Below are 72,089 nucleotides of genomic sequence, written 5' to 3'. Positions count from 1 at the left end.
CTCAGTGGAAGGGTTTAGCCACTTCTTTTTGGTTGGAGCAGCTCCTAAGGCAAGTTTCCTTAACCTTCTCAATCGTGAATCTATATATATATGTGTGCGTATTTATCTCCATGTTGCTCTGATCCATCGCGTAAAAAAAAAAAAAAAAAAGCTTTATATAGATATAAAAATATACCCATATGCACAGTCTTGTTGAAGGCACAACGGGAAATAACATCACCCCTATTTCTTCCAGTGAATGGCATTTTGGTAGGTAAGGGTACAAATCTTCTTCATTTGTATCCCAAAAAGCTGAACCATATAGATATGTATATATATATATATAGTTATATAGTTATATGAGCTTCGCCCTTGTTTCAGCAACCCACTGTGACCCACTTGCAATATATATAGATGCATATTCACTCACTCCATTCCGTTGCTTCTGTTCAGCCAAGAAACCCTGTGACCCACTTGCAATATGTATAGATGCATATTCACTCACTCCATTCCGTTGCTTCTGTTCAGCCAAGAAACCCAGTGACCCACTTTTAGTTATATATATACGCCCCTATTCGGTTTCCCTGTACCAGCCAAAAAAAAAATTCAAAGACCCACTTATATTACATATATATATATATATAGGTACACACCCAGTTCATATGCTCCCCTGTTCTTATTCAACCCAGATAAATACTATGCATATACATATAACCTCTGTTTAAACGCCTATGTCCCGATCCACTCATATATATAATAAATATTTTTATATATATCAGTTGTAGATGAGCTGTTCGTTGGGAGTTTCTCTCTCTCTGTTTATTCATACCCAGTGCTTTATTTGGACTAAGTATATATATATATATATATGCACTTTTAGCTTACTTTGAATCTTCTTTCCAGCCGAGCAAAACACTTTTATATGCATAAATCCACGCCTAAGTTAGTTGCCCTTGTTCATCGAGCAGACCCACCCCTCCCAATTTTGGCCCACTTCTATATATGTCTATATATGCTTACTGCAGTACCATATATATACATATACGCTTACCTATTTAATTAGTGTAGTGTTTACTTATGTTTAGCACTTGAGGCACTCTAATAATATATATATATATATAATAATATATATATATATATATTTGCATATGCACGTTTAGCATCCATTTAGCCTCTGTTTTGTTTAATATCTTTACATGCCATCAAATATGTAAACCCACTTAGAGCACAAGGCACCCAAAAAAAAATAATATATATGTATATATACATGTTAAAGCACCCACTGTAAAGAATTAAACCCACCCAAATAAAATAATATAAATATATACATATGTTTATGTATACATATGTACGCACCATTGTATATTGCCATAAGCATTAGTTAATTATCTATTAAATGAATTTTTAATATGCCTAAATTTATGAGAATGTATATCAAAATTTTTCTTGCATTTTTAATAGTCATTGGAATATGGCTGATAAATTAAATGCCACGATGTGTAAAGATTAATAGCTCTAATGTTCATGATGTGGTTCTTTTAGTTGCATGGGAACTCTAATCATAAATTTGAGACTTTTTGTGGAGGTATACTTGTCATCAATACGTGATATTAAACCATGGGGATACTTATTTATACATTGAGAGCATAGCATTCAAGTTGGTAACCTTGCGTGATTTCATAAATGGCATGTCGAATATGATATATATACCATTGTTATTAAATTTTGCGCATCTATTATTTTGCGCGGAGGGAAGGGTACCCTAGAGCACCTGGCACGGGACGAGGTGGCCATAGCCCGACAGGTTGGCTCCATATTGAATGTGAGTTTTTACTCTTTTATGCACTTCGGCATATGTTATTTAATGGCTTGCGAGCCTACGAGATTGGATTATGATAATTTATGTTATATGTACATTTGCATAATAATATATGGTGACATGATATATTTAAATGAAACTGATAAGGTCATAAATTATGAATCTTGTATGAAGCTATAGAGTTCTTGATTACTCTCTTTTGGTGTCACCATATTCTTGATTCCTATTCGCTATTCATTGCTTCTCGAACTTGCTGAGCCTTGTGGCTCACTTGATCTTCCTTGCCATTCTAGGTAAAGGGAAGGCCGTTTTCGGGGGCGAGTCTAGTGGGACTAAGGCCCAGGGATAGGGGTGTACAGAGAAGCGTCCTAACTTGAAGATCCTATTTAGCATTTTGGTGAGGCTTGATGAAATGATTTTTATTTTGTTGGTTAACATTAGAGCCTCTTAATTATTTTGTATGGCCTTCGAGCCCCAACTCATGAGATATTAGGAATGTAACTGAACCTTAATTTAGTCTCCGCTGCTAGTAAAATGAGATGTTTATTTATTTATGTTTTATTCTATATCATCTCTGTGATGACCTCCTTTCGAATATCCTATGCTAGCTGGAATATTCGAGAGTGGGCCCTTACAATTTTGGTATCAGAGCCAGGTTAGGAAGTGAGAGGAGTCTCTGTACACCTAGGTATGGGTAGAGTTAGAATTGTGTCTAATGGTCTGGTAAGCCTAAGTTAAGATGGAGTACTAAAAGGTCGTTTGGCATGCAGGAAATGAGTGGACGACGAGGAAGACCGCCGACCCGTGCCCGAGGCAACCGGGCCATCCCTACTCCAGTTCCTAGACCCATTCCTGAGCCTGCACCTATTCCTACCCCTACACCTCCACCTGCACCGGCCACTCCAGCGGAGTCAGTGGCAGACTTGCGCCAGGAGGTTGGTGAGCTGAGGGGCACCATGGCTACCATGTTGAGGCACTTTGAGAATTTTATGGCACATCAGGGAAGGCAAGAGCAAGTACCACCTGGAGCAAGGAATGAACCAGGCCTGAATGAGAACGTTAATGGTCAGACTTCAAACCCAGTGCCGCAGGAGGTGGAGCCCCATGGAGTGGATGGCAATACCGGGAGCCAATTGGTACGAAATTTCATGGCACTAAGACCTTCAGAGTTTCGTGGAGGGACCAACGCCTTGGCAGCAGAGGAGTGGATGATGGCAATGGAGAAACACCTCAGGACGATAGGGTGCAGTGACACCCAGAAGGTACAGTTGGCTACATATCTATTTCAAGGAGGAGCCGAGAGGTGGTGGGAGACAGTTCGACAGAGGTTTGTGGGCAGGGAGCCATCATGGGCGGAGTTCAGAGAGCTTTTCAATGCCAACTACTTCCCAGCTTGGGTCCGAGATCAGAAGACATATGAGTTTATTGAGCTGACACAGGGCAATAGGACGGTGGCGCAGTATGAAGAGGAGTTCATCTCTCTGGCACGATTCGCTCCTGAGTTGGTATGTACCGAAGAAAAGAAAGCATCCAAGTTCCAAAGAGGTCTGCGAGTGGACATCAGATTTCACCTAGCTGGTGCACAGATCACGGATTATGCTACACTAGTGCAGAGGGCACATATCATAGAGAAGGAGAGGAGTGAGCTAAGGGCTGTTCAGGCAGCCGCTAGGGGGTCAGGTTCAGCTCGGGGGCAAGGCAATGACAGGAAAAGGAAGGGAGCACCGGGGTTTTCTGGTAATGTAGCTGACATTCCTCCCTGCACCACTTGTGGGAAGCGACATCGAGGTGTATGTAAGGCGTGCTACGGTTGCGGGCAGTTGGGGCACATGAAGAACGATTGTCCACAAGGGAAAGGTATTACGGGCAGTAGGGAGGTGACTTGCTACCGGTGTGGAAGAAAGGGGCATACGTCTAACGTTTGCAGACAACAACCACAACAAGGAGGACAGAGGTATGGGAACCAAGGCAACAAGATGGGACAAAGGCAATCAGTGCCGAGACTTCAGGGGATAGCACCACCATTGGCACCGCCACCAGGACAGGGCACCACAGACATTGGTCGACCCCACACCCAGGGACGAGCATTCGCTTTGACGTCAGCAGAGGCAGAGAAGGGAAAGGACACTGTGCAAGGTATTCTCTCCCTATATGACATTGATGTGCGTGTTTTGTTTGACACGGGGTCTACACATTCATTTGTTGCACCTAGGATCGTGTGCCACATTCCATTCTCTAGTACATTGTTGCCTAATTATTTGATCGTGTCTACACCGGGAGGAGTCGAATTAGTGGGGAGTGAAGTCTATAGAGACTGTAAGATTATGGTGCATGATAAGGAGTTACCCGGGGATTTAATAATCCTAGACATACATGATTTTGATCTTATTTTGGGCATGGATTGGTTATCTCGACATTATGCCAAAGTGGATTGTAGATGTAAGGTTATCTACTTTGAGTCACCCCAGCAGCCAGTCATATCGTATCGAGGCATTAAACCGATGAGTTCCACACCTATGATATCAACGATGAAGGCTGAAAAATTGATGCGGCATGGATGTGAAGCATATTTGGCTTTTGTGACCACGGGTAAGGAGGACAATACAGAACTATCAGACATTCTAGTAGTCTGTGAGTTTCCTGATGTATTCCCTGATGAGTTGCCAGGGTTGCCGCCACTGAGGGAGGTAGAGTTTTCCATAGAGTTGATGCCAGGAACCCAGCCAGTTTCCAAGGCACCTTATAGAATGGCCCCGAATGAATTGAAAGAATTGAAAGTGCAACTTGAGGAGTTGATTGAGAAAGGATTCGTTCGCCCTAGCGCTTCACCTTGGGGCGCTCCGGTCTTGTTTGTGAGGAAGAAGGATGGACCCATGAGGTTATGCATAGACTATCGCCAGTTGAACCAGGTAACGTTGAAGAACAAGTACCCTCTTCCCCGAGTTGATGATTTGTTGGACCAGCTACGTGGAGCCTCAGTCTTTTCTAAGATTGATTTAAAGTCGGGGTATCACCAAGTAAGGGTTAAGGAAGGAGACATTCAGAAGACTGCATTTCGTACTAGGTACGGCCACTACGAATTTGTGGTCATGCCATTTGGGCTGACGAATGCTCCGGCCGTCTTTATGGATTTGATGAATAGGGTTTTCAGGGAGTACTTGGATCATTTTATCATTGTGTTCATCGATGATATTCTCATTTACTCGCCGAGCTTGGAAGAGCATGAGAACCATCTCAGGTTAGCCTTGCAGAGACTTAGGGAAAAGCAATTATATGCCAAGTTTAGTAAGTGTGACTTCTGGCAACGACAGGTGGGATTCTTAGGGCATGTGGTATCCGGTGAGGGTATTTCAGTGGACCCTGAGAAAGTGAAGGCAGTGATGGATTGGCCAAGACCAACCTCAGTGACGGGCATCAGAAGTTTCTTGGGACTAGCTGGTTATTACAGGAGATTTATTGAGGGTTTCTCCCGACTGTCCCTGCCTATGACGAAGTTGACTCGGAAGGGAGTCAAGTATGAGTGGAACGAGGCATGCGATCGTTGCTTTGAGGAATTGAAGAAGAGATTGACGACAGCGCCAGTGTTGGCTATTCCCAGGAATGGGGAGAAGTTTACCATCTTCAGTGATGCGTCGCACTCCGGCCTTGGGTGTGTGTTGATGCAGGATGGGCGAGTAAATGCATATGCCTCGAGACAGTTGAAGAAGCATGAGTTGAATTACCCCACACATGATTTGGAATTGGCAGCCGTGGTATTTGCCCTCAAGATTTGGAGACATCACCTCTACGGAGAGAAAGTAGAGATTTATACGGACCACAAAAGTCTAAAGTACCTTTTCTCACAAAAGGAGTTGAACATGAGACAACGTAGATGGATGGAACTACTGAAAGACTATGATTGTGAGATTTTATACCATCCGGGGAAGGTTAATGTAGTGGCAGATGCTTTGAGTCGCCGAGGAGCTTACGTGGCAGCTATGATGGTCCATGAGTGGACGCTTTTGGGGCAGATAGGGGAGATGTCTATTTCCGAACCCAATGAGAAACCTATAGTGTATTGTTCGTACCTGAGGGTACATCCAGATTTGATGGAGCAGATTAGGGTACAACAGTCTTGTGATGTGAAGCTGGCCCAGATTTTGGCAGATGTGGGAAAGTTTTCCCCAATGGGCTTCAGTCAGAGGGGCGATGGGATGTTACTATTTCATGATCGGGTCTGTGTGCCTGATGATGCTGGGATCAGGAAGGAAATTCTGGCGGAGGCACATAAGTCTCGTTATACCATTCACCCTGGCACGGCGAAGATGTATCAAGGTTTACGGCGGCAGTTTTGGTGGGATGGACTAAAGAGAGATGTGGCCAAATATGTGTCCCAGTGCGCAGTATGTCAACAGGTTAAGGCAGAACATCAAAAGTCGGCAGGCCTTCTACAGCCGTTGCCCATTCCAGAGTGGAAATGGGACAACATATCTATGGACTTCGTGTCGGGGCTGCCGAGGACGACAAAGGGGTATGATGCTATATGGGTGATAGTAGACCGTTTGACTAAATCAGCCCATTTTCTGCCGATTAAGAAGACTTATCCTTTGAGCCGTCTGGCTAAGATGTACATTGAGGAGATAGTGAGATTGCATGGGGTCCCATCTAGTATTGTGTCGGATCGAGATCCCCGTTTTACCTCACACTTTTGGGGGGCGCTACAAGATGCATTGGGGACGAGGTTAAAGTTCAGTACCGCTTTTCACCCACAGACAGATGGGCAGACGGAGAGGACCATCCAGACATTGGAGGATATGTTGAGGGCATGTGTACTGGACTTTCATGGCAGTTGGGATGATCATCTTCCACTAGTAGAATTCGCCTACAACAATAGTCATCATTTCAGTATTGGTATGCCACCTTATGAGGCGCTTTATGGCAGGCCATGTAGATCGCCCATTTGTTGGGAGGAGCTTGGAGATAGAGCTTTGTTGGGGCCGGAGATTGTGAACCAGACAACAGAGAAGATTCGCATCATCAGAGCGAGAATGAAGGCGGCCCAGGATCGACAAAAGAGTTATGCGGACAAGAGACGGAGAGACTTAGAGTTTTCGACTGGGGACCATGTATGGCTAAGAGTGATGCCCATGAAGGGCGTACGCCGATTTGGGGTGTTGGGGAAGCTTAGTCCTCGTTACATTGGACCTTTTGAGATCCTAGAGCGGGTTGGCTCTTTGGCCTATAGGTTGGCCTTGCCACCACAGTTATCCGGCGTTCATAACGTCTTCCATGTGTCCATGCTGAGGAAGTATGTGCCAGATCCTCAGCACATTATTGATTATCAAACTATAGAGGTCGGGGAAGATGTGGCGTACGAGGAAATGCCTGTCATTATCTTAGAACGGAAGGAGAAAGTGTTGCGAAATCGGTCGATTCCTTTTGTGAGGGTTCAGTGGCAACGTCATTCTCCGGACGAGGCTACTTGGGAGCGTGAGGATGAGATGAGAAGTCTTTTCCCCCAACTTTTTGCATAACCAGGTACGAATTTGGGGACCAAATTCTTTAAAGGGGGGGAGAAACTGTAATGACCCTAAATTGGGTCTAGGTGTTTTTAATATTTAATTTTAACTCAAGGGCATTCTAAATGTGGGTTAAAGTATTTTAACAATTTATTTTGATGGCATAAAATGATTTTGGATTAATATGAAATTTTCTTAGTGCATGTGATCATGAATTTAAGTGTATGGGTTTAATTTTTAAGAATTTAGAAAATTAATGTTTTGGGCTCTATTTAAATAGTTAAATGAGTTCATGGGTTTATCAGGTGGGTCAAATGAATTGTTGGGTTGGGCTTGGGCCCAATGATGAAGGAGATTTGAATTCCATGTAAGTCAGAAAATGAAAAATGGAAATTTAAAATATGTGTCAAATATCAATAATGCCCTAAAAAGATTCTTTGTAATGAGATAAAGGAGGGGCAAATCAGTCTTTTAGGGAAGGGGCACCTCAGCCTGCAACTGTTCCTTCTGCCTCTACTTTTTCTGCTTTCGGCCAGAATGTATCTCCTATTTTAGGCAGTGCATATCACTTCTTTCCCTCACACTATTCCATTGCCTGTCATCTTCTTCTCCATCCATCTTCTGTTTGATCTTCTTCTTCTCCCATTTTGCTGTTGATGACCTGAGCTCAGTGGAAGGGTTTAGCCACTTCTTTTTGGTTGGAGCAGCTCCTAAGGCAAGTTTCCTTAACCTTCTCAATCGTGAATCTATATATATATGTGTGCGTATTTATCTCCATGTTGCTCTGATCCATCGCGTAAAAAAAAAAAAAAAAAAGCTTTATATAGATATAAAAATATACCCATATGCACAGTCTTGTTGAAGGCACAACGGGAAATAACATCACCCCTATTTCTTCCAGTGAATGGCATTTTGGTAGGTAAGGGTACAAATCTTCTTCATTTGTATCCCAAAAAGCTGAACCATATAGATATGTATATATATATATATAGTTATATAGTTATATGAGCTTCGCCCTTGTTTCAGCAACCCACTGTGACCCACTTGCAATATATATAGATGCATATTCACTCACTCCATTCCGTTGCTTCTGTTCAGCCAAGAAACCCTGTGACCCACTTGCAATATGTATAGATGCATATTCACTCACTCCATTCCGTTGCTTCTGTTCAGCCAAGAAACCCAGTGACCCACTTTTAGTTATATATATACGCCCCTATTCGGTTTCCCTGTACCAGCCAAAAAAAAAATTCAAAGACCCACTTATATTACATATATATATATATATATAGGTACACACCCAGTTCATATGCTCCCCTGTTCTTATTCAACCCAGATAAATACTATGCATATACATATAACCTCTGTTTAAACGCCTATGTCCCGATCCACTCATATATATAATAAATATTTTTATATATATCAGTTGTAGATGAGCTGTTCGTTGGGAGTTTCTCTCTCTCTGTTTATTCATACCCAGTGCTTTATTTGGACTAAGTATATATATATATATATATATGCACTTTTAGCTTACTTTGAATCTTCTTTCCAGCCGAGCAAAACACTTTTATATGCATAAATCCACGCCTAAGTTAGTTGCCCTTGTTCATCGAGCAGACCCACCCCTCCCAATTTTGGCCCACTTCTATATATGTCTATATATGCTTACTGCAGTACCATATATATACATATACGCTTACCTATTTAATTAGTGTAGTGTTTACTTATGTTTAGCACTTGAGGCACTCTAATAATATATATATATATATATAATAATATATATATATATATATTTGCATATGCACGTTTAGCATCCATTTAGCCTCTGTTTTGTTTAATATCTTTACATGCCATCAAATATGTAAACCCACTTAGAGCACAAGGCACCCAAAAAAAAATAATATATATGTATATATACATGTTAAAGCACCCACTGTAAAGAATTAAACCCACCCAAATAAAATAATATAAATATATACATATGTTTATGTATACATATGTACGCACCATTGTATATTGCCATAAGCATTAGTTAATTATCTATTAAATGAATTTTTAATATGCCTAAATTTATGAGAATGTATATCAAAATTTTTCTTGCATTTTTAATAGTCATTGGAATATGGCTGATAAATTAAATGCCACGATGTGTAAAGATTAATAGCTCTAATGTTCATGATGTGGTTCTTTTAGTTGCATGGGAACTCTAATCATAAATTTGAGACTTTTTGTGGAGGTATACTTGTCATCAATACGTGATATTAAACCATGGGGATACTTATTTATACATTGAGAGCATAGCATTCAAGTTGGTAACCTTGCGTGATTTCATAAATGGCATGTCGAATATGATATATATACCATTGTTATTAAATTTTGCGCATCTATTATTTTGCGCGGAGGGAAGGGTACCCTAGAGCACCTGGCACGGGACGAGGTGGCCATAGCCCGACAGGTTGGCTCCATATTGAATGTGAGTTTTTACTCTTTTATGCACTTCGGCATATGTTATTTAATGGCTTGCGAGCCTACGAGATTGGATTATGATAATTTATGTTATATGTACATTTGCATAATAATATATGGTGACATGATATATTTAAATGAAACTGATAAGGTCATAAATTATGAATCTTGTATGAAGCTATAGAGTTCTTGATTACTCTCTTTTGGTGTCACCATATTCTTGATTCCTATTCGCTATTCATTGCTTCTCGAACTTGCTGAGCCTTGTGGCTCACTTGATCTTCCTTGCCATTCTAGGTAAAGGGAAGGCCGTTTTCGGGGGCGAGTCTAGTGGGACTAAGGCCCAGGGATAGGGGTGTACAGAGAAGCGTCCTAACTTGAAGATCCTATTTAGCATTTTGGTGAGGCTTGATGAAATGATTTTTATTTTGTTGGTTAACATTAGAGCCTCTTAATTATTTTGTATGGCCTTCGAGCCCCAACTCATGAGATATTAGGAATGTAACTGAACCTTAATTTAGTCTCCGCTGCTAGTAAAATGAGATGTTTATTTATTTATGTTTTGTTCTATATCATCTCTGTGATGACCTCCTTTCGAATATCCTATGCTAGCTGGAATATTCGAGAGTGGGCCCTTACAACATAAGAGTAAAATATCACAAACATATTAAAATTGATTGTCATTATATTTGAGAAAAAATTCAAGCAGGTCTTCTTGCTCTTTCCTACCTACAATCTAATGACTAATTAGCAAACCTTTTGTAATACCCTAGAATTTGAGGTAAAGCTTGGAAGTTGAATGATTAATCTTACACCAAAAGTCTTAAGGTGGCTTAGCTTGGAAGTTGTAATGATTAACTTTACACCAAAAGTCTTGGAATGGCTTAGCTTGGAAGTTGTAAGGTTAGCTTGGAAATGAAGAATGGTTGTAATAATTGATTTTACCCCAAAAGTCTAAGATGACATAACTTGGAAGACTTGTATTGGCTTGCAAAAGAAGAGGATAATAGAGCTTATCTTAAAGGCCACATGAGGGTTTGGATTGGAAGAAATGGAGGCTTGCTTTGGAAGATAGAATCAAAGAAGGAAATTTCAAAGTTTGTAATGATTGATTGTTATCCTAAAAGTCTAAACTTGGAGGATTAGGATTGGCTAGGATTTTCTTGAAAAGGAAGAAGATGATAAGGGCTTATCTTGAAGGTGTATTTGGGGGCCTAGGATTGGAAGAAGTGGAGGCTTGCTTGAGAAGATTGCAAAAATTTCAAAGTTGTGATGATTACTTGGGTGGAAAATAAGTAACTTGGAGGCCAAGTGAAATCTTGAGGATTTGGGAATTTAAAGGCTATATAAATGGAAGGATTTAAGTCCACTTAAATCTAAGGAGAAAGGAAACAAGCAAGTGCAAGAAAAATCAAAGGAAAAGCAAAGAAGAAAGGAAAGAGAGACCTGATCAGAAAACCGCCAAAACAGAAAGGAAATCGAAAATTTAAGCTAATTTTCTTTCCATAGGGTCGTAGATCATTGAAAGGGGAGTCCATAGGTTCAAACGGAAGGCGAATCGGAGTTAAAATGAGCAAGATATAGCCGTTTTAATTTCTAGGTGCAGAATTCGTAACAGAGAGGAGGGCAGCGCGTGGCCAACCTTCCGAGGGCATGTCCGGCCTCCATTTGACCTGAAATTTTCATCGTTGTTCTCCTATTTTAATTATCTACAACCCTATGTAAAAATATTTAAGTTTTGGTTCACTAAAATCCGTGATTTTTGCAGAAACAGCCCCTAGTGCACGAAACCAGGCTGTAAACAGTGCTATCGAAGGGGAAACGATCAAGGTGAGTGGTTCTTGTGCATACTTCCTCTTAATCATTCTTGGTTTCATTTGTGAGTGGTTCTTATGCATGCTCCTTGATTCTTATTGATCACTCTTGGTTTTCACTTATGGACGGTTTGTTGCTTACATCTTATGTTCCCTTTGTTTCAAGCATATCCTTTCTACCTTGTTGCATCGAGTTTGACCATAACATCTTTTGTGCATGGCTTGTGATCATATTCCTTCTGCTTTGTCATACATATTGTAATTTGGTGGTTGTGGCTAGTTGGTCGCTTATCGTGTGTGAACTACCACGGAGGCCTGTGTAAGAGGGCTACCTCGAGCTTGTGTAAGGGGGCCGAGGGGTTCATACATGGCAAGTAAGGAGGATATCTCGTGCTTGTGTAAGGGGGCCGAGAGGTTACATCTCATGTTTTATTGCTTTTGAGCAAATCTTGCCTATTTTATATGCATCTCGGTATTTGTATTTGTGGCTAGTTGTTGGGACATCTCAGGGGATCTCGTGCTCTTGCGGTGAGCTTAGACCTCGTGCTCTTATGGTGAGCCATGATCTTGGAGAGATTTTGTTCTTATTTCTGCATGTGTCCTGGCAAAGCTGCATATTACTCTTGCATGCGCTGTTTTTTTCTTTCTTACCACTCACTTAGATGTAATAATCTAACTCGGGTGTTTCATACCCTTGGAACATTCAACGTTCCAAGTATGTTAAGCTTGTCAGGTACTCTAGGTTCTAGCACGAGCAAGGATTCAGAGGTGGTACTTGGTTGATTTAGAGTTGGATTTATTTGTGTACCCATGTAATCCCAATATTGTAATGTAAATAGTAGTTAAGATACTTAAGGATGTATGGTGATTGTGTTCTGTGACTATACCATAAAATTTATGTATTTGTGAAGCTGCTATAACTCTCTGATATATGGGTACGTGACGGACTTTTATTTAAACTTGAGGAAATCCTAGCTATTTAGCATACTCAGGTTCGATCCTTGCTTCCGTTGATAAAGGATTTCCAATAACACCCAAGGTCATTATTATCATATAATGAATATCTTATTGCTTCATTGTGTAATTGAAAGTGGAGCGTTACACCTTTTTACCAAACCACTTGGAGGTGACACTTATCGCTGACTATTTCGCAAGTTAGGTGTTCTTGATATTTCAATTCCAACTCCAACTCCAACTCCAACTTGAGGGGGAGTATTAGACGAAAATCAAGGAGTCCAATCTTTTAGGCTGTTAGTTTTTGATATTTGAATTCAAAGTCCACAATAGTCCAATATTTTTGGTTTTTAGTTTTTGATACTTAAATTCAAAGTCCACAACAGTTCAATCTTTTAGGATGTTAAGTTTTTGATATTTGAATTCAAAGTTTCCTATTTTTGTGTATATTTGAATCTTGTAAATCTGTCTATACATATATGAAAACTGAATGAAATAATATATGTTCACAAAGCAATTTCTTTTTCTTTTCGTGTTCATTTTTATTAACACTCTCTTTCCAAACACCATACTTCTCAACCTTCATTTGGCTTAGGGAAACACCTCACACACTTTCCCGTCGAACAAACACAACAACGTTGGTATGGCGAACACCAAATTTTGAAGCAAGCTGCTCATTCATTCAATAAAAGTTGACAAATTAAATATCACTTAGCTAACAATTAAAATTTGAATTAACAATAATAAATAAAGTAACCTTAAATTTTAAGAAATAATACGTACGATCAACTAAATCACCATCAATCCTATTGTTTTTCCTTGTTTGTCTGTGGACTAATAAACACTAGGGCGTTGACCACAAGTTCAAGAATGGGAATAGAAACAAGAAGAAATAGAAACAAATCGAATAACCAATGCCCATAAACACATACAAAATGAACACTAGAGATTACGTGTTCGGATTCAAAGTGAATCCTACTCACGATAGGGTTAGCCCTAGTCAATCCACTATAGGAACAAGAACACAAGCTTTATAGAATTAAATACAAGAAACTACCCCAAGAACTTACAGTAAATCACAAGCCCTTCCCGTGCTTACAAGAACTCACACAACCTCTCAATCTTCCCTCAGTTACAGTAGTATACACTTAGAGAGACAACGGAGATTTAGTAGCTTCTTCTTGTATTCTCTTCGCATGCTTTGTACCTGTATATATAGAGTCTTTGATGACTTCAAGGAGGAGATAAAATTGTTAGGATAGATAACGAGATAAGGTATGGCCGTTAGATCTGCAGACTCTAATGGCCACACCTATGATTAACGATTGACGAGTATATCCTATCTATGGACGGATTCTACCCAATTATCGACAGTCAACATATCATCAGTCAAAAATCTAAATACAATTTTGAGACACACTCTAACAGGTCCGATTCGAGTTTTTAGGAGGAAGACTTTGAGCACTAGTAATAGCAAAATCCAACTCTAGCTCAATTGCAAACGCCACTAGAAACAACACCCACACTAGCATTGCACACGACCTCATCATGCTTTTCAGCCACAAGATATGTAAATCAAGAGAGTTTTGAGAGTTTCTTCGGTGACCTCTGATCAGTCTATCATTGAACTTAATGGGTTTTTAAAATATTTATAAATGACATATTAAAATATTGTGAAAATATCTTTGTAATATTGTGATACATGTTCGGTTCATTTATATTCTCAAACAAACTTATTTATAATTTGTTTAAAATTCATTAAAAGCTCATTTATTGTTTGTTTAATAGGTTGATTCTCAAAACTTGAAAATAGCCTATATTTGGTAAGTGGGTAGCAGGTGTGTTGGACAACCAATTGCTTCCAAATAGGCATATTTAGTGACATATATCACCATATTAAAGACCCAACAAACCCAAAAAAGGGAGATTTTAACACATTACTTATATATAATTTTGGACTATATAAGTTATAAGACAGATAGACAGATCAAATATCGCTTACAAACCTCTTGATCTATACTTGTCATAGGCAGGAATCACGATGAAGTCATATGCAGTGCCAGTGTTAATGTTGTTTCTAATGGTGTTTTCAATCGAATTGGAGCTACATAGTGGCCGAAGTCTTCATTCTAAAGACTTGAACCGCCCAGATGATGATTATGAATTTCGTAACCGTACGTATTACTACTTCTTCTATCCTCTCATTTCATTAGTCTATTTCTTAAGGTAGTGTTTGTTAAAACAAGCAAGATAAAGTTGTATCAAAATAAAGTTGAAATAATTTTTGAACTAATATGAAATGGTCAAAATAATGCTGGGAAGTATTCTAAGATTTCTATCAGACTATTTATTAATTTTTTTTAAATGCATCGGAGAGCATATGGGTCATTTTTTTCTTATCTATAAGGTGTCAGATAAATTTATCTAGAAAGAGAAAAAATAAATTTATCTAAATATACCTAGATAAGAAATCATGTGATTTCTTTTCAGTGAGTTACCAGATAAGTTTAATAAACACAATGAAAAACACTTTTGTCTAGAATACTTTCTATATCCTAATTTTTTTAGCCCATATCTTAATTAACAAATACTATCTAACCAATATATGGGTTGAAAAAAATGAGATATGCAAAGCATTCCAAACAAAAGTGTTTTTCATTATATTTGTTAAATTTATCCCACAGCACACTAAAAAAAAGTCACGTGACTTTTTATATGGAATTTTACAAATAAATTTATTTAGAGATAAATTTATTTTTTTTCTCTCCAAATAAATTTATCAGGAATTTTACAAATAAGAAAAAATGTCCCATATCTCATCTATCTCATAAAAAGTGCAATTCTAGTGTATTCTACAAAATTTAACAAACAATCTGATAAAAGTTTTAGAATACTTTTCAAGCTTATTTTAACAATTTCATATCTTTGTTCAAAAAACATTTCAACCTTATCTTAATAAAATCTTATCTTACTCATTTTAACAAAGACTATCTAAACATATAAATATATTACTTTAATATTATTGAGTATTAATTAAGCTTCTAATTAATATTTATTTCTAAATTTTTATTGAATGAGTAGTTTGCGCCAACACCACCACTTGTCCGCCATGGGAGACTTGTTGTCTCTGCAATGCTTCAGCAACTCCACCAAAGTGTGATTTATGTTGCGACCCTAGACGCAACCTCAATGGAGATTGATTTATGGCTTGTACTTGCCCTAAGGACCCCAAATTGGGGCAATTTACAATTTTTCAAATAAATTAAAAAGTGAGAAAGCTATCAACTGGGCGTTGCGCTCTCTATTTTTCATGTCAAATTACATGACTCTGCGTGTTGCATAACTAGATAAAGAGATATCTAATTGTTATAAAATTAAATAATTAAGAAATATAATGGGTCAAAGTCTAAGTTGAGGGTATCACACGATTAAAATGACAAAATTTAAGGACATTCTTATGCTTTAGACGTGAGAAAGCCCCAAGGCCAATAGCTTGATGGTTATGGTGATCTCGTTTGGAGCCTCCTCCATCATGATCAGAGTGTTGCTTTGGGATCGAAACCAAAGCACCACCAGATTTCCTGATTTAATTCCTTCACCGTACTTTGGGGTCAATAAATGAGGGCGCTCGTAATGGGACATTACCCCCCCAAAAAAAAGAGGTGTGAAAGCTGTCAATTGGGTAGGCTCCATCCCAATTAGCACAAATCCTATTGTAGAGATGGGCTTGGATTGCATCCCACTAGAGCTCTCTGAAATCTCTTCTTCTCCGACAACCCTCAATGTAGCCTCCCATCACTCGTCACCACCGTCACTATTGTCATTCCACCATTGCTACTGTTGATCTCTATACGGTTGTGAGGCCACCAAACCACCATTGTCTTCTTGACCAACGATAGTCACCTCAACCACCGCCTTTGCCTCCTTCTTCGTGTTTCTTAGGCCAACATCGCTACATTGCCACTGCTAAATTGCCTCTATGTTATCCTCCGTGAAGAAGCCATCGATCCCCACCTCTAATTTGTGTCACGATTAATGGTGGTCAAGAGAGGAGCCAAAAATTTTAAGCAAGGTGGGCAAAAATTAAATAGTATAATTTTTTTTAAATAATATAATATTAAAAAATATATATCAATAAATTATACAATCAACACATTTTCATATTTTAATAACGTCGCATAATAATATCGTTATCAATTTTATTAAATATTTACTTTTCAATATACACAACTAAATTGTTGTTCAATCATCAATTTCTAATTCAATTGCACAACTAAGTCCTAACAAACTTCATGGAAAACTGTTGTTCAATCACTAATCTTCAATTCAATTGCGTACCCGAGTTTTGACAAGCTCAGAGACGAAAAAATAAAGGTTGGGTTGTGAGGTGGTCGGGTTAGTGGGCATTTAGGAAAAAAAAATTATTAAAATATGATATACAGTAAATTTTTTAAAATTCCAGTGTGGGCCCACCCTTGGTTGTACGTAGCTTCACTGCTGATGGTGGTGGCCACCAAGACCCCATTGCATTGGCACCGTTTTCCTTATCATCACTGGCCACCACCATGGCCCTCTGCAAACTTGAGCTAAAAGTACTAGAGAGCTGACAACTTGGTGAAAAAAACCACTACAAGAACAAAAGTCATAAAAAAAAGTTTAGAGACTTATGAAATTTCATCTCTAATTCTATCTCTGATGATTTAGAGACCAAATTTTGCATTCGGTCACTAAATGCATCTTTTTGTGGTGATAGGTTAATCTTCTCGACGATATTTATAACATAAATCGAACAGTCTTTAACGCTAAAAGAGATTGATATACTAATCAACTTTATCATTTTATTACATTCATAACTTTAAATACATCCTTTTAACTGCCCTTAATTTTTGTTCATCTCTTTTCTTAACACCTTACTTCTCAACCTTCATTCAACTCAAAGTAGCACTTCACGCACATCGGCGGCCTCACCGCCACATCACAAACACAACAACGTTGGTTTGGCGCACACTAGTTTGTGAAGCAAGCTGTGCTCATTTAACAAAAGTTGACAAATTAGATATCACTTTCACTTAGTTAATAATTAAAAGTTGAATTAACAATAATCAATAAAGTAACCTTAAATGTTTAAGAAATAATACGTACGATCACCATCCATCCAATTCAAATCTTTCGGAGGAAGACTTCAAGCACTAGGAGTAGCAAAATCCAACTTGAACTTAGTTGTAAATGCCGCTAGAAGCAACACCCACACTAACATTACACATGACCTCATCATGAAAGAGCTTTGAGAGTTTCTTCAGTGATCTCTGATCAGTCTGTCGTTCGACTTGATTCATTTTCAAAATATTAATAGACGACATACTAAAATATTGTGAAAATATCTTCGTAATATTGTGATAAACTAATAGTTGAGGTGAGAATATTGCATGTTTGTAATGAAATATAATTTATTAAAACGCAACTTCTACTCCTCAATGCCCTCTTTAACGTCTAAAGGATCATTAATTCCAAGAGTTTCTTGAGTATTTTTTAATCTTATTGTCATTGAACTTAATTAATTGGTTCCATATTATTTATGGTATTGTAACAAAATATATTTTTAATATTATAACAATTAAGGTAAAAAATATTGTGCTTTATGAGCAGGTAGTTGTCATTAAATATGCCCACTTAGACAAGTAACCCTTTTAATTATATCAAATATAAATATCCTTGGTTTTGTTGTCTACTCTCAAATCAAGATACTAACTTAAACATCATAGAGCTCGCACGAAAGTTCACTCACGCCCTTAACCAATTTTCTTTCTTGCAGATCACCTGCAGACTAATATCGATACTCTTCTATTACAAATAAATTTATTGTTGTATCTAGACAACAACACTTAATTTAGTATCACTTATTTATAATATATATATATATATATATTTCCTTAAATTATTTTGCACTTATTTAAAGCACCCTTTTAAGGGATTATAGTTTTTTTTCCTAATAAAAATTCAATAATATTATAACTTGACCTTTGTGTCAAATGTAACTGCAGCACTGAGTGATTTGATAACCCATCTCCTTGCCTCCGCAATGGCTGTTGATGGCTCCAAAAGAATCATTAACAATTGAAACAATGAAGGATGATTGGGTATTACAGCTTTACAGGAAATTACTAAAATACTCTTCTTTGAGGTCTTTTCGAGACAACACCTGTCCTAAAATATTTAAACTTGAGTCCAGGTCCTGACTCAATTTGAATAACTGGTTCTACCCAATTCAAGCCTAGACCGCCACTGGTCCAAACTGACCTATAGGCTGGAATCTAACATTTCATGTGACACAATTGTTGCCCTCCCATTCGCACGATATGCCTATGTAAAGACATGATTTTCAAGAAATAGGTCATCTCATTTATTGCATTTAATTTCTTGCTCTATTTCTAATATCAAGTTTGACTTCATCATCGAAAGATATACCAGAAGACCGAGCCCTGCCCTTGCAAGTTTCACAAGTTTTAAACAAATTTGAGGATGAAACTGATGGTGATAAGCGGAGGCAAGCTCAGAGAGCAAACCAAGTTTAAACCTAATTACATTTACACATCAGAGAAAAGGTGAGCCCTCCTTATTGAAAATTCACGTATTTGAGTTGCAAAAGTAGGCTATTCGAAAAATAAAGATAAGGCTATATACAAAAACGGCCACCCCTCAATTCCCACCAAGTGGAGAAGTCGGTGCAAATAGAAATACCCATTTACAAATTACATATACACATCAGAGTATATTATTAACACATTTACACAATCACAACTATGAAACCTGCAGCTAACAGTGATTGGTTTCTCAAAAATAAAATGCAGGGAGAAGCATGAGAAACGTGCTTACATTATTACAAAGGCAGAAACAAGATGAATGCTACTAATATTAAGAATTTCTCAGCTACTTTGAATCTGTGGATTTTGGATGCCAAGTGATGGAGCTGCAGCATATGCTTTTACAAGAATACAAGGGTTGCAAGGAGGGCTGCAAGATGAGAAAGGAAGAAGGGTGGAGGGACCTTAGCCTCCCCATTTGGTGGGGTTGGAGCCGCTGCTGCTGCAGACCCGTTGCCCGGAGCCGGCGCTTTCTCCGTAACAGGAGGCAGAGGTGGCTCAACCACATCATCTTCAGTCAGTACAGGGGAAGGAGCGTCAGCCGGTGGCAAAAAGGAGGAGGGGACGAAACTTGAGAGCTCACCAGGACGTACAGGCTTCATGTAAGTTGGCGTTTTATCGCCCAATCCTAAACAACGGTTCCCTGCAATCCACCAAATCACCAAATATAATTAACATAAGGGCCAATGTGACAAGTTCGACAAAAGCCTCAAATCAGTTACACTATGAAGAACGAGGTCAAGTAATCGGTTGTAAGCTCCAGAGTTCCATCCGGATGATGTGTTTATTGACATTTTGGTTCAGAAATGACAGATCTGATCCTGTCTCATCCCTTTGCTCCATGCTTGAGAAAGAAGAGAATGAACTTTTGTAGCTTGAAAGAGCTAACATCCCTGATCATCTTATTCCAGAAAGAATGGTCAATTTCACTCTCTGTTGGCTTCTTTTTTAGCACAAAATGGGAGATTATAGGAACTACGAGTATGGAAACTAAAGACACCTGAAACAATACTTTCTTAAAAAGTTACGACAATATGCAGGGACGTAACACTATACGGACACATAAAACAACAACAATCACAAGCCTTAGTCTCACTAGGTGAAGTCGGCTTCTTGAATTCTAGATCTCCATTCATTTACTCATGGTGATATCCTATATAAGTCCATCATATCCTATATCATGTTAAAAGGTTAAAAAGTTCAGACACACAAGGAGGAGTAAAGTATATATTTATACACGTGAGAATAATAAATTCATGTTCTTCATCTTTTACATTACAATTAATACTAGAAAATTGCATTCATAACATGTTGAAAATACTATATGAGGAAAGACTAGTTGATATATATAAAACACTGTTTGTTACTCCATAATTGATTTTCAACTTACTCTTTCAATTTTGCAGTTTAAGTAGTTTCTTTTTTTTTTTTGTAAATTGAGAGTTTTAATAGTTTCTTCTTTGTTAAATAGGATTTGTTAGTACCCTACATAAATAATGCTTATTGTATTCTAAAATAGATCTAGATTGAATACGAGTTCATAGAAAAATCTGTTCCTCAAATAGAGATTTGTTCTTATCACAAAAAAAAAAAAATAATAATAATAATAAGAGAGAGTTTTGTTATGAGTTTTAGGTTCTTAGATTCGTTCTCAAAAGTGTTTTATAGGATTTTAAGACTTGATCTCAATGTTGTTCCACATCTATGAAGCACAAACACCGGAACATGAGAGACTGGATATGGAGACACAATATTTTTCAAAAAAGTAGGATAGGAGACAGTTGAGATACAATAGTTTAGAAAATATTTTTATACTTTTTAAATCATAACAAAGTATCAAAATTGTATCCCAAACTCACAAATATACATTTAAAATTAAGCCAAATTTCCAAATGAAGAACTCTAATCTAAGCAGGGCCGGTCATGAGATTTTAGGGGCCTTAAGCTAAAATTTTTATGGAGCCCTCTACGATTATATTTAAAAATAAAATTAATACGAATAAAATTTTTTTATTATCTAAAATTTATAATATTTCACTTTAAATTTACTCTTTTAGTATTTTTAGATAAAAAATTAATAATTAAACTATTATAATTAATTTGTTCCAACATATATTTTTTAATAGACACCATCGCCAATCTATTAGTGTAGATTCACTAATAACAGAGGGATCATAAATATTGAAATATATATACAAAATTAATTGATAATTTAAGAGCTAATAAAAAAAAATCAAAAGATATACCTGATAAGTTATACAACGGGATGATGAGAACAAAAATGGAATCGCTGAAGAGAAGGCATAGTTGTGAAATAGATTGAATTGAAGACCTACGTTTGCGCGGATTGATGACAGATGCCAGTGACAATGGATGGATAAAAAATTGAGAATGGGAGGAACTGAGGAAGACGATGGAGTCGCGGCCACTGCCAGATACATGGAAATAGTTGTGATACAATCATATAAGGGGGAGACTGAGATTAATTAAAAATACATGGAATAGTTGTGAGGGAATGGGTGTCATTGTCAGGCGCATGGGAATGAAATTGATTATTAATAAAGGAATGTGAGAGATTGAGGTAAATTAAAAATTATAGTGATACTCATGGGATTAATTATTGATAAAAGGAAAGTGGGAGATTGAGATTAATTAAAAATTTACAATGGCTTGAAATGGACATAGCCCTTAACATCTATTCAATACTTAAGTTTATGGTTCTTAATTAATTTAAAATTTAAAAATTGAAATAGGCATGGGTCCCCAAGTGGCTTGAAATGGGCATGGGCCCTAGGCGGCTAGACAGCCTATGCCCAGAGCCGGCCCTAAATCTAAGTAATAATTAATTCAAAGTCCAATGAGATCTTTGTCCTTCACAAGCCAATTGATGTTTAAAGCGCTAGAGAATAGAAATGTGAAGGATATGAAAATTAAACTTTCATACAAGTGTCCACATAGGGGAGAAACACATCTTACTTGTGTCCCCTCCCATAGTTTAACAAGTTTTAAGAAAGTGTCAGTATCTAGTACATTGGTGAGACTGATACACAATCCCTAGAAAGTGTCTATGCTTTATAATTCTATATCAATTTGTATAAAAATAACTCTTGATCTATTCTTAATTGCAATCAAACTTACTGCTTCAACTACAATGCCATACCCTAATCTCATTCTTATTCCTAATCCTAAACCATCTTCTTGGTTAAGACAATAAACCGAAACATTTATTTCTATTCCCTTCTTCGCTTACAATTTATGTCTAGTTGCCATCAAGACATTAGGTAGGATCGACGGTAGCAGGAACAACACACCACAAGAGATGATCAAGGGCAATACTCTACCAAACTTGCAAGGAGGGTTTCCCCTACCTAAGGCCTTCCTCAAAACGGCTCCAATCCTTACATTAGCAGATATTTAGGTCAAAGCATGTGAAAGAGAATTAAGACAAAGGAAATAGTTAAAAAAAGAATCAGACCAGTTGTAGTAGTTGGTCATGCATGCTTAAGCAGGTTAGAATCTTGGGGCCACATTGGGCTAAGATATCATAATGATTTGAAGGTCATGACATCCAAATGAGGATTTGGGCCTACTTGCTTTATCTAATTTTTCTTTAAATGTTTTTCTTTCCAAGTTGTTACTGCAGAAATCAAGGATCAAACTTGTGATCGACACCATGGATCCTACACATGATATCTAAGCATCAGATAGACTCCCGCTATATGCTTATCAGAAAGAATATGTGCACTTACTCTTGTATCTAGAAGCTGTCCCTGGGAATTCTGTGATAATGCCATCAATTTTAGCAAGCGTCACAAATGTGTTGATCTGTACATTTGCGTCACAAAGGAAATCCCAGGCTTGAGAGACAAACTCATTTCTGAAGATTCCAACATATACTGAAAGGTTGAATGCCTGTAGCTTTGATACAACATCTTTAATACTATTTATGAAGTCCCCGCGGAAAGAAAAGACAGACCCCTTTCTGACTACCACAGAATTGGCAAACTTCTTGATTTCTGTTATGGTCAAGTTATCAGCATCACGGATTGCATCTGGAACCTTGTAAACAAACTCATAATTGCTTTTCTCCCTTAACTTGATCAGAACTGCACTGTCAGTGGACTGAATCATAACCTTCTTGACCGTGTCATTGTTGTGGCTAGCATTTTTTAGGGCATCAAGAACAGCATCAATTACACTTAGTCCCTGCTTTTCCGCTAAGTAGGCTGCATCCTGCAAGGGGGGGAAAAAAGCATACATGAGAAGGATTTCGGTCAGCCTAGAGTCATGCAGAGGAAATAAAACATTTCTTTTCCTTTTTTCTTTATTGTTGTTAATTGTAAATGCACGCAACAGCACAACAAGAAGAAACTATATTAATTACAGTGTGTGGTGTCTGACTGGGGATCTAGAATTCATGTTGTAGACCCTACTCGGTGTGATTAAGATATGTCATCGTTTTGGTCCAGTCGCGAACTAAGTTTTGCTGTAAGTTAGAAGTTGTTATCACCTGTTGAAGAGATAGAAGGCAACTCACAATATCACTTCTTATAGCCAGAAAAAAGTCAGTATGGTGTACGGTGCAGGTAGAATTTTCAGAATCATGCACAAAACTAATTTTTTATGCCCAATGTATTGCAACTATAAAGTTATGTAGGAAATTATGTATATGGTGACTGAACATGAATAAAAAATCTACTTACTAATTTTAGAGGTGACTCTTCAGAAAGTGATAGGATTTTCTTTTCATTAGTTTTGAGATGTACAAACAGTGTGGAAGTAACCATTGTATGATTCTTGCTCCCCTAAATGTGAAGCAATGACGACAACAATCACAGGCCTTAATCCCACTAGCTGTTCTACCCCTCACTGAAATGTGAAGTATTAATCAAATTTTAAAGACACCAAATGAATAAAAAAGATGACTTGGCAATGTTGTTCGAGTTCTTTCCAATTATTTTCATTTCTTAATCACTTTGCAGTGTTCTTTTGGCACTACAAAGTCATTATAAAAATATTTTTTAGGTTGAAAACCCAAGCATATATTCAACATTTTCATCTCAATTTCTATATTGCCACCTTGCCTACAGCTCATCTGACTACATCATCAGGCAAGCAAACAAATGCAGGAAGCTCATCTGTATTCCACAAGTGACAAATATAGACTCGCTAATGTGAGAATTCCTTAGAAATTGTTTAGAAAAAAACTGAGAAAGACAATTATGGCAAACTTACTTCTATGCTGATCAATACACCAGAAACAGAATTAGCATTATTTGCGAGGACCAGAAATTCAGACAATGTCATGAGCTTAACATCCTCTCTGAAATTTGGCGGATTACGATACAAATTGTAAAGTTGTTCATATGGATCTGATATTTCAGCTGCAGCAAAAACAAGAGAGAGAATCATGTTATGGTGCTACAACCATTAATCACAATAAAAAACAAAAAGCACTGTTGGCAATTTCTTCTACATAAGTAAAGTAAGAATGGAGGATGAAAAGCAATAAATCAAGTGCATACAAATTCTAAGAAATGGGAAAAACATGGCAAATGTTCAATTTAGCAACCGTACTGCTATTGCCACCTGAAACATCTATGACAAGCATCAGAAGGAAAATTTAATCCACAGAAAAGTGATAAATTAAAAATGTAGAGGAAAGATGACAACTTTCCTATGTGATGAACTCGACTCTATAAAATCCATGTTTTCAACTACACAACTATTTTCTATCAAGCCCAAAATCGTTTCCATTTCATACTTGTTGGTAGTTATCTTGGATCTTTGTAGGGTGTCTTAAAGTTTCAATACAGCAAATATGATGACACCAAAAGTCGCATTAATGAAAAGTTTGCCCTAGCCAACTATATTGTCCAACCTCCACCCGGTTATGGCTATAACTAAACCAGTTAATGTAACTTGCTTAGGGGATGGAATGAGTGATTGACTTGAGCAGGCTTGTGTGGTCACATAAAAGATCATGAGAACAGTATGGCTAATCAACTTGAGCAAGCTTGTATAATCATATAAAATATCATAAAACGTAATGGAAAATGCTATTTGTATAGAAGCATTATTATAGAATGCTTTACAAGGATGATATATTGCGATATATTTTGTTCATCCCCTTCCCCCTCTCTTCCCTCTCTCTCCCCCCTTCCCTCGCCACTGCAACCGACCACCCGCCGCCGTTCTTCGCCTCAGTCGCCTCGCCTGCTCTTGCCGCCGCCTCGCCTCGCCTCGCCTCGCCCCGTCGCCTCTATAGCCTCGCCCCATCGCCTCGGCTGCCTTGTCGCATTGCCTCGCCTTGCCGCTAGGGATGACGGTGTGAGAGGGAGAGCGAGAGAGAGACAAAGGGAGAGACAAATGGTATTGGGTCATTTGAGTCATTTATTATAGGGGCAAAAATGGGTATTTTCATTGCCCTATAAGTGTTTCTGTAACCCACCTTCTGTACAAATAGCATGACCCAAACATAATAAGGTGTGAGTTACAATTTGTCCCATTTTGATCTCGTGTATAAGTGTAATCAGATTATTCATATAGTGAAGCGAGCTCTTCTCATCGGAGCTCAAGTGGACGTAACCCCTATTTGGGGTGAACCACTATAAATCTCTTTCCTCTTGTTTTGTTTATGTTTTAATATCTGCTGTGTTTGTGTTTATACTCTCGGCTATTTGAGTTGTTTTAGCAGTGTTTGATTTTGATGGTAAAATGGACTTACTCTCTCTGTTTTATTTGTAACAGTGGTATCAGAGCTTCCAGTTTGCGTATCCTAGGGTTTTTCTGAGTCAAAATTGTGTCTGATTCTTTTTCTCGAAATCTAGGGTTTCCTTTCTTTCTTTCTGAAGGTATTGTTTTAAGTCCTAGGGTTTTCTGATGAGCCTTTGTCAGCGGGTGTTTACTGTACAAGTCTCAATTAGTAATCTAGGGTTTTCTAAGGCTTTTTCGTGCAACACGAAAATGACATCAACTCGATTTGAAATCGGTACATTTGATGGAAAGGGGGATTTCGAAAGTTGGAAAAAGAAAATGAGGGTTTTCCTCTCTCATCACAAAGTGCTTATAGAACTCAAGCCAGCTAATCATAAATGGTCACCTGAGCAGCTAGCTCGAACTAATGAAATCAGAGAAGAGGCTTTCAATTTGATATTCCTCCATCTTGGTGATTCTGTAATTCGTAAGGTTGACGGTATATCTTACCCCCTTGATCTCTGGAATAGATTAGAATCTTTGTATTCTGTAATGTCTGCTCCTAATTTGATTTATTTAAAAGGCATGTTGTTTAACTTTAAGATGAATACCTCTAAGTCTATGGATGAAAACATTGATGAATTTACTAGACTTACTTTTTTATTAAGAGGTACTAATCAGGCTTTAGGTGATACTAGTGAAGCCATGATTCTGTTAAACTCATTACCTAATGACTGATGTAGTGAAGCATGCTTTACGTTATACTGGTATAGTCCCTAGTATGGAACTTGTTATTTTTGGTATTAAGTGATAGTTTACTCTTGGTAATAAAATAGTTTTGATAATGACTATATGAAAATCAATCTCTAAATCTTTATGAGTAAATATTTATGGATAAGTTTGTGAAAAACAATCTTTAAATCTCCTTGAAGCAAAGTTATGAAAATTTATATAAGAGAAATGTTGAAGTGTGGTTGAGTGTGGTTTGTTTCAAAATATATTTTTGATAATCTCAACTTGCTTTCAAAAGCATCAAAATGAGGATTTGTTAAGTTTTCAATCTTTTCAAATGGATAGTCGACTATGTGGTTTAATGCTGTTGACTATGCCTAAAAATAGTCAACTATGTTATAAGGATAGTCGACTATGCATAAGGATAGTCGACTATGCTGGTTTGATCTGTCGACTATTTAAGGCTTCTGTCGATTATTTTTCACTCTGTCGACTATCATGTAAAGATAGTCGACTATGACTTTTCTTCTGTTGACTATATTTGTTCATGATTTTCAAAATCCTCTTCATATTTTTACATCTGTCGACTATGTGAATATGATAGTCGACTATGGGTAATTTGTGTTAGACAATAGTCGACTATGTTTTCTTGTCTGTCGACTATGTCTTGTTTTACTTGAAAATATAGTCAACTATGCAGTTTCTTCTGTCGACTATATCTTTTGCAGAAAGCTTCCAACGACTAGTTTTTCAATCTCTAACGGTCACAAAACGGCTAGTTTCGAGCAAAGCTTTTGGGAAGCCTATAAATACAACTAAAGGATAATCAAGGGAAGGCTAATGGATGGAAAGGAAATTATTTGAGCTTACATCGTATATACATTTGTATTTATATTGACTGTAATTTAATTTTCTCTCTTCAAGGCTTTGATCTTCACTTGTAATTATTTACTTCAAGCCTTGTATCATTTTTTAGAGACATTGTAACTAAGAGATTCATCTCTTAGATTCTCTCCAATTGTACACTTCTTATATTTCCTAGTTTATGTAGCTAGAGGGCCTACTTGGTTTAAATAGGAGGTTGTATTTCCTAGCTTGTGTAGCTAGAGGGCCTACTTGTGTAAGTAGGAGGTTTTAGTGAATCGGTTCAAATCCTTAGTGGGAGCTAAGATAGTGGATTAGGCTTGGTTTAAGCCGAACCACTATAAATCCTTTGTGTCATTTATTCTTCTTGCTTTACATTTTTCATTTCATATGTTCTATGTTTTAAATCACTAAAACCTCAATTGGGTCAAAAAGTTTTCAAGTTCTATCAAGATTTTTAAAATATCCAATTCACCCCTCCCTCTTGGTGTGTGCCATAGCTCCTCCCAGTCTAACATTAAGGCTAGGGAACTAGAACTTAGCACATATAAGAAAACAGGCAATAACTTGTTTGTAAAAGGAAATGCTGATAAAAGAAATTATACAGGGAATGTTGAACAATTTAATGGGTCAGGGCGAGAGGGAAAAAAGAAAGATAAGAAGGAAAACAAAAACAAACGAAATGGAAGTGTTACCACTATGGGAAAGAGGGAGATATAAAGAAATATTGTTATGATTATTTGAAAAAACAGAAACAAGGGGGCAATATAACTGTGGTAGCTAGTAGTTCTAACTGTTTAGTTGAGGTGCTTAATGTATCTATTTGTTCTGTTAAAAATGAATGGATTATGGACTCTGGTTGTTCTTTTCATATGTGCCCTAATATTGATTGGTTTCATAACTTTAATAATAGGGAAAGTGGAATAGTTTATATGGGTAACAACCATTCATGTAGTATTCCAAATAAAGGTGATATTACTCTTAAGTTGCATGACAACAAATTAAGAACACTCACTGATGTAAGATATGTACCTGGTCTTAAAAGAAACTTGATTTCTCTCAGTACACTTGATGAGTTAGGATTCTCTTACAAAGGTGAAAATGGTTCTATGAATGTTTTTAAAGAAGAAGATTTAATCCTAACTAGTTTAAAGAAAAATGGTTTATATGTTTTAAATGGTTTTTTTCACTCCTCTGTTAAATTAAACTCTGCATGCTATGTTAATACTGATAAGACAGAACTATGGCACCTGAGACTTGGTCACATGAGCCTGAAAGGTTTGCAGGCACTGTCAAACCAAGGATACCTTGGTTCAGTGTCTGCTGAGTCCCTCGATTTTTGTGAACCATGTGTGCTAGGCAAACAACACAGGATGAGTTTCCATAAGGGAACTCACCTGGCGAAGGCATGCCTTGAGTACTTACATGCAGATCTGTGGGGACCTTCCCAGGTTCCCACCCATGGCGATAACAGGTATTTTCTCTCTATTATAGATGACTTTACTAGGAAGGTGTGCGTATTTCTGCTAAAAACAAAAGATCAAACATTAAAAAAATTCAAAACACGGAAGATTTTAGTAGAAAATCAAGCTGATAGGAAAATCAAAACTCTTAAAACAAATAATGGGTTAGAATTCTATAACAAAGAGTTTGATGAATATTGCAACTCCCAGGGTATACTTAAGCATAAAACTATTAGAAATACAACCCAACAAAATGAGGTAGCAAAAAGAATGAACCGAACCCTCCTTGAAAAAGTGAGGTGCCTATTGTTCACTTTTGGTTTGCCTAAATCCTCTGGGCAGAGGCATTGGCAATGGCTTCACACCTAGTAAATCGAAGTCCTTCTACTGCTCTTAATTTTAAATGCCCTGAAGAAAAGTGGACTGGAAGAAAATTAAACTTGAAATATCTAAGAATTTTTTGCTGCGAAGCCTATGCTCACTAATCCGAAGGTAAGCTGGAACCAAGATCCACAAAGTGTGTATTTTGTTGGGTATCAGGAAGGGACTAAAGGATATAGGCTATGGGAAAGGCAGTCTAAGGGTGTTAAAATTATTATCAACCGTGATGTTATATTTAATGAAGTTGTTTACCCTTGTAAATTATCTAACACAGAAGAAACAAACCAACTTAGTAACACAGATAATTTTATCAGCTTAGGAGGAACCCAAATTGAGGTGGAGCACCCAGCTATATATGATAACCTACCTGGTGCTCCAGTTATACCAGAACCTCAACTAGAAGGTGATCCCTCACCCATATCAAACTTGGACCAGACCTCTGATCATGAGACTGATCATGAGGAACAAAATGATAAAACTGAGATTGAGGTGCAGCAGCATGACTCCCTTCAACATGTTCTTGGTGATTACCAACTTGCCCGAGATAGAAACAGAAGGATTGTAAAACCTCCTCTAGGTATGCTTATTCAGACTTAGTATATTGTGCCTTGATAGCAGGTATTGAAATGAGGAGCAGTGAGCCTTCCTCTTATGAGAAGGCTGTCAACTCTAAGGAAAGTCAGAAATGGCAACAAGCCATAGATGAAGAAATGGCCTCCTTGATGGCCAACAGAACTTGGATTCTTATCCCTCGTCCAGCAAATCAGAAGTTGATCCAGTGTAAGTGGTTTTTCAAACTAAAAGAAGGTGTGTCTTCTAATAACCCTATTAGATATAAGGCAAGACTAGTAGCCAAGGGGTTTACTCAAAGGGAGGGAATAGACTATACAACAAATTTTTCTCCTGTGGTTAAATTTAAAACAATCCACGTGATGCTTGCAGTTGTAATTCAATTTGATTTAGAACTTGAACAGTTAGATGTTAAAACTGCATTTTTGCATGGAGACCTTAATGAACACATTTACATGGTTCAGCCTACTGGTTATGTTGTTTTAGATAAATCTAATCATATCTGATTGTTGAAAAATCCTTGTATGGCTTAAAACAAGCTCTAAGACAATGGTATAAAAAAATTGACAATTTTGTCCTAAGGGCTGGTTTTATTATAAGTCAATATGACAATTGCTTCTACTTTATGCTCTCTAATATTCCTATTTATCTACTGTTGTATGTAGATGATATCCTGCTAATTAGCAAGTCTAAGTCAAAGATTAAGGAGTTAAAATCAATGCTAAACACAACCTTTGATATGAAAGACTTAGGCCCTGCTAAGAAAATATTAGGAATGAAAATTGAGAGGAATAGAAGCAATAATAGCCTCAAAATACATCAACATGATTATTTGGTAAAAGCTGTTCATAAATTTGGAATGCAAAATTGTAAAACTGTTATAATTGCCTTGGCTGGACACTTTATTCTATCTAAATCTCAGTTTCCCACATCCAATTCCGAAATTGTAGAAATGGAAAATGTCCCTTATGCAAATGTAATTGGAACAATTATGTACTCAATGATAAGTACCAGGCCCGACCTTGCATACTCAATTTCCTTACTCAGTCGATTCATGTCAAACCCTGGAAAACTTCATTGGGATGCTTTAAAACATTTGCTTAGGTACATAAATGGTTTTGTAGGTATTGGTTTAAATTTTAATAAAAGGTTTGATACACTTGATCTTGTTGGGTATGTTAACTCTGATTTTTTAGGGGATAGAGATTCCAGAAAATCCACCACTACTTTTTATTTTACCTTGGGTGGAAATTGTATCAGCTGGAAGTCTCAGCTGCAGCCACTTGTTGCCCTGTCCTTTACTGAGGCAGAGTATGTGGCTGTAACTGATTCCTTCAAGGAAGCCATATGGTTTTAAGGTATTCTCAAGGAAATTCACTTGCTTCAAAGCAAAGTGGTGGTTTTCTCGAATAGTCAAAGTGCCATCCATCTGTCCAAAAATCCAGTGTATCATGATCAAACCAAACATGTGGATGTAAAATATCATTATATAAGGGAAATGATAGCAAATGGAACTGTGGGTATCCAGAAAGTCTCAACAGCCAACAATCCTACTAACATGGGCACTAAGGTATTGACTGCAACCAAGTTCAAGTATTGCTTGAATTTGTTGCATATCGATGATGGCTAATTCTTAAACCATCTAAAATAATAAAGGTGAGAATTGTAGCATGCTGCACTCATATGTCAAATATGATTTCCTAGTCATTTGATGCTTCAAGGTGGAGTTTGTTATTTTAATGAAGCATCAAATGATGCCAAATGGTTGGAGGGCCACTTGGCAACTGTGGGCTACCCTTTGGGCGCCCACTAGAGGGCCACTTTGGCAGCCACCTTTGGCCAAAGCCCAAGCCCTTTTCTTTTTTGCCTTTTATCGAATAGTCTGCTGCAGATCGTCCTTTGCACTAATTCATCCAAGCCGTTATTGTGCCTTTATTCTCTTGCATCGCAGCCGTCCAGTTGCTTTATTTATTGCACGCCTCAAGATTGATGAAAGGATCGGGGGAAGACGAAAGAAAAGAGAGGGGTTGGCCGAGAGTCTTTCATGTTTAGGGTTTTACTCTCTCTCTCTCTCTGTAAATCATTTGTACAGTCTTCATCTTCATCTGTGTTCATGTGTGTTCTCTGGTTCATTTAAGGTAAGCTCCTAAGCTGTATTGAGTAGTTTTGAGCATTTTATTTAGAGAACCAGGGTTGTCCCGTTTTGATCTCGTGTATGAGTGTAATCAAATTATTTATATAGTGAAGCGAGCTCTTCTCACCAGAACTCAAGTGGACGTAGCCCCTATTTAGGGTGAACCACTATAAATCTCTTGCCTCTTGTTTTGTTTATGTTTTAATATATGTTGTGTTTGTGTTTATACTCTCGGCCATTTGAGTTATTTCAACAGTGTTTGATTTTGACGATAAAATGGACTTGCTATCTCTGTTTTATTTGTAACACTTATCTAAAAGGAAAATAAAATAATAGGCTGAAGAATCTCCACACACAACAAGAAGAAAAGAAACCAGTGGTTCAACTTACGTGTCAAACTCTGAATCTCACTCCATGTTAGACTGAAGGTAAATATTCCCGTGACTCCCTCAAGTTCTGGAATTTGTAATATAAGGTTTTTGAAATTTGACTCAGCAACATTTGTCTTATCTAAGAGGTTAATAGAGCCCAAGCAAACTGGTATCCCATCCTTTGACATTTGAACAGGACAGTCAAGAACATCTACACCATCTGAAATGGCCCTCTGATAAGCCAAATCAGTACAACCAGGGTAGTAATCACTTGATCCTTCTGATGAGATAACCAAAGGGTTTGCTGAACCAAGAACAGGCCAAAACAAATATTTAATAACTATTCGCAAATGATGCATCAAAATATAAGAAAAAACAATACGGACTTATAACACTGACACAGGAAAACGTAAAGAGCATAATCCATTCATAAGAATGAGGCACTACAGTAGTGGTGTACCTTGTGCTTTCATGCGTTTTCCTATGTGGGAGAAGCAGCCTGCATTTTCAGGAAAAAAATGTATATATGTTTTAGCATGAGTAGATGTATAGGAACGATTAGAAACAATTTCAAGCAGCAACTTCAACAAATCAACTCTAGCTAGGGATGGCAATTTTTACCCATCCGGTCAAAGTGGCAATTTGGGGTCACGGGTGGGGATAGTACTGCCCAGCCCGAACCAGAATCCTTATATATATTATGTACATTACTTATATATTTACATTTCATATTATTATTTATATTTCAACACATAAATAAGTTATTAAGTCTGTAAAGGATAAAAATACATTAAAAATATTATTTTAATTTTTGCAATCTTAATTTGTGGTGAATGTTTTAATCTTAATTATAGACAGATTAATTTCGATGTTGCAATTTCTTCTTATTTAATATTATTTTGATTTTGATTATGGGTTTGGGTATGGTTTGAGGCCGATTCATTGTTGTTTTTGTAGGTGATTCGGTGAACACGTTGGGTTGATTTTCCCTACCCAATTGGGTTTGGGTTCGAGTTCAAGGCCAAGGATGGCACTTCCTGCCACCAAATTGCCATTCCTAACTCTAGCGTGCAGGGTGAGAATTTTCCTGACACGCATTGGCATATAGATTTATTTCTAACCTTTACTTGTGATAACATCCTAGCATGGATCCATGCTTTGTGCGATCATAGTCTTAATTTATCAAGAGAACAAAATTAGACATGCATTCAGCAGTAATGCTCAAAAGCTTTTGAGCACAATGATAAACTCAATTTTAAATTGCAAATCACTGTTCTATGTTCCAACAGTAATGCCGAATGATAACAAATTGATATGCTCATTCCCAGACATGATACACTCTTTTTTTAGAATAGAATTCTCAGTTAAAGGCGAACCCAGAATAATATTAGTGCCTAGAATAAGATCTCTCAAAATATCTATCTCCATGCCCTCAGTCAATTCTTTCTATAACTAATAACAAAAAATAAAGTACTATAACTAATAACTTACCTATGGCCTCCGATGGAGTTATTGGAAAGTCAGAAACCACACCGTCAACAGAGAAGTTCCCATTGTCGATAAAATGCAGATACTCAGCTATAGGATCATAGGCGAAATCATAAGCAAAATCGATGTCATTTGCAAAATCTGATGCAAAAACTTCTAGACCTTCTTTATGAGCATCGAAGACAATTGAAGTATGAGGCTGTAGATATCGATATTCTACAGGCCATATGTAAATCTTAGGAACCAGAATTCCAGATGCAAATGTCTTGATAAACGTAAGATTCCTTAGCAGAGAACCATAAGTTTGGTTGGTTGAAGGCTCAACTTCAGCCTGTCCCAGAAACCGGAAGATCAACTTTGTTTTGCTTGGTTTACGGGCCAGTATGCTCGTCAAGAAGCTCACCTCTGGTGAAGAGATATAATCAACTTTAGTACTCCTAAACACAGAAAGTATATAGCTTCTCATACTCAAGTTTTGTTGGCTGAAGAATGCGTCATGCTGCTTCGTATTACAACAGAAATAAGGTTGATTCAAGAGTTAGCATTGATCCCATGTCTTGCATAACTTTAGTATAATACACTGAATGAAAGTATTAATTCAATAGAGCAAAGCAATTACCTGGACATTCAACCATAATTCTGGTGGATACAGCTTAGCCACAACTTGAACGGTAAGAATTTTGTATATGCCATCATAGTAAGGGACACGAGCAGGATTTCCCTGAATTACTATAGAGTGACAGAAAAAAATGAGTGCCGAGATTTCCAAGAAAAGATGTCACATTTAAAAGCAAAGAACAAACTAAACCGGTTTTATGAAGTAGGACTCTGAACTTTTTAACAGGGCAAATGGCTAAGATGTCAAATCAAACAAGGCGTGGTTAATGCCAAAACCAACCAAGCAAGGTACAATCAAAGACAAATCTAAGCCCTTAACGAGAAATAACCCATGTGTTTGGTCATCAATCAGAATGAACAAAAAAGTCATTTCCGGTCATCCAGAAGACATCAAAATTGAAAATAGAGGTCATGTTAAAGCTATTGAGTACGCCCCTTGACCAAACCTGAAAGACAGGATTTAGCCAACTAATAAGTTTTGACACTGCTTGTCAACCTGATGAGGAAATAAGGGGGAAAACCCTGAAGATCCATAATTAAAGAAAGATGACAATGTAATACAGTTTGATTGTAGACATTGTAGCACAACAATTTCACAAATCAATAAATTTAAGGGGAAATGGAATTTTTTGGGTAAAACAACCAATTAGTTTATCTTACAACAACAATCACAAGCCTTAAGTTAAGCCCACGGAGTGATGTCAGCTACAACAACAATTAGTTACTGTAGTTTAATCAAAAAACTAACCAAATGCGCTTTTGGGGCAAGTTAATGCAATGAATGGCACTAGAATAGATATAAAATTTGATGTTGGCTCAATAGTATCCAAGTTGATACAACTAATGAGAACCAGTCTCAACTACTTGATATAAGACATACATTTAAACGATCTCAAATATTAGCCAAAATATGTCAGAATAGGTTTATATTTGTTGTGTAGCTTGCATGACATCAAAGAAGCAGGGATACAAATATAAAGAAGGACTGAGATAATGACACAGGATATAGTAATTCAAACCACAAAAAATTCAGAATATGGATAATGGCAGTATTGACCAAAGATGTAACTTTATGCATTTTTACTACTTATATTAAAAAAAAATAATATTCTAACACCAAAATAAATAATTCAAGAGTCAAAAAAAGTCACAATATAATACATTGTCAAAATTTAGAAATTAACAGCGAATATTCATTAACAAGACAAAAGAATAGAATAATTATTCCCAATTTATAAACTCAACTTCATCAAACTAGTCCACATTGGGGACACCACTTTTTGGGTCTAATATGTATTTTATTGTGTCCCACATGTCATCCTCAACATGAACTTGTAGGATACAGATACAACACCAATTTCGAGGGTTAGTGATTCAACACACAAGGTTCTATCGGTCAATGCATTGCAAATAACTTACAGATAGCATCTACAGAAACCAATACAGCCATGCAGTATATAAGAATGTCAAGTGCTACACACACTAAAAATAAGTCACTACAACATAAGGCTATCAAACAGCAGAACTTACAAGGGACATTTGCCAGGTCATTGATGGTGAAATCCACAGAGAACCATCCTGACGTCTTTACCCCATTAACATAATAGGTATTACCCTTGTTCTTATATATATGTTTTATGTAAGAAGCATTGTCAAGAGTGACATCGGGAAAGCAAATGCCAGCTCCATCTTTTGTCAGCTGTACATCACACCAGTAGATAACATTGGGTAAGCTGGTCTGTCGAGCAAACTCGTAAGCACGTCCACTGGAATCAGGAAATATCCCTGAGAAGCCACCACGTGCTATGACTAGAGGTGCATTTTCTGATAAAAGAGAACCAACTCATTAAGTTTGTGGGCCTTTAGCCTAAAGTAAGGAGGTATAAGTAACACAAATTTTGAATATAAATCCGAAAAATCATAGAACATTACTTATATACAGAAGAAAAGTTCAAAATTAGTTGATAAATATTTATGGATCTTCCCTTTTTTAAAAAGTGCAATGGGAATTAAAATATTCTAGGCACTAGTGCCACATTAGGATAGTCGCATGATGCCTTCAAAGTCATCTTTACTTTCATATGTTTTGATCAACAGGTAGTTATACTAATTTGGGATAAAAAATAAACCACAATTAAACCATCAAACACACAAATGAACACAAAAATTTTACGTGCAAAACCCAAACTGAGAAAAATCATGGGCAGAAAAAATAAAATATCATTATAATTATATTGTCACAATAATTTTCAAGTACCCAATACATATTTATAAATCTACCATTCATCTATAAATGTATATAAGAAAGGATTTACATAAATCTATAGTCTGATCATAAGATGAGTTACGAATATAAATCTTCAATTATAGATGTGTCCTAATTATAGTCAAATTTAAAATTTCAATTACAGTCAAATTTGAATTTCGGATCACCATTATCACAAACTCCACATTGACACGAAATTTGAATATATAATTATTCATAATTATTCTCTCTTCCAACAAAATCACGGAGAACTAATCTCCTGATGAATTCCAATCAAATCTATACAATGCTCAAATTTGGCAATAGGTAGTGACTTGGTTAACATATTTGTAGGATTATCATGAGTACTGATTTTTTTCACAATAACATCACCACGACCAATAATATCTCGAATAAAATGATATCTCACGTCAATGTGCTTTCTTCTCTCGTGAAACATTTTATCTTTAACAAGAAAAATGGTACTTTAACTATCACAATAAACTGAACTGTCTTAAAGATTCTCACTGATTTCACTAATCAACCCTTTAAACCAAATAGCTTCTTTAACAGTCTTAGTAATTGTCATATATTCAGCTTCAGTAGTAAACAATGCAACAATGGACTATAAGTCAACTTTTCAACTGATAGTGTAATACCCGAGAAATTTGGGTAATTGAGAAAGAAGAATTTTATTAGAAAAATGAGATTTGAGGAAAATAGGTATCAGAATAGACCGAGAAATCGACCGAATCGACTACAGGGAGTACCCTGGAGCCGACATGCCTAAAGAAAATGATATGGTAGTGTCGAGTACTTTAAGAGATGATTTATGGAATCGAAAGAAATTGGATCAGAAATAGTTTTCGGTACAGCTAAAAATGTAGCTACGGGATAGGCTGTAAAACCGAATTATTGTAGGGAGGTTCCGGAAAGTCAACAGAACCCTGAGGGTATTCAAATTTGGTATGTGGAGAAACTCTTCAGTGGTTTTTGGAAGAAACAAAAGGGTTTGAGGCCAAAACAAAGATTAAGGCCAAAGTGCAGTTTATCGAATTCACCGGAAGGAGGTCGAGATGGCAATTTTTCAGAATCTTTCAAGAAGGAATGGAAGTTTTTAGGACTTGAGAGACTCAATGGCAATATTGGAAAGTTCAGGGCCTTTATGAAAATGGGGTAAGGCATAAGAGACAAAAATAGGTGGGGCAAAAGTGTAATTTTTCAAAGTGGAAGGAGGAAAAAAGCTGCCATGGATGACCAGCCTCTACTAGTCATCGACCAGCCACTTCTAACCATGGGGAGTTCGAGTAAAAGGGTCGGGTAGGCTTCTGGGTCTGCCTAAACTGACAAGGAAGCATGGGTTGGCCGAATTTTGGAGATATTCGACCGGAAGTTTGGCCGAATTTGGGAAGCTTCAAAAGTCATCATTGCGGTCCAATTTAGATGCAATTGGGTCAACCCACGGGCTGTAGAAGTCTCAAAGGGGTCAAGTTAGCAAGCCTTGAGCGTTTGGAAGCTCGGATTGCCTATAAATAGAGATGGCCAAAAAAAGGAAGAAAATTAATTTTGTAAATCCGTGAGTTTGTGAATAAATTGGGAGAATCGGATAAAGGGATTTTGTTTCCCATGTCCTAAGCTTCATTTTTGTGCAATTTGAGCCATTTTGGTTGAGAGATGAGTGAGATCCGAAGCCATGTTGGAAAAACAAGCTTCTCCAAAAAAAGAGCTTGAGCAGTCTAAAAATGGCTCGATTTGAGGGATTTTAAGGTATTATCTTGTAGAAGGTGAAAAGATGAAGCCATAGGTTCATACGGAAGGTCAATCGAAGTCCGGATGAATAGATACGGCCAAAAAACCAGGCGGGTCGCGTGCTGTCCGACGAGCTAAAGGTTAAAGAAGACCGGCGCGTGGAGCACATGCGCTAGTTAGCCCTGCGAGTGGGAGCGCTTGGAGCAACTTCGAGAGAAGCGTGAGGGTGCATCCAAGCTCCAAAAATTCTAAAAAGAAATTGTTAAATTCCTCTAAAATCAAGATCTAGAGGGTTATGCAAAAATATTTGGGTTTGGCCTTCCTAGTGTCTCGATTTTAGCATCAAAGAGCCTCGTTTTGCATGAAAATACAGTATCCGGGCAAGTCCAGTAATTTTCTCTTGATCTTCATAGGTTATTATGATTTTTCGTGAAGAAAGATTGGAAAAAATAGTTTTGAAGATATTTATTTGAATTTTTAGAGGTGAAAATGAGAGAAAATGATGAAATTATGAGAAAAATAGGTTTTTGATGATTATATATTGATTAGGGTTCCTTGAGGATTAAAGTGATGTGATTTGTGTAAATTTTGAGTTTGGCACGAAAATCGAGGTCGGACACGCAAATCGTGCGCATTTTTCAAGGTATCCTGAATTTTGTCGAATGTGAGTTTTCTACCCTCATAAAAATTGATTTGACTCTATCTTAAATTTGATTTGATCCATGCAAATGTTTTGCTGCATGTGAATGGTTTTAACTTGTGATGGTTGTTTTCGTTGGGTTTGTCTCGAAATGTTTTATGCATGTGTATTGAATTTTATGATAAATTATGTACATGAAATGTTGTTTATGCATCGAGTTATGTTTTGTGGCATTGGCGTGTTTTTATGGGATGTCAACCTAGGGTGACGGGTTGTACATATGGGATGGGACGTCAACTTATAATGTGGCACTTGAAGTGATAGCACTAGGGAAGCGTGTCAAGGGAAAATGCCCACTTGTGACGGGGGCTGGGAGTGAACACCACACTTGCGAGTCGGCAAGTGGCGGGGCTAAGAGTGTACACCACCTTGGACCGGCAAGTGGGGGCTGCGAGTGGACACCACCCCAGATGCCTTGCGCGGTAGTATTGTTTTCGATGTGGACGTGGATTCCCAGGATGGTGTTGATCATCATTTGGCCATGATTTGTGTTGACATGCTCCGTAAGCTCCTGAGTGGGAATGTAATGATGATGGGGTGATTCCCGGGTTCATGCATTAACGTTACTCCCTCTTAATCTAAGATTGTGTTATGCCAATGTGTTGATGTGGTTGAGTTGCCTTTAGTTTGCATTTTCCCCGGTTAGGGTTAAGTGCTGTGTGGGATTCTCTTGGGCTGAGTTTGTCATGATTTTCTATTGTTTCATGTCTTGCATACATTCATGAAAATGTTTTGAATTCTCACTTAGATGATTCAGCATCTAATTTTTGGACTTCGTCCCTAAAATAGTCAACGTTCCAGGTGAAGGTAGCAGTGCAAAAGGAAAGGAATTGTCGAGGATTGACGACAACTTGTAGGTGGATCGTAGCATGTCTTTTGGATAAAATGCTTTTCGTTTTGATGATGTCATGTTAGACGATGGTACGATTTTGGATATTATGGATAAAGTGATTTCAGATTATGTACCATATCAGGTTTCTATCTAGCTTTCGCATTTGTTTATGATGATATTACCTGTCTTAGCATGATGTTTTTAAGTTTGATGTGTTGAGAAGGTAATTGGGATTGTCGAGGAAGTTATGGATTTAAGTGTTGTGTAGTGGAAGTGCATATCTAAGAAAGTTCTGGTTAAAGAAAGACTTGGTATTTAAGTGCCTCCCTTTGTGACTCACCTCTTTTTCCTAGGAACTTACCTAGTATACTATTCACGTACAGACGTTATATTATATATTTATAGAAAAAAATATATCCCCAAAATCTATGATGATGTTTTCTGAATTTATAACGCCCCTCGGTTGGAGCGGGGTCTTACAGATAGCATAACCACTAAATGTGAAAATATACTTAATAAGCAATCTTCTTTTGTCAAGATCTCCTATAAAATCAGAATTAACAAAATCTATGACTCCATCTCTAGTCTTTCCAAACTTTAAATACACATATGCAATACCACGTAAATATTGCAAAATTAATTGGATTGGCTTCCAATGTTCTTTACTATGGTTACTCATATATCTACTAACCACACTTACTGTATGAGCCAAATCTGGGAGTATATAGTCCATAGCATACATGAGACACCCCACTACAATAGAGTATGAAATTCGCGACATTTTGTCAATTTCAACATCTAATTGTGAAGACATACTGGATGAAAGTTTAAAATGTTCAGCCAATGGAGTACTTACAGGTCTAACCTTCTTCATGTTGAATTTAGTCATAACTTTCTCAATGTATAATTTTTTACTCAGATACAATTTACCTGCCTTAATGAAAATCTAATATTTTTTTCTGTAAGCAAGAGTATATTGACAAAAAAAATCGCAAAGCTTCTACAACTAACGCTAGGGTATACCTAAGGCAACCTCAAAAAACTAAACAAGCCAGGAGAAAAACAACAAAAGAACAACTCTAAAACAAAGCTAACATGCCATCATATTTACTTTCAAATATGCAAAAGACTAGCACTGTAACACCCCAAATTTTCCAAGTGTGTTATAACTTCAGATTTCAGGAATTTTTTTTTTTTTTCACACCACAACGACTGATATACATATATTTCTCAATAATCCTAATTTCTCCTTCTCAACCTAACAAACCCGATAATCATACAACTAAGACAAGTGATATCATTACAAATGCGGAAGTTAGATCAAACCTGATATGGTACATAACAATAATGCTTTATTTATCATATTGAAAACTATTCAAGATGTCTAAAAATACATTACAAGGACATCATCTCTTGCAAGTGATAATCAAACGTCTTAAACATATCCAAAACATACATAAGCTCACACATAAATAAACATATGCTAAACATGCTACAAGCGACAAATTAAACTTATTCTTCAGCTATCTCATTTCCCTTAGAATTATTTGTCGAACTTGGAACGTCTGAATATTCCAGGAACATAGTCCAATTAGAAGATCAATCTTCTAGTGAGAAACTCCAAAATAGTTTATATAAATGCATGAACAAGTATAAAACATATGAGGAAACAACGAGGACTACTCCAAAGTGCCTCGTGAACATGTTAGCCTCCTCTAACGAGAGCTTTCTCAATGACGCACGCATAGCGCCTCTCGGGAGGTCCCTAACCATGTCACTTTAGCCTGACCTCATAAAACTCATGCAAACACCACATCCGTTGTCCCTTAGGCTCACAATCTTCCCCACGAGAGCTTTCTCGATAGTGCACGCATAGCGCCTCTCGGGGGATATTCAACTTTTACCCTCAGCCAACAACAAATAAGTGCAATAGTATGGTCACACGAATTTTATAAATGCAATAGTTAAAAAGCTAATAGCATATAAAAAATACATTTCATATATGCAACATGATTTCACATAAGAGAACAACAAGAGTTTACGTACAAGAACTTCACAAAACACGTTTTATGCAATAAAAGTCTATCATAAGAGAACAAAAATAAGATTTGGAGTATAGGAGTCTCACCTTGAAGGTTTATCTCTTGGAAATTACAATTTCATAGCAAACAACCTAGATTTCTGCATAAAACACACGTTTCAGTAAACTTAATCTCCAATATTTTTATATAGGGTTGAGGGGCATTAAATATGGGTCATAACTGAAAACTTTCATGAAAAATAGGCCCCACACACTCCCTCACACGCCCTGGGAAGGTGGCTCGCATGCCTTCACACGCAACCTCTTCCTGGTATGTGTATCTCACGCGTTGTTGTGAGAGCATTGCGTCACTTTCATATTTCGGCCACATCTCATTCGTTTTAACTCTGATTCAACCTCCGTTTGAACCTACGGGTCCTTCTTTCCCCCTCTACAGGAATATTAAAAAGAATAAACCTACCTTGCCGATTTTCTAACTATTGGGGATGAATTCCAGTGAAGGCCCAAAACTCCGGTGAGGCTCGTTCTCCCCTACTTCTCCTCCGATTTTTTCCCTTCTTCTTACAGAATTTCCTCCCTTCTCTCAAGAGCAAGCTCCTCACCTTAGAATGCCTCAATCCTTAAACTCCTTTGGAATGATTTGAGAACAATCCATGGCCTTTATTTATAAATTATTTGGACCAATCACATGATGCCACTTGTCTCAAGATAAGCTTTGGACTCCAAAGACTCAAAGCTATAATTGAATGTTACTTGAAATCCAAAGCCTGGATTGAATTTTGAAATTCAAAGTTAGAATGTAATGAATTTTGAAATCCAAAGCTAATATCCCAAACTTCTTTCAAATACCATTTTAGCCCTTATTTCAAGTCCTCAAGTTTTGATATTTTACAATATAAACCCCTAATTTCATCCTTATTTCGTTTGGGTAATTCTATAATTGCAATTACACCATCAAACATCAAATTAATTCTCATCGAGATACTTAAAATCCAAAATTAATAATTCAAAGTTACTCAATAAGTACGATTTCATCACAGCGCCCTCACAGGACATTTGTTTCATCCTAAAACCATCTCAAGGTTGTTCTATTCACAAAATTAGAACCTCCTTAGGGTTCCGTGAATTTCTCGGAAGCCCCTTACCATCATTCGGTCTTTTAGGCAACAACTTAGCTATACCGAAAATCGTCTTTGATTTGATTTCTTTCAGCGTCATAAATCATGTCTTAAGACACTTGTCAAAGAAATACCTTTGTCTTTAGGTATCTAAGCTCCAGGGCACTCTCTGCAGCTAATATGACAATTTATTTTACTATCTAACTAATCTTTCGGTATTTTAAACTCGTCTAAATTACGTGGCAATCTCACGAAAATGTGGGGTATTACAAGCACCATCAAGCTGGGTCCGTAATCATTGGTCTTAAATCTTTGGAAACCTTTTGAGCTTTCTTTAACGCATTCTTCTTCTTCTTCTTCTCTTTCTTTAACTAGGACTTTGATTTAACAAGAACATACCTCGATTTATTTGTCCTGTCAGATGCAAAATCCTCCTCCTCCACTCAATCTCGTTTACCCCTATTCTCAATATCCATATCTGACTCATCAACACATCTTCCTTTCAAAGGAAGATTCAAATCCCCAAGAGAATGGTTGTCCATATCCTCCTCCATAAGAGAGCAAAATCTGTTCTCCATCAATGACCCCACCACAGTTGGCTTAACAGAAATAGATTTAGAGGCATTTTTAGCAATCTCAAGAATGAAAATCTAATATTCCAGTCCAACAATGGAATATCATATTTCAAGGTTGCTATTGCCAAGATCGAATAATCTCAAATAGTGTCGAAAGATCACTAAAAAAGGCCCAACAAAAAACAAACCAAGATAGTAGATCTGGGCAACAAATCTGGGCAAGACATATTTGAATCTGTTAGAAATGGGGTGGACAGATCTAGGCGAATATGATTTGGATCTATCAGATTTGGGCTAGACAGATCTAAACAAGTCGAATGGATCTTGGTATATCTGATTTGGATCTATTAGATCCAGGTAAATCTAGGTAGTACAGTCAACGGCACTAATGGCAGAAGACCAGGAGCGGATCCAGAAATTTATATAAGGGGAGGCTGAATTTTTTTTTTTTTTTTTTTTTAAGATGTAGAAATGTAAATTACAGATTTTGGGGTTGATTATAATTTGTTTAAAAAATAATTTTTTAATTATGGGCTGCCTTGGGCTTTAGCCCAAGGCAACTCACACGTGGATATCCTCCTACAGAAGACTGTTGGCTATGGTGGAGAGTAGTCAATGGTAATAGCGTCAGCAAAGGCAGAAGTTGAAAGGGGAAGCTAACGGTTATGGTGGATACGTCGGCGACAATGGCAAAAGGCTTAAGAGAAGGCTGACGATAAGTTGCAATGGCCGATGAAGACTAACAGGTGGCCAGAGAAGTAAAAGAGAATCTGACAGTTGGTCATGTCGATCAAAAAACGAGATGCTCGATTGATGGACCACGATCAGAGAAGACGAACAAGTTGCCGGATAAGACAAAAAGACTATTACGTCAACCGGAGATGACAGACAATTGGTCGTCACGATCAAAAACTGCAATTTGAAGGTTGTATGATGCAATCTACAACAACTATGAGGAAGTTGATGGCGGTCGACGACAATAGAAGAACCAGTGGTTGACAACAATAGTGACAAGAAAACCCTAGGTGATGAAGAAGATGAAAGGTTGTAAATCTGACAGTTGAGATTGAAAGATGGTGATGGTTTTATCCAACGGCCTTGATACCAGTTTGTACAAATTTAGGATAAAAAACAAACCATGATCACAAAACTTTTACGTGAAAAACCCAAATTGGGAAAAACTATGGGCAAGAAGAAAAAAAAATCATTATGATGATATTGTTATAATAATTTCAAAGTATCCAATACCTATTTAGAGATTTATCACTCATCTATAGATGTATACAAAAAAAAATTATATAAGTCTATAGTCTAATCAAAAGATGAGCTACGAAGATATATCTTTAATTGTAAATATATCTCAATCACAATCAATTTTTAAAGTCTCAATTATAGTTAAATTTAAATTTTGAATCACAATTATCACAGTAGCCATATGAGTGTTTGTGTTATGCTACACATTGAATGGCAAATATTCATCAACAGAAGGAAAATGAAATGCTTCAGTATTTAAAACCTAAACATGCTGGCGGAATCCGTTTGAAGAACTGTCATATAATGTCAACTTCAAGAGTTCTTTTTAGCCCTAATTTGTTAGTATACGATGGCCCTCAACATTTCACCTTAGATTGTATCCCAAACAGCACAAATAAACTCAGCATTTTCCTTTCTACCATTGAAGCACAACAATTTCAAAACCCAGCAAACCTGAAAACCTAAGTCTTAGGGAAGTAATAATGGACACAAACTGAAGCACATGTTCTGAAAAACAAATATTTTCTCAACAAGCCAATAAAAATCCTCCTAAGCAAAGATAATCTACTTCCATCTTTCACCTTTAATTACTTCCCATTCTTCCAAACACAAAAGAATCTATCATTATCACGACTCACGAGTTCACTGCAGCTAAGCGCTTCTTGAAAGGAATAACATGAGAAGACTTGGTATCAAACATTCATCCTTCCCTGTTTCTCGGAAATCGAACAGAGGTCGGGAAACGCGATCGCCAAAAGTTTTGAAACGAAGAGACAACGAAGAGAGAAGGAATTTACCGCTCAATGTCTTCCACAAAGTGTTTCCATTGCTACATGTCTTCGCAGAAGCCAACATCGCCGAGCAAAGGTGCAAAAGATGCAACAATGACCATAACTTCCACATTTCGCCGGAAAATGCGGCCGCTCCGAATCTTGAGGCGGTTTCCGGCGGAGTATTCAGGCAGCCAACAGCGAGACGCTGTTCTCCCCGGAGCACGCAACACAGAGAGACACAGAGACAGAGCACTTCCTCCGGCTGGCTGGCCACGGGTGAGAGAGAGTGACGACGTTTATATCTCTTCAAACAGTAATACTAATTTTAGAAAAGAAAATTTAATTAATTCCAGTTAAACTAGTGTTTTAAAAAATCAAATCAGACCAGCCAGTCCGACCAATCCAACCACGAGCAAAAGAGAGAGAAAACTTGTTGAATAGTCAATGTTGGTCTACTCCAAATGGCGCCAAACGGGTCAGTTGTCAGGGGCTCCACCCACAAATTCTGTCCAACACACATTTATAAACAATTCGGATTCCCGCCTCCACATGCTGGGATTGTACGGGTGAATAGGACACAGTAATGAAGCATCGGCTGCCACTTAGCTTACCAACTAGCCATTAATTTTTAGGGATAATTATAGGAATTGACTAAGTTTTGTAATATTAATTTTATTGTTATTCAAATATAATAATAAATTTATTTATAATAAAAAACATCATTGTCAAGTCTCTTCATTAAATTAATATTAATTTTATCTTATTCGTATAACTCTCAAAGAAATTTTTAAATGCCAGAATAATGTTATTTGCGTTTTACGTGAGACATCCCCCGACTAAGAAAAAATTACACATTTTTAGTCTAAAATATTATTTTAAACTTTTAATTTTATTTTTATCTTTTAACGAGTTTTTGCCAATAACACATCAAATTTATTAAGTAATATTGTGAGATTAATTAGGTTAATTTCTTAAAAAAATAATTAATTATAAGATTGTGATCTTATCACACTCATTAATTCTTATCAACTTAAAACCCTCTCTCTAATTAGCTATTAGTTGATTTGAATCTCTCCAAATATCTTCCGATCTATCTCATAATTTATTCAAATATCTCTTTGTATACGTGGATATAGAAAGGTGATGAGATAGAAAGTTACATATCAAATATGTTTTTAAAGCTTTTACTCTTTATCACAAATATTACTTCATTTAAGTATTTTTAGCGTCCACGAGAAGGTTATTCAATTTATTTGTTTCTATCTATACCTTGATTTTTGAATCATATAAGAAAAACAAAGGTTCATAAGAAAGGTTTTATTGCATTAGAATTTTCGAGAGAGATTGTTGTATCTTAGAAGGAGAACTTAGTCAATTCAATGGAGAAGAAGGTGATGCAGAAGAACAATTGTAGATCTATATACATTTGAGAGTGGGCAATTACCCCCTCCCCTCAACTTCTAAAATTGCACTTGACCCCTTGATGTTGTTCATATAAATTATTATACCCTCTAATATTTACTTCCTTGAAAATAAAAAAGATTGGGGACGATTAAGTAATGCTAAAAAAAATTAGTATAAAAACTTGAGACTTTTGTTTCTTGACCTAAGGTCCTGACTCCGCCACTATAAAAGAATGTATATTTCCAACATTTTAGGCTATTTTTAAAGCTCTTATACTTTCTTTATATAATTGTTATTGATTGAAATAATATGTTAATTAACAAAATATGTATCTCCTTGTTTTTGTTTAATATCTTCAATAGCATAGATCGAATGCTCACACAAAATAAAATGGGCCGAATTAAACAAGCTACACCAAGAATCCATCAATTTATCATTGCAACCTTATTTCAAAAATGATAACAATTTCCTTTGCCTTAAACCTTTTCTTATCATAAATTTCCTTGTGACTACCATATTCACTAACACTAAAATGCTCTACTCTTGAATGCATTGATTGATCCATTCAACCTATTTATCATTGAGCCCAACCTTAGTCAAATAAGTCTAGTCAACACAATCAAATACTTTTTCAAAATATAACTTGAGCACAAACCCATATAGGGAATCCAACCGGCCAAATGATGTTACCACATGTAAAGGTGGAAGCATTAACAACAATCGATTCTTACTTTTGTTTTCTTTATTTTATGGCTACTAGCTATTCATTTTTAATTTTTTTTTTTTTTTTTTTTTTTTTGCAATAGATTGTGATTCCTAGATGCATCTCAAACCTAGATCTAAGTTCAAAGATATGTTGTGGGTGTGTGAGAGAGGGAAAGGGGGAGGGGGGGGGGGCGAGAAAACATCTAGGTTCTCATATGAGATTGAAATATCATCCCAAACCAACCTAGATTCAATACAAGATAGGTCTCGAGGACTCAGATCTAGGTTCGAGATGCATCTTTGGGTTCAAAAAAGAAATAGAGAGAGAGAGAGAGAGAGAGAGACGTATATTTAGGGCACTATAGAGGTTGTTGCAAACACTATGAAGTTATTTTATTTGCAATCAAAGAGTTTGATTTGTGGAGAAAACGAGAGAAATTAATTGATTTTCAAATAGTGAGAAAAAGAAGGGTAATGGAAACGAATGATCACTGTTAATAAATAAGAGGACCTTTTGTTGTTGAAAATGATTGATTGTCACTGACCATGAACTATCGCCATTGTTGTTGCCACTAGAAAAACTAAGAGAGAGAGAGAGAGAGAGGAGATAGAAAAAAAAGTTTAAGAATAGAGAAAAAAAAATGAGAAATGAGGAGAGTTTTTAATTGAGGGCAAATGTGTTGTTTTAATTGAGGGCAAATTTCATGTGCATGGCACTATTGAGCTTTGGTATCAACTATTCTTGTTTCTTTAAAAATAACATAAGTCTTGTTTGACTTGATTGATTGTGCAATATTTTCTTTCTCGTCGACATATATTGTTAAACTTCTTAAAATTACTAAAATATTATCAATTTTCTCCCCACCCATTTATTTTTCCTTTACCTTATCATCAACAAATTTTGGAGGGGGGGAGGGGGTTAGGCATGGGCAATATAGTCTTTTTGTCTAAATTTTTAATGACAAAGGATTTGTATTAACTTTAAAAATGCGTGAGTAATTTACACCTTTTCAACAACTCATTGGTGCCAAGTGAAATTTATGCTTTAATAGTTGACTTTTTGAATATTTTCTCCTTTTTTTCAATTGAATTTAAATTTCACAAATTTTAATTTATTTTTTTTGAATTATCAGGTCTTTACAATTAAACCTGCACAAACGCAAGCCAAAATATAAACATTTATTTAATTTTTTGATAATATATTTTAGTTATATCCTTGTGGATAAAATAATTTTATAATTGGAAGCAAAAATGGTATTACAGTTCTTTTTATCAATTTCTTTTAGAAACAAAATCTTTAATGTTGATAGATAGAGTTAATCAACATAAATGGAAAGTGAATAGATAAAGAACTAGTCCACATAATTTAGGTATTGCCATATTGACCTAATATTTTCTTAACAAAGTGAGTATGGATTTCAAAAGTCTTCAATTCAATACAATGTTTTTAGAGCCCGATGTGATTGGTCAAATAGTGAATTGTAGGAAAATTGGTTCACTTCAAACCCAAAATAATAATAATAATAATAATAATAATAATTTTCAAAAATTAGCCTAGTTAAAGTTGAATCGCTAGTTGAACTGTTGGTTCCCTGAATTGATGCAATTTGATCAATTTGAATTAAAAATTTACAACTGCTCCAAACACTATCGTTTTGAGCAATATAAAAGAGTCAAAACTAGACAAATTTCTACAAAACCTAACGATTGCACAATGAAAGCTCCTTCACCAACCCCACCCTTTCCAATCTTTCCTTTCTTTTTCTTTCTTTTTGATCTTCCACTATTCTGCTTTGTCTTTGTTCATCCCCAACCATTGATCTTCCGTTATTTATCTTCCAAGCAATTTGGAAGGACAAAAATAGACTTTATTGAGGATGATTTATAATTTGAATGTTATTAGTTGATGTAATATAAATTATATATGAAGTTTGAATTATGAATTTATTATTATTATTAATAAAAAATTATAATGATAAGATTCAATTTGATCATCCAATTACACATCATTTTCTATTTTAGTTTGATGTCTGATTCGATTATAAAAAATTTGATTCAACATGATTAAGGTGTGAAATATATTTAATATTTCTCACCTTAATTCTGGATAAAAACTGTTATCTCACGCTAGTGTCTTCTATGGTACTATTTGGAGACTGACATTTAAAAGGTGTAGTGTAAATACAAAGAATGGGTGGCTGCGTAACGCAACACAACTGAGTCCTTCGCAATTCAAAGGTGGGGGGTATCGGATACCCCTTTTGAGTCAATTTATGGCTTCCAGATAAAACTCTTTTTTAAATCAATAACAAGAATTCATAGAAGCTGTGTTTCATGTTTTGAATTGAACGAACTTCTAGTAGCTGCCTTTTACCATCCCAGTATCAGAGACCCGTTTACCCATTCAACCAAACCACCATAACGTCTTTCCTTCTAAACTAAAAGTTTTGCTTCCATGCTGCCATGCACTAGTGAGACAGATCGAGGTTGGGCTCTGATACCAACTGATGTAGAATAAGGAGTCTAGAATAAAATTTAAAACAAGTTGTAGAGAGAGAGAGGATCCTGAGATAAGAAAGGTCAAACAGATATGAAACACAGCCTAAAGTGATTGGTTCTTCAACTAAACAGGGGCTGGCATCTGATTAAATATTTCGGAACAGTGAGGACAATTCTCCTGATAGTAAAACTGCTGAAAATTAATCCTAGGGAAAACATTACAACAGTTTAAATAGTCCTCCTAACTTAACCTATGAGGATTAGGGTTTAGTTTCCTAATTCTACTACTCATAACAGGCATAAGGAAAACATGGGCTTTAAGATAATACTCTAGAAACAAAAAAAAACATAGTTTGAACCCAAATAAAATAACATTACCAGAAACTTGCGAAAATACTAGAATACGTGAAATTATAAAAATAACCCTGCGAATAATTTTTTTTATTGCTCCTGCATCAGTTTTGGTGCAAGGCTGTCTGGTCGAGGCCTGTGGACTTAAAGCTTTCTTTACGGGGGAGAGAGAGAGAGAGAGTAATGGAATGGAATATACTTCCCCCCCCCCTCCCCCCTCATTTGAGGGGGAGAGTGGGGATGAAAAGTGGATCATCCGGGCCCAATCTAGTCTCTTCCTCTCAGCCCAATCTCGACCTTTTCCTGTCAAGATCATTGTGTCAATCATTTACATTGCACAAAAAGCAAAAGAATCAAGGACCGCTCTAAGGATCGTTGACAGGCTTATTTGCCTAGACAAAAATCGGTGTCTCACCAGGTTGATCGGCTCCTTCCCTCGGCTGACCAGCTGCCTCTTACACCCCCTCCAAGGCTTCGCCTTCAACGACGTGGTCCGCCGAACCTAGGGCAACAAACCGACCGCCCATTACCTTCTTAGAAGGGTCAAAGCTAGTAAGATCCGCCCCACAGACCAAAATCTCGGGCATAACAAGCCCGCTAAAGCACCAAAACCACATGGATTGAGCAAGATATGCACGAAAATTTCGACAGAAACAGAGCATCGCGAAAGGAAAAGGGAAGCAATTTGTTATTAAGCAAGGAGTACCCAACAAGATTATAAAACGCACGCCAAAACCTATGCTACCACAGAAAATCATGGCTCGATTGGGTTTGTAAGGCAGCCATCCTTAACCTCCTTGAAAAAGACAAAGGGCAAAAGATCTAACTCTGAAAAAATAGCTCAAACATGGGACAAGGCCACTTCATATGTAATACCCCATATCTGTGTGAGGTCACTGCATAATTTAGAAGAATTTAAAATACCGAAAAATGGGTTTAAAAGTAAAATAAATCGCCGAATCGACCGAAGGGAGTACCTCAGACCCTAGATAAATAAGAAAAATGGTATAGCATCACCAATTAATATAAGTTATGATTTTTGGTGATGAAAGAAATTGGATCGGGAATAGTTTTCGGTACAACTATCGACCAGGCTGAGAAAATCGAATCGACGTAAGAGATGTCCGAAAAGTCAACAGAGCGTGTCAAAGACTAATATTTTATGTATAAAACAACCCTTAAGTGATTCCATTTTGAATCGAGTGGATTTAGGGTCAAAACGATTAGTCGGGCCTAAATACAATTTTCTAAATTTGCCCAAGGGAGGTCAAAACGGAAATTTTTGGGAAGTTTCAAGGGAGAAATGAGAAGTACTAATCTTGAGGGTCTTAGTGATGATGCTGGGAAGATCAAGGGCTTGAGGATAAGGGCCAAAATGCAAAAGAAAATCTCAAGAGGGCCAAAATGTAATTTTCAAAAATTAGCACATGCATGGCCGATCTGGCCGTGGATTTGGCCAAAAAATCTGAAAAAAATGGCAGCAAATCTTGTCAGGGCATAGCCAAGGACGATCTAGGAGGCGTGTGGGAGAAGGTATGGTCGAAAATTGGCCACGTGGGGGTCGATTTTGGCCTATAAATAGCGAGGGTTCTTGGTCGAATTTGGAGCATCAAATTGCTCAATTTTGAGGGCAAATCAAAGAAAGACAATAAGGGGCTTTTGATCCTTGAGGGAAGAGGAGCAGTTTTGGAGATTTTCGTGGGCTTTCGAGTTGGTTCGAGGGCGTTTCGAGGGTGGCCGGAAAGTTGAGGTGGTCCGCCTACCGCGACCTGCAACTCAACTTTCGGTGGGTTTTTCGATGGCCTTTCGGCCTAAAATCGGTGGCATCGTGATCGACTCTTCGTGGGCTTCAAGGGGTTACCACTTTTGTGGCCATTGGAGCAACCGCCAGCAGCCGGTTCAACAAAGAAGACGGTGGCATGTGCAGCCACGCGCCAGTTTCCACTCCCAGCACCACTCGTTGGCGTGTGAGGGCACGTGAAGGCTCAGGTATTTTTGGAATTTTTTTATTATTTTGGGAAAAATAAATTAGAAATTATGGTAGAAGAAAATTTTGAAAAATGTTGGAGAAAATGGTCATTTGGTAATTTTCAAGGAAAATAAAGCTTATGAAAATAGGAGGAAGTATAAGAAAATTTTCAGAAAATTCTATAAGACAGGGAATATTGATTTATGAATTATTGTGAAGAAAAATCGAGGAAAAACCTTGAGTATGTATTTATTTAAATTTTGGAGAGGAAATAAGAAGAAAATTGGAGAAAATAGATATTGATATGCTTTTATGAACAAATATGATGCTTAGGTTGCCTTGAAGCTTAAAGTGAAATGACTCGTGCAAAGTTCGAGGTGGGCACGCAAGTTGAGGTGTATTGCGCTTTTCGAGAATTAAAGTGAAATGACTCGTACGGTAAAATTGCATACATTGAGATGTTGATCTTATGTCATGCATGTTATGATTTTCGGCATTGGCATGTTATGTGTTGTCCATGTGGGACGTGGGTTGTTAACCCATGACGTAGCCTCGAGTGATAGCACTCAGGATACGCACTAGGAATTAATGCTATGTGACCCACTTGGGACGGGACTGAGACGGACTTCACCCTACGGTACTCAAGTGGCGGGGCTGAGAGTGGACACCACCTCGGTTGTTGGCTCAAATGATGGGGCTGAGAGTGGACATCACCCTAGGTTTCTTTAAGCAATAGCATTAATACCGAGGTGTCGTTAATTCCAGGGATAGTGCTGATATGATACTCTTGGGGTTAGGGTTGTGTTGGGTTTCGGAATGCTTTTGAGTAGGAGCGTAATGCCTAACAATGACAATGGGGTGGTTCCCGAGTTCATATGTCGAGGTTGTCCCTCTTAAGTAGGATTGGTTTGCCAATGGGTCAGTGTGGTCGTGTCGCCTTTAGAGAGATTGTATTTTCCCCTGTTAGGGCTAAATGCTGTGTGGGATTCTCTTAGGCTAGGGCATGTCATGATTTGTCGGATTTATATGATTTTGCATATATTCATGAAAATGTTTTTAAACTCTCACTTAAATGATTCAGCATCTAATTTGGACTATGTCCCTGGAATATTCAAATGTTCCAGGTGAAAGCAGTAGCGCCAAGGGAAAGGATGTTGTCGAGATGTAGCTGTTATGTTTAGTTTTCGTAGGTTCTTGTCTATGAATACGATGTTCAGAGGTTATGTAATATTTTGATATTTTCATGTGAAACATCGATGTGGTTATTTCACTGTAAATGGAATTTATCAGTTATATATCATTGAGGTTTCGATCTTGCTTCCGCTGATGTGATTGATAATACTTGTCTTAGTCTATTAATTTTAAATTTTGATATGCTGAGAAGGTATAAATGGGATTGTTGGGAAACAATTATAATGAGAGTATGTATATCGGGAAACTTATGTTATGTGTATGATGTTGAAAAAAAAAACTCGAAATCTCGAGTTAACGCACGCTTGGGAAAAACGGGGCGTTACATCATACCTCTCTTTTCTCAACTCCTCCGCTTCCGTCTTCGCCCTTGCCATCTCGGACCGAGCAACCGCCACCTCGGCTTTCGCTTTCATCTCCATTGTCATCACCTTGGATTTGGTAAATTCCACCTCCGCTCCAGCAGCATCCAGCTAAATTTGAAGAACGTCGACTGTATGATCAGCATCATCAGCCCGTTTCTTGGCCTCGACAGTGACCGCCTCCACGGCCTTTTTAACCTCTCTTCTTATTGATTCCCAAACCTGACGCAATTCCTCTTCATGGTCTGTCTTTATCTTGGAAATCCGTGAAGCAAGCGACAATCTGCAATAAGCTGGAACACCTGGTACTGGACTTGATGAAATGCAATTGGAGAGCCAAAACCTGGTAACCTCATCATGTTCGACGACAGATCAAGATAGGCGATGATGAAAAGGTCACTCTAAAACTCTGGGTCCTGAAACGAAACCAAGTAATTGCCACTCCTAGTGGGACTCGAATCACTGGGCGATCAAGCCTCCCCATTAGGACCCTTATGATGCTTCTTATGCTGGGCCAGCTCCTCAAAAATGGTGGGCTCCCTAGAGCCAAGGCCTGGAGCTATGGTGGCAATGACCATAGCAAGGGGCTGCGAGGTAGGAACCACTAGCACCGAAGTAGCTAGGGCCTTCCTAGCTACCTTATCCGTTAGCACGGAGTCTGGCGCTGCCACAACTGAAGCCTTCCCAGTTATTTTATCCGTTGGAGCAGAACCTGATGAGGCTTTATTTTCCTCCTTACAGAGTATCTCTCGCTTTTCCCTGATATCTTTCTTACGATATGCAAAAGCCATTCGTCCTACAAAAGAAGTACGCAGACGTAAAAGCAATCAAAAAAGCTATTGCTCGCAAGGTTTGCAAAACCCCCCCATCTCTTCTTGCTAAAAAGCGAGGAAACCTTGCCCCAAAGGGATCCTTATAAATATTGCTGAACAACGCTTACAACATATCCGACTGTCGGAAACCATCCGTCACAGATCGACCGCTATGGAATCGTCACCTATCACACATCTAAAGAGTTACAGGTTATCGCCTATAACACCTTCATCTCCTAGGAAAAACTCCTCAAATCTCGAAACTCTACGCATTACAAATCAACACACCATGAAAATTACTTTACCATAGAGACCAAGCTGACTTCAGATACTTTCAGAACTAACATATGTTTGAATGAGACCATGCGTTAACTCAGCCATCCATCTCGACCAGACCCTAATAACAATCTAACTCTCCAAAACTAGCGTATAGAACAAATTACCCAGACCTCTCTCTTCTAGCTCGAACGCTCGCTTTTCGAGCATCCGAGCTGATGTGAATCAGGTTGCTAAAGCCTCACAAGATCTGTTGAGCATTAATGGAGGCCCAATATCTGTTGAGCATTTATGGAGGCCCAATAACAAGATTTGGGGTTGATTGATTGATTGGTTGATTGATTGACAAGATTGCAAGATTTGTGGTTGATTGATTGATTGACAAGATTGCAAGATTTGGAGTTGATTGATTGATTGGTTGATTGATTGACAAGATTGCAAGATTCGGGAGATGATTGATTGATAAGATCCAGGCACATAAAAAGGAATGGTTGAATATTTGACCAGTTCCCTTATTTCCTACTTTGTTTTTAAATCTTTTCTATTTTAGATAATTCTTGTTTCTTTATTATCAGATTATGTTATTTCCTTCTTGTAATCAATTCCTAATAGGCCTAGGATTTGATTTATTTCATTCTAGTTTAGGATTGGTGATCGACTATATAAGCCAATGTAACTCGAGAGGAATTTAGTTTTTGACAATATTATTAGTGAGAGTTTTTCTCTTTGGTTCTTCAACGAACTACCTTGAACTTATCAAGATTTCATCTTGTGGCGTTCATTCTTGACTTATCACTCACAACTCTTCTCATCTATCTTGAGTGTGGCGTCAACCTTATCCTTCTTATACCTTTGGTTCTTATCTTTTTATAGATAACGGGTCAAAGTCCTTTGTTTTGTTTATTACGAATCTGTTTTAGAACGATCCTTGGCAAATGAACCATTATTGAGTGTCGGGCTTCACCTTCCTTCGTGGGGTTCACATCATTTGGTATCAGAGCTTGGCTCTAAATCAGATTTGAACTATCCTTATTTTTGCTTTCATTGTTTGTTATTTCTCTTTATTCCCGCACCATTGTTTGTTCTTCGATTCTGCAACTTTGCCTATTTCTTCATCTTGATTTGTTCAAGAATTGTTATTTATCATTATATATAGAAAAAAAAAAAGTGGAAAGTTGGTAATTCCAAAAAAAAAAAAAAAGGGAAGTTGGAAATTCAAAAAAAAAAAAAAGGAGTGGAAAGTTGGAAGTTCAAAAAGAAAAAGAAAGTGCAAAAATCAAAAATTCAAAAAAAAAAAGTATAGAAATTCAGAAATCAATTGAATCTGGATTAGTTGAAGTGTTGCTTGTCATCCAAGTTTTGATTGCATAAAGTGTGTATTCTGTCTATTCAAAGCAGTCGGCCCTAGTTACATCAAAATTCGTATCTCCTTTTCCTTTGCCTTTCTTATTCATCGTTCCATTATAACTCTGTTCTTTTGGCTTCTTAAGTTCTGCCTATTTTTTTTTTCGTCCTTTACAAATTAACCCATTCTCATTCTTAGTGATCTGATTGGTTGAGTTTGGATTGTTGCAAGGAAAATTTTGATTGAGTTCATTTGAGTTCAATAAAGAACTAAAAGAGGAGGCTAAAGAGTGGAAAAAGGCAAGAGAGTGTGAGCTCATAAGAGGGTAAAAGCCAAGTTTGAGAATACACGAGTGTGAGTGCTATCAATCTTGAGAGGAAACACATGAGGGAGTGTTTGTGAGGTTTCCTAACTTTGTTTTGCAGGGTATTAAACATGTCTCAAGAGAATGAAGCTCAGAAAAAGATAGATTTCAAACTTTTCTTTCAGTCCTTAGAGCAAAAATTTGAATGAATGGAGGTGAGGTTTGATGAGATAAATGAGAAAATAGATAAAGTTGAATCTAGTTCACAAAGGGGGCAGCCACCTAGAGTTCCTACTATGCAACGAAGAGAGAGGCATCCACCTAGGTATGATTATGAAGATGACTATGGGGATGACCTAGATGATGATGATCGTGCCTTTAATGTAAGTGTAGGCTGAATTAGGCGTGGGAATAGAGATAGAGGAGTTAGACATGGAGAAAGGATTGATAATAATTTGGACAACATTAAGATGCAGATTCCATCTTTCCAAGACAAAAACAATCCAGAAGTTTATTTGAAGTGAGAGACGAAGGTTGAAATGGTGTTTGCTTACAAGTACTCTGAATTGAAAACGGTAAAATTAGCCACCATCCAATTTACTGATTATGCTATTATTTGGTGGGATCAACTTATTTTGAGCAAGAGACAGAATCGTGAAAGGCCCATTGAGACATGGGAAGAAATGAAGGCTATTACGAGGAGGCGATTCATTCCAAGTCACTACTATAGGGACTTATTTCAAAAGTTACAACGCCTTACTCAAGGTTCCAAAAGTGTTGAGGACTACCACAAGGAGATGGAAATAGCCATGATTCGAGCCAATGTGGAGGAGGACCGAGAAACTACCATGGCCAGGTTCCTAGTTGGATTGAACCGTGATATTGCAGATGTGGTAGAATTACAACATTACGTTGAGTTAGATGACATGGTGCACATGGCCATTAAAGTGGAGCGACAATTGAAGAGAAAGGGGTCCACACGAATTGGGCAAAATTCAAGTTCTCCTTCAACATGAGAATCGAATTGGAGTGGAAAGGATGAAAGGCCTAATGTTCAAACCTTTAAAAATAACAAAGATGGAGGAGCACCAAATAAGGTAAAATCTAATACTCTACCTCCTAGAAATAGAGATATCAAATGCTTTAAGTGTTTGGGAACAGGCCATATTCCATCTCAATGCCCAAACAAGAGAGTGATGATTTTGAAAGATGATGGTGATATTGAGATCGAATATGAGATTGATAATAAGTTTGATAATGAGTCCATGCCACCTTTAGAGGATGCAAGTGGCATTGAGTACTCGGTTGATGGGGAGCTCTTGGTGGCAAGGAGAGCTCTTAGTGTGCAAGTCAAAATGGAGGCGAAAGAGCAACGTGAGAACATTTTTCATACTAGATGCCATGTCAACGATAAGGTATGCAACATGATTATTGATGGGGGGAGCTGTACTAATGTGGCTAGTAGTAACTTGGTTGAAAAATTGAATTTGATGACTTTGAAGCATCCTAGGCAATATAAGTTACAATGGCTGAATGATTGTGGAGAATTTAAAGTAACTAAACAAGTGTTTGTTTTATTCTCAATTGGGAACTATACAGATGAAGTTTTGTGTGATGTGGTGCCAATGCATGCCGGCCATATTCTTTTAGGGCGACCATGGCAGTTTGATAGGTGTGCAATTCACGAAGGTTATACCAATAGATTCTCCTTTGTACTTATGAAAAACCAATTATTCTTGTACCCCTATCCCAAGACAAGTGTATGAAGATCAAGTGAGGTTAAAAAAAGAGAGTGATAAGAAAAAGGAGAGTGAGAGTTCAAGAGTAAGAGAAACTGAGATGATGAAAAAGGAGAGTGAGAGTTCAAAAGTAAGAGAAATTGAGACCAAACAGAAAGCAAAGGAGAGTAAAAAAGGAAAACGAGTTTCAGTTAGTGAGGAAAGAAAAGAGAGAAAACAAGTGAACTATTATGTAAGAGAGAGTGAATTCAAAAAGGCTTTGTTTCTAAATCAGCCTATGATTGTACTTTCGTACAAAAGGGTTTGTTTTAGTACTACTGACCTTAACCCTTCTTTGCCTAGTGTTGTTGTTTCTTTTTTGCAGAAATTTGATGATGTGTTCCCTAAAAAGATACCTAATGGTTTCAAGAAAGTTGTATTTGATCCTGGTGGTTGGGTTTGGTGGGACATAAGGAAGGAACGATTTCCCATTCAAAGGCTTTCAAAACAACTTTCAAGGGGAGACGATCCATTTCAAGTGCTTGAAAGGATCTACAAGTTTGACCTTCCAGGTGAGTATACTGTAAGTACAACCTTTAATGTTGCTGATTTCTCTCCTTTTCATGTAGGTGATGATTTGAGGACAAATCTTTCTCAAGAGAGGGGGAATGATGTGAATCAGGTTGCTAAAGCCTCATAAGATCTGTTGAGCATTAATGGAGGCCCAATATCTGTTGAGCATTTATGGAGGCCCAATAACAAGATTTGGGGTTGATAGATTGAATGATTGAGAAGATTTACAAGATTGCAAGATTTGGGGTTGATTGATTGATTGGTTGATTGATTGACAAGATTGCAAGATTTGTGGTTGATTGATTGATTGACAAGATTGCAAGATTTGGAGTTGATTGATTGATTGGTTGATTGATTGACAAGATTGCAAGATTCGGGAGATGATTGATTGATAAGATCCAGGCACATAAAAAGGAATGGTTGAATATTTGACCAGTTCCCTTATTTCCTACTTTGTTTTTAAATCTTTTCTATTTTAGATAATTCTTGTTTCTTTATTATCAGATTATGTTATTTCCTTCTTGTAATCAATTCCTAATAGGCCTAGGATTTGATTTATTTCATTCTAGTTTAGGATTGGTGATCGACTATATAAGCCAATGTAACTCGAGAGGAATTTAGTTTTTGACAATATTATTAGTGAGAGTTTTTCTCTTTGGTTCTTCAACGAACTACCTTGAACTTATCAAGATTTCATCTTGTGGCGTTCATTTTTGACTTATCACTCACAACTCTTCTCATCTATCTTGAGTGTGGCGTCAACCCTATTCTTCTTATACCTTTGGTTCTTATCTCTTTATAGATAATGGGTTAAGGTCTTTTGTTTTGTTTATTACGAATCTATTTTAGAACGATCCTTGGTAAATGAACCATTATTGAGCGTCGAGTCTCACCTTCCTTCGTGGGGTTCACATCACGACCTGGGGGGCCATGGACCCTTCGGGCCTAATCTGGCCCCTCCCTCTCGGTCCGATCTCGACCTATCTCTTGGCCTAATCTGGCTCATCCTTCATAGTTCGATCTCAGCCCTATTTTGGCCCTACGCCAGCCTGCAGCATCATTACAGCCTCTACTAGGTACCTGCACACCCACCCCAAATCCCATCCTTATTAATAACAGATCCTATCCACATTAATGAGGGTCCCATTGACACCATGTCATCGCTTAGGAACCTCTACCAGCACCGGATACTCAATCTCATCACCTGTAAACACACAATGCATGCATGCAAGAGGACGTCTCCTCCTCCTATATCAATCAGCTCTTTTCAGAGCCAATGTATGTTCTGCCCTCTGACCTACTGATACACCACCATTTCTTTACTCCCTTACTCACTCGAGCGTCGGAGTGCTTGCAGGTGCCAGCCACCCCCTGGACGGACCCGTTGCCGAAGCCCACTCCATGCCATTGCGATCCCGTCTTCGACTGCTCCCTTTGGTCAAGAAAGAAAAAAAAAGTAATGTAAAATTTTCCTGTTTGGGAGATCAATGGAAATATATGAACTGGAAGGATATTAAACAACAAATGACTATAATACCCTCTTAAGTTTTAATGGAAAGATGAAGTGTGATCAAGTTAAGGGAAAATTTGCATTTTTAAGAAATTATTTGGGTTAATGTTTGTTGGAACATAAAAAGGTTGCATACGTATGAAAGGATAACACCAAGTTAAACTCCAAGATGGAGAAGGAAAAGGATGGAAATAATCTTGGAATCGGCTAATTAATGATATCCAAGTTATATCGATCCAAAATTGTAAATTAGATAAGTTGATAGTTATTGTTTTCTATTATTGTAAAATAGGAGATATTATAGGAGATTTTTTAGGAGTTGTTTGTATATAAGTTTTCCCAAGTTAATGGAATAGTCTATGGGTGAAAGAGTTAACTTCCCCTAAATAATTCTTTCACAGTATCAGAGCCACGTCTTTGTGGCATCTAATTTTTCGTCTCCAACTATCTGAAAGAGTCTTGAGTCTACGAGATGGAAAAAAAACACTCGGCCAGTGAGACTTCTACCACCAATCCTCCAGCCATGAATGATTCTTACGTTCAAACAACCATTGAAAGTCATTCTCTCTAGATCACACATCACAAGCTAAATGGTACCAATTTCAAAGAATGGTTCCAATCAGTCTTGATAGTTGTTAGAGGAAAAGGGAAGGAAGGCTACTTAACGAGTGTTGTTTCTAAGCCAAGTTCAAAATCAACAAATTATAGCATATGGGAGGCCTAAAATGCCATTATTATAGCTTGGTTGGTTAATTCAATGTAACTAAAGATTGGAATAACCTACGTATTTTACAAAATAACTTGTGAGATTTGGAAGGTAGTCCAAGAAATCTATTTAGATCTAAAGAATATCGCCTAATGTTTCCAAATTAGATCACTCATTTGAACCATAAGACAAGGTACAAATTCAATCACTCAATATTTTAATACCTTAATAGAATTGTTGTAAGAGATGGATTTGTTTTATGAGATCACATGGGAATGCTCTGCTGATGGTAGAAAATATGATAAGATAGTGCAAAAGGAGAGTTGTTAACTTCCTACATTGTCTAAACTCAGACCTAGATGAGGTAAAGAGGCAAGCTACTCAGGACATAACCTTTTCCATCCATAAGAGAGGTATTTGCAAAAGTTAGAAGAGAAAAAAAGCCAAAAAAAAGGTTATGTTTTCTGATTCAGGGCATTCCAGCAATGAGGCATATTCTCCAGCCTTAGCCTTGAATAGGCTCTGAGGGAAAACACCTATTTCTGCTAAAGGAGAAACAGTGGTGTGACCAGTACAATAGGCCTTACCACACTAGGAAAACTTGTTGGAAAATTCATGGAAAGCCAGCAAATTGGAAGCTAAGGAATCAAAGGAAGGGAGGACAATTTGGAGGATAATCAACTTACATGGTTGAAGCTGAGAAAGGGAATTCCACAAACTTCACCTTAACAACAAATCAACTGGAGGCTTTATAGAAACTATTAAGCCAAATGAAGGTGACTAAATCAAAAAATTCAAACAACCCTAATCTGATGGTGTCCCTGGCAAAGAAAGGTAATTATACACACTCTCTTATCTCTCAAAAGTTTCCTACAAGCAATTGAATCTAGATGTTGGAGCATTGGATCATATGACATGTTCTCTAACTATGCTATCCAATTATGAACCTTGTGATCAGCACATTTGTAATACCTCGAGAGCCCAAGGTCAAGTCTAAGAAAGGACTGTAGAGAAGCTAGTATATATATCGAGGATAGTAAGGAAAGAAACAACATGAGTTGGATATCTTTTGAATTGAATGTGGATAAAGAACTCTCGGGTTAAGTGTGCTTGAGCCAGGGTAGCTCAAGGATGGGTGACCCCTGTGAAGTTTGGGTAAGCCCATCAGGGTAAGTTGATCCAGTCATTCCTATTGCTCGATGCGGGATGTTACAACATTAATGTTGTTATGGTTGATGGTACAATATCCTTTGCAAAAGGAAAAGGAACAGCAAGTGTAGCAAGTTTAACCCTTAAATTAGTACAATATGTACCAGATTTAAAGTGCAATCTGCTTTCAATTAGTAAACTAACTAATGAAAAGGGTTGTATGGTGATATTCTTCCAATCCTATTTTTTTTTCAGAACCTATCTTCGAGGAAGATGATTAGCTATGCTGAGATGAAAGGGGGACTCTATCAAACACCAAGACTTGATCATTCTATTACATTTAAGTAACTTATTCAAACTTCTTTATTTAATGTTTTAGACTCAGATATAATGCCATGGCATCAGCATTTAGGACATCCAAGTTTCGATTATCATAGAATTTTGTATCCTTATTTTTCTAATAATAAAATTCGAGATTTTCTTTGTGAGCATTACGTTCTTGCTAAACTGACCAAGAGCACTCATCCTAACCATGTTTATACTCCCTCAAAATCTTTTCATTTAGTCCATAGTGATATTTGGGGGCCATCTAGAACTCCAAATCTCACTAATACTCGATGGTTTATCACTTTTATAGATGACCATACAAGGATATGTTTGGTATTCTCAATGAAAGACAAATTTGAAGCCTATCTTGCATTCAAAAAGTTTTATCAAATGGTGCAAAATGTTTTTCAAACATCAAGTCATGTGTTGAGAACTGATAATGGCTGAAAATATTTTTCTAATGAATTCAACAAGTATTTAATTGAGCATGGTATCATTCACCAAATCTCATGTTCGTACAACCTCCAACAAATTGGGATAGTTGAAAGATAGAATCACCATCTGCTTGAGACAACAAGAGCCCTAATGGTCACTCATTCAGTCCCAAATTCATATTGGGGAGAAGCTATTTTGATAACTACTTATCTTATCAATAGACTTCCCTAAACAATTCTAAAGTTTAGGACTCCTTTATATGTTCTTCTTAAAGCCTTTCCTCATCATACTCAAGTCCTAAACTCTCTTACTGCTTAAGTGTTTGGATGCACTATTTTTGTTCATTAAAATCAACCCACTCTATCCAAACTAGATCCTAAATCTCTCAAGTACATTTTTGTGGGCTACTCTCCTATTTAGTAAGAGTATAAATGTTAGAACTAGTACCCGAAAGTTCATTGTTTCTTATGATGTCTCATTCACTAGGAATCAACCATTCTTTCAGGATCATTCTCAGTAAGAAAACTTCACTGAAACAATAAAACATTGGGATCGGTGATGCCTACTTCAGATTGCTCTACTCTCTTACCTACACCTATTCTTGATGGTGAATCATCCCATCTTATATCTGAATTTTGTCAAGCTCCTATTTCTTTGGAGAGAGAATGAGGAACACCAAAATAAGGAGGATGATCTGGTTTAAAGTAAACCACCATTGATGGTTTACTCAAGAAGACCTTGTGCCCTTTATCCAGTCCTATTATCTAAACCAAGGACAAGTCTAGAAAGAACAACTACAAAAGATGCTAAGGTTGTCAACAAGGAAGATGATAGAGAAAGATAGCAAGAGTATGATCTAGATATTTGGTGGGTGTCAAATCCAACAAATAATAAATTCTTGCCCTTAAAAATGTAAATTGTGATAGTGATGAGCAAGGTCGTATCCATAAGGATTGGTTAGATCTATTCTTTTGAAAATTAAAATAAATAAGAGAAACAATTGGGAGGGGTTTGAATTTTGAAATTTAGACAATTAAAAATAGAATGTAATGCCCCGTTTTCTCAGGCGCGTTATAACTTGGGAAAATTCTGGGATAATTTTTTTTCTTTCAAACTTAAATCTAAATCATATCATTCCTCATATCTATCCCAGAATTTCCATACATTTTTCTCAAAAGAGAATCATTATACACATCGAATGCGGAAACAAGGATCGAACCTGATATCTTAACATTGATCATAAATCAATTCTTACATCATCGCTAACCATAAATAAGGGTATACATCATTATTCCTCAAAATGTTCAAAATTCAAAATAGCAAAACTTAAATACATGGGCTACATTACATACATTCGATTCATCATTCAATTCATCATGCACTTTGTTAGGTGCCATTTTATGCCTCATTCATCTTCATATCTGCTATAATCTCCATCTGGAACGTTTAAATATTCTAGGCACAAAGCCCAAGTTAGATGATGAATCATCTAAGTAATGGTACAGAATGTTCTATCATGCGTGTATGCAATGTCTTACTTCATTGTAGGGGTCAACTACACCCTTCATGCTACTCATCATTTTTACAGCCACTTCTTTCAAAGCCGAGGTGTATGGGGGCACCCTTGGTGAAGCAGCTATAATACCCGAGAATTACTTGAGGCTATAAATAGAAATTCTTGAGGATATAAATGGTATTTAATGAAGGGCATAAATGAAATTTTTGGAATACTGAAGCTGTAGGGTACACTATCGCATTTTTAAGCGACCGAATCAGCCAAAGGGAGTACTCGGACCCTAGATGATTAAGGAAAATAGTATAGTAAGGACGAGTAATACAAGTTATGATTTTAGGAATCAAAAGAAGTGGGATCGGGAACAGTATTTGGTACAGTTGTTGACCGGGCTAAGAAAATTGAATCGACGTAGGAGACATCTGGAAGGTCAACAGAGTGTCTTTAGAACTTAGATTTTATGTATGAAACAACCCTTGAGCAATTTCGGGTCAAAACGAAGAGATTTAAGGTCAAAATGATCAACAGGGCCAAAGTATAATTTTTTAATTTTGCGCGAGGGAGGTGAAAATGATAGATTTTTGGGAATTTCAAGGGTGATATGTGAAGTACAAATCTTGTGGGCCTTAGTGGTGTAGTTGCATAGTTCAAGGGCACTTTGGAAAGGCCAAAATGAGATTGGGAGAAACTATGGGGGGTCAAAGGGGAAAAGAAGAAAGTTGCAGTGTGAACATAGCAGCCCAAAAAATCGACCTCTGCAAACCCACCGCACATGGAGGCCGAATCTGACGATGGGACGGCCAAGGGGGACCTGGGAAAGGTCGTATATGGCCGAGGGAATGCTTGGGGGCCAAGCTTGGCCAATGATTGGTTGAGATTCGACCGAATTTTGCTATAAAAGGGGGCCGAGGGTTTCAAAATTTGGCAAACAAATTGGCCTCGTTTTGGTGTGAATCGAAGAGAGTGGATAGAGGGTTTTTCATCCTTGCATGAAGGGGAGTGATTTTAGAGAATTTGGTAAGGTTTGGTATGCGTTTGGAGGCTGTTAGAAGCCAAATAAGAAAAGCGAGGCGGTTCACCACGCTAGACCTACAACTGCCATTTTCGGGCATTTTTCGGTGGCTTTTCAGCCTAAAAGTTATGCCATTGGGATCGAATCTTCAAGGGTTTCAAGGGGGTACCCTTTTTGTGGCCATCGGAGCTGTTGTCAACAGCCGGAATATTGGAGAAGACGGTGGCACGTGAGCTGCACGCGCCACACATCACTTGCACCCATGTGCCAGGTGCGTGAAGGCGGGTGCGAAGGGGGATTTTGGTAATTTTTCTTCCAAAATTTTTATTGAATTATTTTAGGATTTATTGTGTGGAAAAATTGATAAAAACATTTGAGAAAATAATTATTTTGGAATTATCAAGGTGGAAATTGAGAGAAAAATAGAGGAAATTATGGAGAAATTGAGGAAAATGGATTTTGATGCTCTTTAAATTAAATATGATGTTTAGGGAGTGTCGTGGCTCGAGGTTGAATATAAGTACGAGTATTTGCGATTTGGCACGCAAAATGAGGTCATGCACGAGAATTGAGGCAATCCACATTTGTTCAGGTGAGTGGTCTGATTCCAGTTTTACCCTTGTTTGGAAGTGTCTTGGTGTGTGTGTAGTGGGTTCAGGTGAGTGGTTTTATCCTCCTGAGCTTAGGATACACGTGATTGAACTAGTTCGAGTGAGCGGCTGTACCCTCTAGAACTCGGGACGTTATGCATATGCGTTTTACTTATGTACATGTGGCTTCATTTGCATATTGAACATGTGGTATATAGCATCAACTATTTTTGCTTATAAAAGAGTCGGTGCATGGCGTGTGATTTTTATATCATCGGGGCATTAGTTTTCGTGTCGTTGTTATGTCCTTAGGGGACAGGATGGGGTCTTATTGAGAAGGGACAAGGTTAATCTAGGTGAACGAGTGACACGGTAGGGCACTCGAGGATTAAGTATATCACGACAAGGTCAACCCCAATGGTGTGTGGAATGATTTTTCCGTAGGAGGTTGAGTATGTCAGGGAGATTTCTCAAGTTAGACGTGTTGTATGTTGTTGTGGTCTGTATATGCCATGCTCATATGTCTTTCATGCATTCAGTAAACTGTTTCATGCCATCACTTAGATGTTTTATCATCTAATCTGGGTTATACCCCTGGAACATTCAACGTTCCAGCCAGAGACAACAACGAGGTCGAGGATGAGGCCAGTTGAGACCAACGATGTTTAGCTTGCTAGTCGTTGTATCATTTTGGAAGCTTTAGTATGTATTTTGGTTGTGTATGAACGGTAGTATGATAATGTTGTTAGCATTTAGTAGTTTTATAATAAGTGTTTCGGTATAGAAACACCTTGTATGAACTCGTGGTAGGCCACGGTATTTTGATGTTAATGTATCTGCTACGTTATAACATATCTTATTTAGTTGTTAAGATTATTGATCTTGTTAATTAAACGGGCCAAACTGGGGTTATCGGGATTCGTTATCTGCATGTGAAGATTGTTCTTGAAATAATCGCGCGTGATAAGCTTGGAAAAAAAAAAAAGAATTCCCAAAAATACCCTTTTAGTGACACGTCTGGCGAGGTGGGGTGTTACAACAACGGTGCCAATTCATACTCCCAACGGACAACATGCGCGTGATCAATGATATCAATGTGTATTTATATATTTCATAGTCATGTCATATATGTAGTCCACATCATGGATACATATCAGAGCATGTCAATATGATGAAAGCATCTCCGAGGATCGGGATTTGAAACATAAATCACCTACAAACCAAGTATTTTTCATAAAACTAAATCTAGTTGGCAAGTACCACTTACCTTCTCAAACTTATCGAGCTACATCGATATTCGTGCCTTACCTTGAAATTCGTGCATCGCCTTGATTTGGGCACCAACCTCAAAATTCGCACAACTCACTTCAACTTTAAGGCTCAAAGCATCCTATTCACCACATTTATTTAAATAAGTATTAAAACATATTTTTTCATAATTTCTTGCATTTTCTTTATTTTTCTCTCTATTTCTTCCTATTTTTCCTGAATAAATCCAAACTAAATATTTCTCAAATATTTCCTCGAATAATTCACTATGAAAATTCATAAAATAATATTCTTGAATTTCTAAAATTTTTTAGGGAGTTTTTACTTACGTTATCTTAGCCTCTCAGACTTCCTTGGTATGCGAGCTTTGACCTCGAAAAGCGTGCTCAAATAATTTACTTGCCTTGGCATGCTCCTCAAGCCCCAAATAAATTCTTAGAACAATTTGGAATTTTTCCAGGAATGTTTCCCATTTTTTTTCTATTTTCTTTCCATTTTTCCTTTCTTTTCTTTTTCTTTCCTTCTTTTTCTTTTTTTTTTCTTCTTCTTCTTCCTCTTCCTGCTTGCAATGCACCAGTTTCCCTCAACCACCTACCGCCACACGCTCGCCGCAGCCCGCCGACTTGGCCTCGCCGGACCCCCCACGTTGTTGCCCTTGCCGCTGACAACCACCACAGCTTCTCCCTTGATCACTGCCCATTTCCATAGCAGCCATGGCTAGACGCAACCGCACTAGCACACATCGTCACTGCCTCGTGCTGCAACTGGCTAGCCCCCGGCCATCTCCATGGCTACCTCGCACCACCGCACTGCTGCTCTGTCAGCCCCTCTGCTGGTCGCGATGCTTCCATGGCAACGGCCATGGCTGCTGAAACAGCAGCTTCGCGACTGCCATGGCCACGCCTCCAACCCCCTCTCTCGATCTCCATTTTCTCCCTCACAATCTCTCTCCTTATCTCTTACATTCTCTCGGCTAGCCAAGCTCACTCCCTGCTCTCACTCAACTCTCTCTCTTTCTACTATCGGCCTTGCTTTCATTTCTTCTCCCTATTTCCCTTCCTCTTGCTCGCTATTTATAGGCGAAGTACTGCTTCGTTAGCCATGCCTCATCGCGTATAACATACTCAATTACCATACATTGGTAGAGCATGGAGATTACAGAGGGCATGGGATATAGGATTTGTGTGTGGTAATGACGATTTTGCCCCAATGTCCTCATCGGGCTATTGTTTCATCCCAAAACCACTAAAAGGTTGTTCATTACAAGAAAATCGGAGCCCCCTCAAGCTTCCATTGACTTCTTGGAAGTTTCCTACAATGATTCAATTTTGCAACCTAAATAACAACTATATTTTAGCTGTATCGAAAATCTTTCCCGATCTGATTTCTTTTGATACCATAAATCCTATCTTGGGATGCTCATCAATGCCGTATCATTTTCCTTAGACAATTTCACTCCGAGGCATTCCTTGCAGTCGATTCGGTATTGATAACTGCTATCAAGCCAATTTTTCGACATTCTAAACTTACTTAAATTACGTGGCAACTTATGAAAAAATGGGATCTTACATTCTCCCCTCCTTACAAAAAACTTTACCACATGTTCTAAATCTCAAAATTCCATCCTTGAAATTAACATCCGACTAATCAAATAACTAGGGAAGATCCTATCTCATTACCTTATCTCAAATAATCGTGCTAAAGCTCTTTACAGTGATCTCATCTCTAGACAACTATACCGTCTATAACTGTCTCTTAATCACTAGACCTCTAGCATGTATATCCTATTCGAAACTTAAGAATACCATTACTCATAAAAATCAAAACTCTTGGGCTGACCATGCTCATTAATCCCTAGACAAGTACACTTGTTAGCCATGCATGCCTTTCAAATTTCTCTTTGAAAACTCACATCCACATAACCACGTCCTTGGGCCACGAGTCTCAACTCAAGCTCCTATATCATTGTAATGAGCCTACAACTCTCATATCCACATCATCAATTTTCAATTTTCTTTTCACTAAGTCATCAAATCGATATCCTTAATCACGACACTTCTCTAATTCCGATTTCCTACGATGTTATTTATCTTAAACTAATCAATCATGCTTTGATAATCTTCGAACCTTAGCACAAAAGTCCCTGATCTCGATACATCTTGACTTTTATCAAATCGATCCTCAAAGAAATATTTTTATGTCATCAAACTATTTCACGTACCTTTGGATCCTATCACAAATACACGTCATCACATATCCTCGAAACTAGTTATGCCTCACCTTAGGTCATTTTAAACTTAGTCATTGCTTAATCTTTACTTGTACTAATCTATTCAAGATTTCTGTTGTTTCCTCATTCTTGTAGGTATTCATCACCCGATATAATCTCAAGTTTCTACTAATTGACCACAATCATCTTCTAATCATATCATGTAACTATTTCCTCAAGAAATCTTTATTAATAGATTCTATCTGTCTTCAAAACTTCCTTCTGTAACTTAACCTTTAATATCGACCGAAATCTAATGTTGTCTTCCAAGTCTTGCAATACTAATGTCCTTGCATTGCTTGTTCCTTTGTTACTTGGTCGCCAAACTAATGCCTATTCATCCATATGCCCATAACTTAAATAAATCCTCACACTTTTCGAAGTGATCCTCAAATAACATTTTATATCATCAGATTAATCATTTGATCCTCAAATTAATCCTCGAGTAATAATGTTTCATATCCAACTAACTTTAATCATGCTCGATCCTTAAGGCACCATCTCATGCCAATTGACTATAATCATACTTTACCATAAAGAAATCATCTGATTACTTTCCTCGCATCTGACCATCGGCTCTTTTGACTCCCAATCAACCGTAGCACAAGTTCACTTGCCAACTTGCAATCTTTAGACTTACTCCCTGACTCTAATGTCTAATCGTCTTGATAATAATGCTATCAACTTTATTTGCACTATTCTAGCCTCTTAGTCCACACATAGCTTAGCATCCAATAATCTCAAGCCATTATTAACAAATTCAAACTCATCATTTAAGAAATAGTCTTAATAAATCTTTCGGGAATACGTCCTAGCATTTCTCTCACTGCCTCAACTTTCTTACCATTTTTCACTAATCGCATGCACTTGGACCACATATCCACAGGCTCTTTATTTTTATTACTCACTGACATCATTTTAATCATCATCTAGCTACACATCCCCGATTTGCCCACCAGGGCTATCTTAAACTAATCGCCTAGTCAAACGAGTTCCATTCTCCAAAATCAAAAATCTCGGATTTCTAATTGATCTAGGTTTGCAGCTTTTCCTACTGCGACCCGTTATCCTGACACATTTTCCATCACTTGATTATCTCGATCACATCCAAGATTTGCACAATCTTCCATACAATAATCCATAACTATACTGCTAGCTAGAGCAGGTAGGTATTTACGTTATCCACGGTACTCCAATCCTTACTAGATTTCTTCCTGAAAACTCTAAAGTTTCATCATGAGTCCTTAGATCCTCAATCAATTCTTTCAAGAAATTCCTCAAGAATTCCAAACCGATTTATCTCCAAAAATCTCGAATCAGATCACGATATCTGGTCCCAATCATTTTCTGTGAACTTTATTTCCTTACAACTATTGCTCTCAGTCCACAATTCATCATGGTGTTTTCGAGTTCTCATCGTTGGGTCAACCACCGTTAACTTTTCCTGATTCCGTAGGTCTATTTGGCACACTGAATCGTAGTCACAACCTCTGTTGACTAGGTTTCTCATCATCCTTCCTTAGGGTTAATACGACTTATAAGCAACTCTTGCCTTTTAGGTACCCAATCTCTTCCTCAAATTAAGATTGCCATCTCACAACTCATCGTCAAGGCCTTGAACTGGCCATGCTCTACTACCCAAAATCTCGTTTACTGAGAATCCACTGACTCTCGCATTTTACTCTTTAGATCCAGCTGACTATCAGCACACGACCATTTATGATCCCATTGCCATACTAGATACCGAGGTATTCTACCCCTCGAGCCTCACAACACTCGTTGTGTCACCAACTTCCAAGATGACCACGAATCCAGATGCAATTCTTTAAATATGACACATACTCCATATTCAATCCATCTCATTTTGGGGTTGATTCCCTAGGCTTCCAGCCTCACACTTTGCACCCTAGACGATTGGGACTTGGACCCCACACACTATTAGGGTTCCTTATCCCATTTCTGCGAGTCATATCGGTTGTACCACCATCACCTCATCAATTGGCACAACTTATACGCCATCATTTG

The 72,089-nt window shown here is 37.4% G+C and overlaps 1 protein-coding gene across 2 annotated transcripts; it reads right to left on the bottom strand.

Moving 5' to 3' along the window:
- Positions 1-19,206: 19,206 nt before the first annotated feature.
- On the bottom strand, positions 19,207-46,053 carry LOC127791464 (glycerophosphodiester phosphodiesterase GDPDL3-like). 2 transcript variants are annotated; one of them, XM_052321362.1, is made up of 9 exons: positions 45,800-46,053; positions 36,019-36,312; positions 34,490-34,599; positions 33,874-34,369; positions 32,843-32,881; positions 32,402-32,686; positions 24,407-24,555; positions 22,921-23,404; positions 19,207-19,814 (listed from the first exon to the last, which is right to left on the bottom strand). In XM_052321362.1, the coding sequence occupies exons 1-9, from the start codon at positions 45,903-45,905 to the stop codon at positions 19,513-19,515; spliced, it is 2,265 nt and encodes a 754-aa protein (XP_052177322.1). In that variant the 5' UTR covers positions 45,906-46,053; the 3' UTR covers positions 19,207-19,512. The 2 variants fall into 2 exon arrangements, with proteins under 2 accessions (XP_052177322.1, XP_052177321.1); XM_052321361.1 differs by lacking the exon at positions 32,402-32,686.
- Between the last annotated feature and the right edge of the window lie 26,036 nt (positions 46,054-72,089).

This window comes from Diospyros lotus, chromosome 15 (genome assembly GCF_014633365.1).
Source record: "Diospyros lotus cultivar Yz01 chromosome 15, ASM1463336v1, whole genome shotgun sequence".
NCBI classification, from domain to species: Eukaryota; Viridiplantae; Streptophyta; class Magnoliopsida; order Ericales; family Ebenaceae; genus Diospyros; species Diospyros lotus.
The sequence above is the reverse complement of the archived record's forward strand: the minus strand, read 5'-3'. Positions and strand labels throughout refer to the sequence as shown.

Excerpts from the sequence above, each read along its gene's own strand:
- LOC127791464 (XM_052321362.1), bottom strand. The coding sequence starts at position 45,905 with ATGTGGAAGTTATGGTCATTGTTGCATCTTTTGCACCTTTGCTCGGCG. Across the intron at positions 36,313-45,799 it reads TTTGTGGAAGACATTGAGCG|AAAATGCACCTCTAGTCATA; the intron begins GTAAATTCCTTC and ends CTCTTTTATCAG. Across the intron at positions 19,815-22,920 it reads GACAGCTTCTAGATACAAGA|GGAACCGTTGTTTAGGATTG; the intron begins GTAAGTGCACAT and ends GGTGGATTGCAG.